At 46.0% G+C, this 72,089-nt stretch overlaps 3 protein-coding genes across 3 annotated transcripts; all 3 read right to left on the reverse strand.

The window, feature by feature from the left end:
• Positions 1-12,735: 12,735 nt before the first annotated feature.
• LOC142257617 (serum amyloid P-component-like) lies at positions 12,736-18,186 on the reverse strand. The gene is made up of 3 exons (XM_075329754.1): positions 18,113-18,186; positions 13,676-13,752; positions 12,736-13,462 (listed from the first exon to the last, which is right to left on the reverse strand). Exons 1-3 carry the CDS (start codon positions 18,184-18,186, stop codon positions 12,828-12,830), a joined length of 786 nt encoding a protein of 261 aa, XP_075185869.1. The 3' UTR covers positions 12,736-12,827.
• Positions 18,187-32,419: 14,233 nt separating this feature from the next.
• LOC142257820 (mucosal pentraxin-like) lies at positions 32,420-40,169 on the reverse strand. Its single transcript, XM_075330053.1, has 2 exons — positions 40,014-40,169; positions 32,420-33,338 (listed from the first exon to the last, which is right to left on the reverse strand). The coding sequence occupies exons 1-2, from the start codon at positions 40,060-40,062 to the stop codon at positions 32,707-32,709; spliced, it is 681 nt and encodes a 226-aa protein (XP_075186168.1). The 5' UTR covers positions 40,063-40,169; the 3' UTR covers positions 32,420-32,706.
• Positions 40,170-47,258: 7,089 nt separating this feature from the next.
• Positions 47,259-50,346, reverse strand: LOC142257880 (C-reactive protein-like). Its single transcript, XM_075330150.1, has 2 exons — positions 50,247-50,346; positions 47,259-48,243 (listed from the first exon to the last, which is right to left on the reverse strand). Exons 1-2 carry the CDS (start codon positions 50,293-50,295, stop codon positions 47,621-47,623), a joined length of 672 nt encoding a protein of 223 aa, XP_075186265.1. The 5' UTR covers positions 50,296-50,346; the 3' UTR covers positions 47,259-47,620.
• Between the last annotated feature and the right edge of the window lie 21,743 nt (positions 50,347-72,089).

Below are 72,089 nucleotides of genomic sequence, written 5' to 3' on the forward strand. Positions count from 1 at the left end.
GTTAGTTATTCCCCAAGCTGATGTACCCACCGTTCTGCAGGCGTACCATGATGGTGCCGGCCACTTCGGATGGAAGAAGCTGGAGATGCTGTTGAGAGAGCGGTTCTATTGGAGTGGGATGCGGGAATCGGTGGAGGCCTGGTGTCGGGAATGTGGTCCTTGTACGTTGAGAAGGAAGGATGAAGCCAGCCAGAAGGCCCCCCTTCACCCCATCGTTACACACCAACCGTTGGAGTTGGTCGCCTTGGACCATGTAAAGCTCACCCCCAGCCGAAGTGGGTACACCTACGCTCTGACCATAGTAGACCATTATTCCCGGTTCATGGTGGTTGTCCCGGTCAAGGACTTAACCGGCCGTACCGCTGCGAGAGCGTTCCAGGCTTACTTCTGTCGGCCCCATGGATACCCTGAGAAGGTGCTCACCGACCAAGGTCCAGTCTTTGAGGCGGAGGTATTCCATGAGTTCTGTCAGCTGTATGGCTGCAAGAAGATCCGGACCACACCTTACCATGCCCAAACCAACGGTATGTGTGAGAAGATGAACCATCTGGTCCTTGGTCTCCTCAAGACGTTGCCATTGGAGGAGCGGAATCTGTGGCCGGAGAAGCTGCCTGACTTGGTCGATATGTACAATAACATCCCGTCCAGCTCAACGAAGTGCACCCCAGCGTATCTGATGAGGGCTCGGCCTGGCCGGCTGCCAGTGGACCTGGAAATAGGACTGGAAGCCCCAGAGACACTCCCCGCAACGGCTGAATGGGACGCCCGGCGGAGGGTGCAGTACCGACAGATTCAGGAGTATGTGGAAAAGAACCTGGGTCGGAGTCGAGAACGGCAGGAGCGGCACTTCAATCAGAAAGCGGCTGCCGGCCCTTTCCAGCCGGGAGAAGTGGTGTTGAATCGGAAGAGAAAAACCCACAAGCTGGATGATCAATGGGAACAAACCCCATACGTCATCCAACCCACAGGATGGGAAGATGGAAAGGCTTACCAGATCAGTCGTGACCAAGGAGGCACCTTGGCCACGGTTTCCCGGGACCATTTGAAAAGGTGCCCACCAGCATTGAGAACAATGGTTGAAGCACCAGTCCCTCCCCCAGTGGAGAAGGTAGAAGAGGTGATCCACACTGTGATGGGTGACTTCCCAGCAAACTGGCCTACGCAGAACGGCGCGGTGATTCTTCCAGTGATACTGTTCCCACAACCTGTGGATGAAGAAGTGGTGGAAGCGGTCAACCGTGAGCCAGAACCAGTGCCAGTGCCCAGGGATGAACCTATGCCCAGCTCCCCTATGCCTCCGCCTGCCCCACACGATAGCCGGGAGGAGGAACCAATTGTTCCCTCTGCCCCACTGCCTAGCCCCACTGACACCGGACCCCGGAGGTCCACCCGTTCCAACCTAGGTAGACCTCCACTTAGGTACAGGGAGACCGTCCTTTAGAGAGGGGATCAGTAAGGCAGTTATGAGAGTTTGTTTGTTTTAAAAGTTGAAAATGAAAAATGATGATTACCGTGGAAGTCACCAGATTATCTTTGTGATTGAACCGGCCGGAGCCGGCACCGTTGTCCCCGTGGGGACCGTTTAAAAAGTTGTTTTGCATGGGAACTATCCATGGACAAGCCCGTGAACTTGCAGGGCAACCACAGACGCTAGTGGCTTGTAAATAAAAATCTTTTGTTGCAGCTGACCGTTACCGCCTCCGGAGAGGCAGGTTGGGAAGGACAGATCCCGCTCGGGTAACTTGTGCTGGACTGTGGGTCAAGGGGTGCTGCCTGGGTTTTAGGGGCAGCATCAGGGCCAGGTTACTTGGGTGGGAGAGAGCGGCAGCCGTAACCGTTAAAAATGTTATGCAACGTTTAAGAAATGTGCCTCCCGTTATGGGAAGAGTTATTAAAAATGTATATAAGTTACCGTTTACCATGTTATACCCTTTTACATTTTCAGAAAACAAAAAGGAAAATAAAACCGGTGTTGGACGGGCAGCCCGAGGACGGTCTGCGTTTTGCTAAGGGGGAATGTGACGCCCTGGGCAAGCCAGGGGTCACAGGTCACAACACCACCCGCACCCCACATTCCCTGCAGGCACACCAGCTAACCTAAAAATCCTTGTTGCCTTCCTCTAGGGGCTGGTGTCCACACCAGGGGGTGGAGCCAGGCGGTTGGTGTCCGCCCACCAAGGAGTTCACAGCCCTGGAGGCAGGAAGAACCAGCAAGATGAGTTTAGGAGGAGGAAGTGAAAGGAGTAAACAGTGGAGTTAAGAAAAAGTGGAAGTCTAGCTGAGGGCTAGCGTGGAGTGTAGCTCAGGAGGGAGCTAGAGTGAAGTGAAACATCAGTGAAAGTGACAGAAAGCCTGAAGTTGGTCTGTGGCTGTGTGCCCGGACGGAGTCAGCAAGGTCAGCAGACGGCGGTGAAGGTCTGGAGTGGGACTGTCTGGAGGTTGCTGGAAGGACCACGGAGGCTGTGTGCCCGGTGGTCTGGAGCAGTATACAAAGGGCAGTCAGCACCAGGGCAGGGGCCTTTCGGATCCCGGCAAGGCTTGGAGTCGCCGTAAATTGCCAAATCCGTTAGTGAAGGGGACGTCTGTCTCCCAACAAGCAAGTCCTGATTGACGGCAAAGGTCCAACCACAACGGGGAAACACCGCCACCGCCAAGGCACCAGTTTCCCAGGGCCGGCGCCTGCGGGCAAGAGAGTGGCTCCTCCGGTCCAGATTGTAGCCGGGGAGCGGGTAACCGGTGGGAACCCATCGCTATCACAAGTGAACATAGGTGCAGGGAAGAGTGACCGTCACCGCTAACTGCAGGGAACCGCAGCACCGTGAACCGTCCGAGGGACCCGTCTAACCAGCCGTTTGTTTACCGAGAACTGTGTCGTGTTTACTGGCTGAGTGAGTACCTCAGTGCCGCAAGGCACAGCGCGGCCCCCGCGTCCCTGCGCCCACCAGACCCAGCACCTTCCCACCTCCTCACTGGGCCCCGGGATCACCAACCCCTACCCACGGAGGGGCAACACAACAACTGGCTGCTCCACCTCACCATCCCCGGGATCCACATATAGAGCAGCGGTGGTGCACACTCAATCACCACAACCGTGGGTGGCGTCACGGACAATAGACTTTATTTCCCAAAACACCAAATCCCCTTTCACTCACGGGCGAGGAGTGCCGCTCGAGAGCCCCTGGGATCCGGCTCGTCGCTCGAGCCACCACTGAGCAGCAGCCGGACCCGAGCAGAGGGGTGAGCGCAGTGCTGACACCCTCCTCCCCGCCCGCGACATTATCACAATCCCTCACTAACTTACTTTTGAAGTATGGGACCAAAACCTGGGTATAAAAGGGAGAAACATTATCAGTTCCACCACTGTTCTAAATGAGAGGATTTTCTCAGCCTATAAATCTCAATAGCATTCTTTTTTCTACAAGCATATGAGCTGCCAGACTACTCTATTGGAATGGATTGGTTTGTGGACTCAAAAGACCACTGTGGTCATAAAGCAGGGGTGAGACAACAGAATCCATTTTGTTCTTATAGTTTCCATCTTGTCTGATAATTGAATTATGCCATAGGGTTCAGCTAACACTGATGAGCGGGGAAGTTTCACATTTCCATTTACGCCCCTACTGCTCTTATTGGTGCGTAGTTTAGAGGAGTTGTTTCTTTTGTTTGAGGTAATATATAAACTGGTCACATGATGTAATAAAGCAGAAACTTCCAGTTTTAGTTCACCACAAAGCGGTGTGTGCTATATTGATTCTCGAGCTCTTGTCAAATATATCTTATTAATTTGGAGTTTCAGAGGCATAGAAGGAGTGCATTTCGCTCACACAGGCATAGTATGTGCACCCATGCCCCAATTTTAGTTAAAGGGATGAGTTATATTACCAGTCACTTGTATTGATGAGCCACTGCTTCTATGTAAGACAGGGATCGCAGACTCCTAATGATCAAACATTTTTAGTCTATCCTGAGGATGTGATTAAAGTGTAACTGCACTTTTATCTAATACTAGCTGTACTACTCGGCTTCGCCCGGGTTAATAACTGCTGATAACAAAATAGAATGTATTAACAAAAATGTATTCTGCACAGAAAAAGCACAAAACAAATAGATAGAAATTTAATTATTAAAAGGCAAAAACTAAGCTAATAGAAGCATTTCACAACATATATTTCAACACCACAGATATTCCACACAGATTTAACTAAATTGGCCAAGTAATGTGCTCCGTCTGTCTCTTTCTCTGTCTGCCTGTCTCTGTCTGTCTCTATTTCTCTGTTTCTTTCCCGTCTGTCTCTATCAAGGTCTGTGAATTTCCCAATCTATCTTTGTCTGTCTCTCTGGCTGTCTCCTCCTTCCCTGTCTGCCTGTCTCTGTCCCTGTCTGCATGTCTGTCTGTCTCTTTCCCCATCTGTCTCTTTCCCCGTCTGTCTCTTTCCAGGTCTGTCTCTTTCCAGGTCTGTCTTTGTCTGTTTCTTTCACCATTTGTCTCTGTCTGTCTCTTTCCCTGTCTGTCTCTATCTCTCTGTCTGTTTCCCTGTCTGTCTCTATCTCTGTCTCTTTCCCTGTCTGCATCTGTCTGTCTCTCTGTCTGTCCCTCTCTGTCTCTCTCTATATCCGTCTCCCCACCGACATCTTATTACCTCACATATAAGCTCTTATACTATGAATGTCTTTTGTTCCTATAGCAACCAATCACAGCTCCTATTAATAACCTGTAGTTCCAGGCTCCATTTACTTTAATGCAGGCATGTTTTTTGGAGAGTAACTGTAAAGCACGGGGTTAAATTTTCCTGTCAAAACATAGTCTACGACGTTCCCCTAGGTCACATGAATAGTGTATGTGCAAAATTTCGTGATTGTAAATGCAACGGTGCGGATACACTTTTTTGTTTCACTTTTCCCCATTATGTAGATAGGGGCAAAATTGATTGGTAAATTGGAACGTGTGGGGTAAAAATTTTGTCTCACAACATAGCTTATGACGCTCTCGGGGTCCAGACGTGTGAGTGTGCAAAATTTTGTGGCTGTAGCTGCGACGGTGCAGATGCCAATCCCGGACATACAAACACACACACACACACACACACATACACATACACACATACACACATATACAGTATTATATATACACACATACACACACACACACACACACACACACATATTCAGCTTTATATATTAGATATAAAGCTGAGTGTATGTGTCGCAGGCGGAGGAGGGGACGCTGCGCTCACCCACTGCTCGGGTCCGGCTGCTGCTGCTGCTCGGTGGTGGCTCGAGCGGTGGGCCGGATCCCGGGAACTCGAGCGGCGTTCCTCGCCCGTGAGTGAAAGGGGGTGGTTTGGTGTGTGGTTTGGGGAAATATTGTCCGTGACGCCACCCACGGTTGTGGTGAGGTTGTGACACCACCGCTGCTCTGGACGGGGATCCCGGGAGCGATGACAGGGAGCAGCTTGGATGTTGGTTCTCCCCTCCGTGGGTAGGGGGGTTGGTTGTCCCGGGGCCCGGTGAGGGGTTACGGATGGCAGTCGGGTTACGGGGCTTGGTGAGGTGCAGTGTCGCGGGGGCAGCGCTGTGCCGCACGGCACGGTGGTACTCACTCAGCCAATGATGAATGCAAAGTCTCCGGTAAAACAAACGGCTGGATGGATGGGTCCCACAGACGGCTGCGGTAGCTATCCCGGTAGGTTGATGGTGACTGCCTTTCTCTGCACCTGTGTTTTGTTTACGGTTCCAATGGCTTCCCACCGGTAACCCGCTCCCCAGCCTGGATGGATGCTGAAGGAGCCCCTTTTGCCCGCAGGCTCTGGCCCTGGGAACTGTAGCCTTGGCGGTGACTGTGTTTCCCTCTACGGTGTGAGCTGTTGCCTTCAATCGGGTCTTGACTGCTGGGAAACCCCGGAGGTTCCCTTCGCTAACGGATTTGACCAGTTTTACGGTGACTCCTAGCCTGGTCGGGGTCTGTAAGCCCTGCCGGATGGTGCTGGCTTCTCTTTGCTCTCCGATCCGGTACCGTCGGGCCACCGCCCGTCCACGGTCCGTACGGTTCACTCCAATTAGCCTCTCCTGCAGACGGTCACCACCGTCTGCCAACCTTGCTGTATGTGCCCGGGCCACACACCCGGACGCCGTCAGACTTCTCCTCTACCACTTCACTTCTCTCCTCCTCAACTCCTCTCCAAAACTCATCTCACTCCTTTTCCCGCCTCCAGGACCGTGAACTCCTCTGTGGGCGGGACCAACCGCCTGGCCCACCCCCTGGTGTGGACATCAGCCCCTGGAGGAAGGCAACAAGGATTTTGTGTTTGGCTTCGGTGTGCCTAACTGGGGTGTGGGGTGTGTTGGTATAGTACCTGTGATGACCTGGCTTGTCCAGGGCGCCACATATGCATGTGTGTGTGTATGTTCGCTAAAGGAATTCGCACCGTCGCATTTACAATCACGAAATTTTGCACAGACACCCCATGTGGCTCAGGGAACGTCAAAGACTATGCTTTGATGGGTAAAAAACCTGCCTCCATTAAAGTCAATGGAGCTGCGAGCTAAAGGTTATTAATAGCATCTGTGATTGGATGCTATAGGCAACAAAGGAAATTGTTAGTGTAAGAAGCTTAAGTGTGAGGTAATATGTTGTTGGTGGGGAGACAGAGAGAGACAGAAAGACACAGACAGACAGACATAGGCACAGACAGAATAAGAGGCAGACAGGAAAAGAGACAGGCAGAAAGTGACAGAGAGACAGACAGTCAAAGATACAGTGGCAGACAGACACAGACAGGGAAAGAGACAGGCACAGACAGACAGACAGGGAAAGAGATAGACAGAGACAGACAGGGAAAGAGACAGAGAGAGACAGGGAAAGAGAGAGACAGGGAAAGAGACAGACAGAGACAGACAGGGAAAGAGAGAGACAGGGAAAGAGACAAACAGAGACACACAGGGAAAGAGAGAGACAGACAGAGACACACAGACAGACAGACACAGAAACAGACAGACACAGACAAACAGACTTAGACAGACACAGACTTAGACAGACACAGACAGACAGACACAGACAGACATACACAGACAGACAGAGACAGATAGAAACTGGGACAGAGACAGAGAGACAGTTACTATCCCGCACAACGCCCAGGTACTACAGCTAGTAGAATCATAAAGACATATCGGAAGATTTTATTGGTGGAGATTGGGGTGATCACTAAAACAAGGGGACAGAAGTGTTCAACCGAGTATTGATTTGTTTATGGACACAGAAGATGACCCCACCGTGAGCTAATGAGCAGCACTTTTGGTTTTAGCAATCCACGATCCCCTCCAAAAAAAAGTCTGACATCTTTATGTTAAAAGTGCCCTTTGAAAAAGTTGACCAGTCTTTGAAAAAAAAATTCAACATTTAAAAAATTGTAAAATAAAACATCTCTCACTTTAACCCTCAACTAGCAAATGCTCTGGTGGTCCCCGATGGTCTTTAGTGACTTGCTGCCATAAGATGGCTTTTGTAGCCAATCAGAGATTGCCTATAGCAGTCATGAGTTTGTTATTAAAGGCAGGGGGGACCACCGGAACTTCTGCAGTAGTTCAATCAGGGATTGAAAAATTGAGTAGTTTTTTCAGTTTTTATTAACGATACAATGCATTTTAAGTCTATTTTGCACATGCTTTATCATCATCACTTGCATGACCACATAACTATAACAGAACTTCTGCATCCGGACGTCAGATAACAAAAACGTGTTTCAATATTCATAGAAAAACCTTTAAATATATAAGATCTTCCTCCCTGACAATATTAAACCCCTATCACAGCAGAACCCATAAAACACAATCTTGGAGAAGGTATTCCTATGGTATCATCCAAACAGATCACAAAAATCCACTACCAGTTTTTTTTAGATCTTCTTCCCGCTGTGTTGTAATGATGCATCCCGGGGTCTAACTGTGCAAAGATACCGAAAAAAGTCATAATTTCACCTTATTTGAAGATATTGTCACGGGTGACAGCTAGTCATGTGGTTTCTGGCTATAGAAGGTCACAGCGTTTGGCTGTGCAGAATGCTCCCTGACTTTCTATTGTTCCTGCTGTCAGTATTCTTTGCACTAGGTAGCTTTCCTGCTTGCTTTTCACCTCTTCCCTTTTAGGACCCAGCGGAGCTCTCCTTGCGTCCCTCTGCTAATTATCAGTATTCCCTTTGTGCTTAAATACTCCCATCTTTCCTGGACTTGTGCTGGTGATTTTATTCAGTTCATCCAAGTTCTGGTTGCAAGCAGGTGGCTTGTACTCATCTGTGGTACCGTTGATGAAACTTTGCTAAACGTCTACTGGTGTCATCTGTAGATAAGTAGTTCATGCACTTTTACCCTGTGTGTCCTTTTTATGTCTTCTTTAGTGTTTAGTGAGGTTAAGAAAGAGCTCATCTCACCCTTGCCCCTGTGTGAATTTTCTGTGTGTTTCTTTAGAACTTAGTGGAGTTAACTAAGCTCTCATCCCATCCATTCCCTACCTAGGGCATATTTCATGGTCAGCCTAGGGTCAGGTATACGGCTTGGTGCATAGGTGCGAAACTTATTTGGGGCGGTGAGGGTCCAGCGGTAGGCTTGGTCAGGGGTCACCATCTCCCTCTTCCCTAGACACAGGGTTTCCCTTCCCTGTCACTGTGGTACTTTCCCATACGAAGACCAAGAGCTTATCCCACCCGTTCCCTATTTAGGGTCCAGCACTAGGGATATCTAGGACCAGGTATCCAGCTTGGCGCATAGGTGAGGAACCTATCTATGGTAGTGAAGAACCCCAGGAACCAGCGGTAGGTTTGGTCAGGGGTCAACATCTACCCCTTCCCTAGACACAGGGGTCCCCTTCCCTTCCCTTTTTCCGTTCGCTTGGTACTCCCCCATACCTAGCGTGACATAAATATATTGATTTCTTGAAAAACAGAGTTATATATTTCTAAAAAAATATTTATGTTGTTTTATCTCAAGAAGTATCAATTGTTTTGCAAAATCTGTCCACTGGGGTTACTATTTCACATCTGCACTGCACTTACTGTAAAGAAGCCTTTTACTGCTGGAGATAAAAAAAAAACAAAAAAACCCAAGTTTCTTCCAGACAGAGTTGGTTGTTGTAGTTCTAAGAGTGAATTAATTTATTAGTGACGTACTGACTGACAACCCCATATCAATTTACAAAATGCAAAGTGAATGAACAAAATAGAAATTTAAATTCAATATTTGGGTTTTTTTGCCTTCAAAACCACATCCGCTCTACTAGGTACCCGTGCACAAAGTCAGGTATCTTTTAGAAATATAGTCAGTGTATGAGTAACCAATTATACCAAACAGTTGATAATGATCATCATTTTCCTTTGTTAGTTGAAACACAGTCATTAGTGGAACATAATGAAAGTTGAGAACTGGGTGAGGAAAAGACAATCTTTGCTACAAAGGTGAGGTTCTGAAAGACAGGTTCATATTACAGTTCATACACCTTGACAAGACTGGGTACAGCAACTACATACAAGGTAGTTATACTGCATCATCTAGGTGTCTTCCAGCAAAGATTTCACAGCAGACAAGGGTTTCATATTCTCTTCAATCACTTTTGAAGTAGCATCAAGAAATGGGCAACTTTGAGGACCGTAGACACAGTGATCAGCCAAGGAGACTTAGGCGGGCTTTGCACGCTGCGACATCGGTAACAATGTGTTACCGATGCTGCAGCGATAGTCCCGCCCCCGTCGCACGTGCAATATCTAGTGAAAGCTGCCGTAGTGATTATTATCGCTACGGCAGCTTTACACGCACATACCTGCCGTGCGACGTCCCTCTGGCCGGCGACCCGCCTCCTTCCTAAGGGGGCGGGTCGTGCGGCGTCACAGCGACATCACACGGCAGGCGGCCAATTGAAGTGGAGGGGCGGAGATGAGCAGGATGTAAACATCCCGCCCACCTACGTCCTTCTCATTGCAGCCGGCGGCAGGTAAGGTGAGGTTCCTCGCTCCAGCGGCTTCATACACAGCGATGTGTGCTGCCGCAGGAGCGAGGAACAACATCGCACCTGTCGCTGCACCGGCATTATGGAAATGTCGGAGGCTGCAGCGATGATACGATAACGACGCTTTTGCGCTCGTTCATCGTATCAAAGAGGATTTGCACGTTGCGATATCGACTGCGACGCCGGATGTGAGTCACTTTCGATTTGACCCCATCGACATCGCACGTGCAATGTCGCAACGTGCAAAGCCGCCCTTAATGTAGCTGATGAAAACTCATGCTTCATTTCGACATCGGAAGATGTCCAGCAGTGCCATCAATTCAAAATGAGCAGCTACACCCATCTACTGTTCGGAGAAGTCTGGCCAGAAATTGTCTTCATGGCAGATTATGGCCAAAAACCAAACTAAAGCCAACAACTCAACTATGTGCGAAAATATAAGAACTGTGGTGCAGAAAAATGGCAGCAGATGTTCTGGACTGATGAATCACAATGTGAAGTATGTGACTGCAACAAAAGGCAGTTTGTTTGCAAATGGCTGGAGAGCAGCACAATAATGAGGTTTTGCTGGAATAGTGAAGTATGGTGGAGGGCCCATTAAGTTTGGGGCTACATTTCAAGAAATGGACCTGGGGATTTAGCCAGAATTAATTGTGTCCTCGATAATAAATCCAGGCAAATACTTATCCATCATATAATACCACCAGGGAGGCATCTGATTGGCTCCAAAATTATTCTGCAGCCAGACAACTGTCACACTGTGACTGCAGGTGTGACTCCAGGTCTGAGCGGACATTAGGTATGCGGTGTAACATAGACGGAACACCAGGGTAACAATATAATGAAAGGTTCTGGTGCTAGGGAGAGGGGAGCGGGGGCACCTCCTAACACTCACCTGAGGCTTATCCCTGCACTCCCTAATGTCCCTAGATGTGTCCTTTTCCCTATACGTCGATCATGTGCTAAGGCCCTCACTGGTCCTGAACTCACCCTGATTAGACTGCAATAAGACACAATATACACAATATATATGTAGCGCCCCTGACTATATCTGGTACTACAGGAAACTACATCCTGTCCCCCAGGGTGCAGGACCCAACCCCCATGGTTCCAGGTTCCCAATAACTGGTGTCACACCATCAGCACTGCAAGTTCCAACCGCACCTCACATCAAACCTGTCAGACACACCAGTGGGATGGTCAAGCTGGAGTAGGGCCAGCCACCTAGGGGTCAGGCAGACTAGTGGGAGGGAGGAAGTGGAGAGCAGAGCAGTGAGAGCCCTCAAAGAGTGAGGAGCTGCGAGTAGTAGCTCCCGGGGAGCGAGACCAAGGTTGGGTCGCAGACGGTGGTCCAGGACAACAGGAGTCGGGGACCGGTAGCAGTGACATTGGAAAGGGGTGTGACGGACATAGTCTTGGAGGACTGTCTGCATCAGCAAGCCCAATAAGCGGACCGGTACCGAGCATGGTGGGGTACAGGACCCTAGGTCAGGAACAGAGTCAACGTCCTGATAATTAACCTGGGAGGGAGAGTATCTTTATGAACTTCCCTAAGAGCTCAGAGATTAAAGACATCAGCACAACGTGGGGGATAGTTTTTTCCAAATTAAGCAACCCACTGAAATCCCAAGTGCCAGCCATCAAAAGCACAGCTACCCTACACACAGGTAGTGGGGCCCCAACAGCTTCACGCTAAGGGGCCACCACGGACGACTAAAATTGTGCACGGAGACAGGGTGCGGACTACCAAGTGACACCTGTGGGAGCGGACACCTGGACGGGCTCCCCATAGCGACTGTGGTGCACAGAGATTTTGGTTTACCTTCAGTGTGAGTGTCTACTTTATAATCCTCATCCAGCACCACGACTACTGAAAAGTGAGTACTCTGGTCCCCTGCACCCTGCGCTCCCAATTATCCACCTCACCGCAGAGTCCGAGGCCTTCCCTACCTTTGGAGGGACTGACACCTTGCTGCCCCACACCATCTGCCCCGGTACTCCATCCAGCAGCGGCGGTACTCACTTTACCACAATCCGCAGGTGGCGTCATGAACTTCTCCCCTGTTAATATCCTCTTTTCAAGGATCGGAGTGTTAGCTGAGCCCGGGTCCGGACCCCTCGAGCCACGACCATCCCGGATCCGAGCACCCCGGTCTGCGCCCGGGCGGCACATATACACAACAAATACCACTCCAGTAGGAACGTCTCAGCTGCAACTGAAGTGACACCTAACCTTTCTCCAAAGGCTGACTCCTTTCAAGTGGACAGCATAGGTATGAGCTATAGCCAGCATAGGAATGAGTGAGATATGGAAACTTATAGCAGAAGGGAGTGGCTGCAGCTGAGATTACAACTACCTGTTAGATCACTGCAGGATAGAAATGGACCTTATCTCCTTAATAAATTAAATACAGTCCAACTCAGGGTAAACAACGAGCGGGTACTAAAAAGGATATGTGATCATCAACACACTGTGACCTTTTGATCCTACATCCCCCCGAGATCCCATCAGGCCGTGACACTCTTGTGACAAAGACCCCCGCGGAGCCCTGATCTCACATCATCCCATCTATTTGGGATCACATGAAGGATTTGTACAAGCCTCAACCACAGAAGATCTGGGGTCAGTTCTCCAAGATGTTTGGAACAATGTCTTTCCAAGATCCTTCAAAAACTATGTACAAGTGACCGAGGAGAAATGATAAAGCTAACGGGCGGTCACTTCACATTTTCTTAATTGATATTGAATGATATATTAAATTCTAATATTTTTTGAAAGCTTCTTATTTTGCAGCATTTTTGCCTAAAACATTCTGCACATTATTGCATCTAGCTTTCAATCTGGAGTTTTTGTAGAATTAATGGGCTCACAGGGGGCAGTATTTATAGTGACGTTTCCTGCAATATTAAAAGTTAGGGCCCTCCAGGACATCACCTCGCCCGTTATGTTATCGTGTGAAAGAAAGTCTATAACTTCCCCATTGGATAGAAGTCTATTCCACATATTGACATCGGCAATGTCGCCCAGAAAGCACTGCGATTCGTCATACCCCCCTCCATAAGTATCCTGCTCCTGACCTAGGACAATATAAGGGGTATCAAGAATGGGATTTGTCTCCAAGTATCCTTCATACGTTTCCTCATTGACCCATAATGGGGCCTCTCCAGTTTTCGAACTCCACCCTACACACATGCCGGTCCATTCATCGAAATTTGCCACTTTTAGTCTGTAGCGAAGGTCCTCGGTCACAGTCACTGTTACTTGTTTAGTCGATTTAGGAAATATCATAACTCGAAAGGCGTTGGAATCGTGCTTAGTGGCCAATGAAAAAATGGTCGCTTCTGCTTTAAGAACTGCTCGGAATCTCAGACAGAGAGTAAGTTCAAAAAATGGACTGGATCTTGACAGATAGAGGCGAACGTAGGAGTCACTTGAGGATTGGCTGAATGTGAACACGTCTTCATTCATGTCTGCAAGAAAAAAAAACAAAAAGTCCAGTAATGGCTGCTATACACTACTACATCCAACACATGGTGCTTGTGCTTGGTGACGTAAGGCTTGCATGAAGCTGAGGACTACTGGGGATGGCGGACCATTGTGGATGTCCAGCACCACCATGAGTGGCTCTACAGAAAAGTCGATTTTTGGCTTTTTATAATTATATGTAGAGATGTAAATCTTACCTGTCTGTCCTATGATCCCAGAAACAGCCAGAGAACAGGAAATCACCCAGATCAAGGAACGTTCCATACTCTGAAGACTAAAAAGGAAAAGCCGTAAATAGGTGGAATTCTGACTGCATGCAGTCACCACTAGGAGGAGCTGTGTGCTCCCTGTAGTGTACATATGTCAAACTCTGGCCCGTGAACCATATCTGGCACACAGGCTGATTTTATTTGGCCCTCAATGCCAGGTGCCCATTATTCTGTATAAAGGACTATGTGCGGCCCATTATTCTGTATGGAGGGCTATGTGGGACCTATTATTCTGTATGGAGGGCTATGTGGAGCCCATTATTCTGTATGGAGGGCTACGTGGAGCCCATTATTCTGTATGGAGGGCTATGTGGGGCCATTATTCTGTATGGAGGGCTATGCGGGGCCATTATTCTGTATTAAGGACTATGTGGGGCCCATTATTCTGTATGGAGGGCTATGTGGGGCCCATTATTCTGTATGGAGGACTATGTGGGGCTCATTATTCTGTATGGAGGGCTATGTGGGGCCCATTATTCTGTATGGAGGGCTATGTGGGGCCCATTATTCTGTATGGGGGGCTTTGTGGGGCCCATTATTCTGTATGGAGGGCTATGTGGGGCTCATTATTCTGTATGGAGGGCTATGTGGGACCCATTATTCTGTATGGAGGGCTACGTGGAGCCCATTATTCTGTATGGAGGGCTATGTGGGGCCATTATTCTGTATGGAGGACTATGCGGGGCCATTATTCTGTATTAAGGACTATGTGGGGCCCATTATTCTGTATGGAGGGCTATGTGGGGCCCATTATTCTGTATGGAGGACTATGTGGGGTCATTATTCTGTATGGAGGGCTATGCGGGGCCCATTATTCTGTATGGAGGGCTATGTGGGGCCCATTATTCTGTATGGAGGGCTATGTGGGGCCCATTATTCTGTATGGAGGACTATGTGGAGCCCATTATTCTGTATGGAGGGCTATGTGGGGCCATTATTCTGTATGGAGGGCTATGTGGGGTCCATTATTCTGTATGGAGGGCTATGTGGGGCCCATTATTCTGTATGGAGGGCTATGTGGGTTCCATTATTCTGTATGGAGGACTATGTGGGGCTCATTATTCTGTATGGAGGGCTATGTGGGGCCCATTATTCTGTATGGAGGGCTATGTGGGGCCCATTATTCTGTATGGGGGGCTTTGTGGGGCCCATTATTCTGTATGGAGGGCTATGTGGGGCTCATTATTCTGTATGGAGGGCTATGTGGGACCCATTATTCTGTATGGAGGGCTATGTGGGGCCCATTATTCTGTATGGAGGGCTATGTGGGGCCCATTATTCTGTATGGGGGGCTATGTGGGGCCCATTATTCTGTATGGAGGGCTATGTGGGGCCCATTATTCTGTATGGAGGGCTATGTACGGCCCATTATTCTGTATGGAGGACTATGTGGGGCCCATTATTCTGTATGGAGGGCTATGTGGGGTCCATTATTCTGTATGGAGGGCTATGTGGGGCTCATTATTCTGTATGGAGGACTATGTGGGGTGCATCCATGGTAATTACACTCTGTACAACCTATAATACAAACAGTAATAATATCTTGTCTACATGTTAATGATTTCCTCTAGTTTTGCAGTGAAAAATTACAAAAAAGTAAATTATATTGTAGCTGTAAAATGCCAAACAAGATTGGAGCTTTTAGTTTTACGTTTTACACAAGACACCACCCAAATTTTAGAGATTGGAATTGTAAGTGTAGTGCCCCTGAAGCCATTAGAGAGCTACAAGGTACTGCATCAACACCAGGATGCAGGGCCTACCCCCAGGGACCCAGAAGACCAGTCCCGGTAACAACAAAAACATTCCATTTAATTCCTGTTTTTCCTCAAATTCCCCATAGACTGGTACCAGCAGAGGTTGGACCAATGGATGGCCACTTAGAGGTGGAGCCGATCCAGTCCACTAGACGACCAGGTGGAAGGGAGAGACAGTCAGACAGTCAGTCTGCAGGAGTCGGTGACAGAGAGAGGAAGTGAGCGGACGCACTGACAGGAGTGTGACAGGGACCTAGCGTGTGGTTGCTGGTGGAGTACGGTGGAGTGCTCCCTGAACCATAGCACCGTCAGGGTACATAATCCTAGGTCAGGAAAATGAAATGCTCTAAGCAGACCTGATAAAATCTGCACAGTGAGGGAACCATCAAGGACCTCACTGACCTTGAAGTTCGGGTATCAGTAGTAACGGGAGACCCTGGGAACAGGACCAGAGACTCCGACCCCACAGGGTTCATGCTACCGTCATACTGACTGCCATTAAGAGACTACCAGGAGGGGACCCCCATCTGCTCCAAGCCACGGGGACCTACCAACCAAAGATAGGTGCAGGGGAAAGAAGCCACCAGGTCACTAAACCAGCACTGAGACTAAGGGGACCTGCGGTAAGACCTTTTTCTGGTGACCAGTTTACATCTTGCTGTGAGTAAAGGAACCAGTTACACTGCAACCCCTTGTGTGGCCTACCTTCTTTCAACACCTATCTACATCACCTATCCTCTGGGGCCTGGCCCTGCTTGCGGAGGGCCCAACATCCAGGCTGCCACTAACACCAGCCCCAGTAGTGAGAACTGTGCAGCAGTGGCTCCATCCCCATAGCCGCAACCCGCAAGTGGCATCACATATAAACTTTAATTTAATTCCCCTGTAAATATACCCCTTTTAAAAAGCACCCAGGGCACAGGACCGGGCAATGGCCACCAAGTGACATTCTCCCAGTTATACACCGCCCAGGCCAGAGTACCCCAGAACCCTGGCCTGAGCGACACATAAGTAGCATACAGTATATATATATATATATGTATATGACCACCTTCAGATCCCATAAAGAAATATATATCACAGATCAAACCCCCTAACATAGCCCTTATACAGATCCCAGGCCCCCAAAGAGTTGTGCTACAGGACCCCTCACCTGTCCTTATATCAGCTGCACATATATACAAAGCTGCCTAATTCTGCGATGTCCAGAGTCGAGCCTGTTGTACTGTTTACTGCAGCTGATACCCTGTGCTTCCTTTTATGTTTCTTGATTTATGTAAAATGTTCCTGTTTTTTATTAAGTTTATACTAAAACTTCCCCCCACCGCTGTACAGGAACCTATGACACATCTACCATCACATAGAGCAGCAGACAGCCAGGAGTGACGCTGTGCAGGAGAATCGCCCCAGGGATCTCTGTATCAGACTATGTAGAAACACGAAGAAACTTCCCTGCCGGTTGTCTACAGAGCCTCATGTTCTGAGAAGTATTATAACACACACATACATATGAAATAAACTATAGACAGTAGTGATGAGCCTTGTTTAGCCTAATAAATAGATCATTTAAAAATAAATGGCATGGGGTCCCCCCTACTTTTGATAACCAGCCAAGATAAAGCAGACAGTTGGGGGCTGGTACTATCAGGCTGGTTATTTGGTCCTTACCAGCCTAAAAATAGCAGCCGCCAGCCACCCCAGCAGTGGCACATCCATTAGGTGCTCCAATTCTGGCACTTTGCCCGGCTCTTACTAATTGCCCTAGTGCAATGGCAATCGGGGTGAAATTTTGGGGGGTTGATACTAGCTGTGAATTGTCAGCTGGCATCAAGCCCAGGGGTTAGTAATGGAGAGGCGTCTATCAGACACCCCCATTACTAACCCAATAAGTAAAAAGAGCAAAAGGCGCACAAAAGTATTTTATTTTAAAAAAACAAACAAAAAAATAACACTCCTCGACTCTTGCCCTGGTTCACCAATATATTAAAAAATAAAATAAAAGCTATGCAGATCTAAAGTAGTCCCCTGAATCCGACATAGACCATAAATGGGAACCTAAAAGACATAAACGAGAGGGGTACAGAAATAAAAACAAGACACTGTGACTTGTTCAACAATTTATTATTAAATAAAAAAATCCCGGCAATTCTGACATAGTCCATGGCGTTCCCACAACATCCACTTATTCTGTATTACAACCTATGGGGCCTTGCTCTGAGAATAACGCTTCATAAGTCACTCCACCTTAGGCTGCACTCTGCGATACCTGGTGGCTGTGACGAGCGGTGATGACGTCATTAACATTACCACTCATCATTGCTCCCACCGGGTCACACAGAGGGCAGCGCAAGACCCGTAGTGTCTCACGAGTGGTGATATTACTCAGTTACTGATGTCATTACCACTTGTGAGACACTACGTGTCTCATGCTGCCCTCTGTGTTATTCAGTGAAATAGGTGATGAGCGGTAACCTTACTTACATCATCACCACTCATCACAGATTCGGCGGCTGTTGTGGGAGCACCATGGACTACGTTCGAGCTATCGGAATTTTTTTTAATAATAAATTGATGAACAAGGGACAGTCTGTTGTTTTTATTTATCTACCTCTCTCTTTTAATGTCTTTCAGGTTTCCATTTGTGGACCATGTTGGATTCGGTGGACTACCTCGGAGCGCCATGGCTGTATATATTAGTGAACGTGGGCAAGAGTCACGAAGTGTTTTTTGTTTTTTTTTTTTAAAGAAAATATTTTTTTCTATTGTTTCCTTTAATTACTTACTGGGTTATTAATGGAGGTGTCTGATAGATGCTTCTACATTACTAACCCCTGGGCTTGATGCCAGCTGACAATTCACAGCTGGCATCAACCCCCCAAAAATATTACCCCGATTGCCACTGCACCAGGGCAATTAGTAACAGCCAGGCAAAGTGCCAAAATTGGAACATCTAATGGATGCACTACTTCTGAGGCGGCTGCGGGCTGCTATTTTAATGATGGGAGTAGCCAAATAACCATGGGCCTTCCCAGCCTGATATCAGCCCCAAGCTGTCTGCTTTACCTTGGCTTGTTATCAAAAATAGGGAGGACATGGCTATAAACATCCTCTAGTGCCACATGAAAGGCACTAAAGGGTGCAAGTCTACAATATGTAGAGATATCAAAAAACTGAGCCGCACATCCAACAAATGTGAACTGGTGCTACCTGAAAAAACATAGTAACTATAAATGCAAACAATTAGCACACAAATAAATTCTCAGAAGTATTCGGCTAAAATATTTAATACTTTTATTAGCAAAAAATGAACATACAAAATATGGACATAGACAATTTAAAATACAAATACAGTACTGCTAAGTACCAGAAGGTGGCAGGTTAGTCAACCAAAATTATATACAAGACCATTCATACCATCAATATGGCATCAGGAATGATTTATTTATTAATGTTATCTAGTAAATAGAGTTGTAGGGTCATGTTCACAATTTGCAGTTGCAACCCAGCAGTTATAGCTACCCTTGGACTAAATGTGATCCAATGGGGTCACTATGTTATAAATATATACTCACATATAAGATGAAAATCTATTAGCGCACGTATAAATTGTAGATGGAATATAACACCCCATTTGGTGTATAGTATAAATACACACACAGTGCAGATTTGAAACATACAATGCTACTTCCATTACCATATAGGTGTAATTATAAGAATTTAGCAAAATGCATAAAGACAGCAATTGCAACTTACACGGAGAGTAATCCCACCACGTCTGGTCATCTCAACATATGTTTCAACAATGATATCTTCATCTTCAGCTACCTCCTGATGAAGATATCATTGTTGAAACATATGTTGAGGTGACCAGACGTGGTGGGATTACTCTCCGTGTAAGTTGCAATTGCTGTCTTTATGCATTTTGCTAAATTCTTATAATTACACCTATATGGTAATGGGAGTAGCATTGTATGTTTCAAATCTGCACTGTGTGTGTATTTATACTATACACCAAATGGGGTGTTATATTCCATCTACAATTTATACGTGCTCTAATAGATTTTCATCTTATATGTGAGTATATATTTATAACATAGTGACCCCATTGGATCACATTTAGTCCAAGGGTAGCTATAACTGCTGAGTTGCAACTGCAAATTGTGAACATGACCCTACAACTCTATTTACTAGATAACATTAATAAATAAATGTAATTCCTGATGCCATATTGATGGTATGAATGGTCTTGTATATAATTTTGGTTGACTAACCTGCCACCTTCTGGTACTTAGCAGTACTGTATTTGTATTTTAAATTGTCTATGTCCATATTTTGTATGTTCATTTTTTGCTAATAAAAGTATTAAATATTGTAGCCGAATACTTCTGAGAATTTATTTGTGTGCTAATTGTAACATGAGTTTATAGGATAATATGATCAAATGAGAGGTATTTTGTACTCATTTATAAATGCAAACACTCTAGTGAGTCTCTTTCTGACTGAGCACTCCGCCCTAAGACCTGGCTGTTCATAACCATTGTAGCAGGAGCCTAGCAGCCCATACATGGAGGTTTGCAGTTCAAATAGTGGCATTTTTCCCAGATATGGATGTTTTTAACCTAGATAGTGGCATTTAAGTTAGGTTCCCGGAATACAGAGATTACCTTGCCGTTTGGTTCCGGGCTTACATGCATTGGCCAATACATAAACTAAATATCTCTCTTTTGCAGTAATGCAGTACCATATTTTCCCTAGTACATTTTTGGCTTTTTTCAGTGTGCAACTGTTTGCATTTATAGTTACTATGTTTTTTCAGTTCGCACCTGTTCACATTTGTTGGATGTGCGGGTCAGTTTTTTGATATTTCTAGTGAGTCTTTTTCTGACTGGGCACTCCGCCCTAAGACCTGGCTGTTCATAACCATTGTAGCAGGAGCCTAGCTGCCCATACATGGAGGTTTGCAGTCCAAATAGTGGCATTTTTCCCAGATATGGATGTTTTTAACCTAGATAGTGGCATTTAAGTTAGATTCCCGGAATACAGAGATTACCTTGCCGTTTGGTGTCCGGGCTTACAGGCATTGGCCAATACATAAACTAAATATCTCTCTTTTGCAGTAATGCAGTGCCATATTTTCCCTAGTACATTTTTGGCTTTTTTTCAGTCTGCAACTGTTTACAATATGTAGAGGGCGGACCATTAATTTTCTTTGGTCAGCTTCCTGTTTCTTTTGCTTCCTGTCTTTCAACCAACTTTACTGAGGCAAAAAACATGTAAAAATGCATAAACAAACCTCAAGTGAGCGAAGGCATAGAATTCATACAGAAATTCAGCGTTGTGAAAGCCGATATGCTGATTGACAGGCGGCTCCCTGCTGCCTAATTGGCTGACAGAACAAGATGGAAGAGGAAGAAATAGAGATGCTCTGTTGATGCGAGGTCAAATCAATCCGCAAAATTGCTGAAAGACGTGATCCTTGACCACTTTGAGCCAGCCGAATGGCACCAGGAAGAGTAAGTACTAGCTGGTTGTAAGTTCTTAGCCCCCTAAGAAAAAAAGTCACACATAACTAGAGATGAGCGATGTTTGATGTTTGAGGTTCGCCAATTTCATGTTCGAGTGATTTTGGGGGTGTTCGAGTCGTTCGACGAACTCGAGCGATTTGGTAAAAGTTCGGTAGTTCGAGTTACGTTTGAGAACGGTTCGATCAACAAAAAGCCTCGCTAGTTAGTAGCTGGCTTCTCACTGTAATAGTGTGAGTCACTGTGAATCACGCTATTATCAAAATTCAGCGTATAGTGTGCGGTGGGGACGGGGTTTAGATCAGTGCTGCTTCTGAGTGCTGAAAGAATGCCAATCGCCATTTTTTTTTTCCCTAACTGCGCGTACAGTGGGACGGGCCAGGCTGTCAGCCAATCACAGAGACACACAGTGCAAAGTGGATTTTTGCCAGACAAGCAAGAGCTTGTGTCATCGGCTCTGCATGTCACATGTCTTTGCTCTTTAAGATCCGGCCATCTTCCCCGTCGCTGTCATTATCTCTCTGCTGTGGGTGGGCGACAGTCACCGCTCCCGCTGCTGCCGCTGCTGTGTGCGCTGTAGACATATAGTGCAATCTACACAGCCCTTTGAGTCTTAGGGACTCCTTGTAATTTAAGCCCTATTCAGGGCTGCATTACAGCCGTTCATAGGCATTGTTGCTAGGCTGGTCCGTGCAAACGCTGTTCAGGGCTTTAGATAACAGCATCTGGCTACATCAGCTCTGGCAATTCCTTGCTGCATTTTTTCATTGGCAGGGATAGAAACTGAGGCTTCCTTTGCTGTCCTGCTATCTACAGCACCTGTGCATTCTACCCTCCTGCCCATTTTTGCTACGCTATTTTTATAGCAAACAGTGCTGACACTTAGTGGCACCCAAAAAGTGTCTGCTATACTAACTTAGTGTCCCACTGGTGCCAAGCAAGGACCACCACCTCTGCATTCTACCCTCCTGGCCATTTTTGCTACGCTATTTTTATAGCAAACAGTGCTGACACTTTGTGGCATCCAAAAAGTGTCTGCCATACTAACTTTGTGTCCCACCGGTGCCAAGCAAGGTCCACCACCTCTGCATTCTACCCTCCTGCCCATTTTTGCTACGCTATTTTTATAGCAAACAGTGCTGCCAGTTTTAGGGCCATAGTTGCATTGTCAGGGATAGTCAGTGTCTGTTCTGCAGCTGTCAATAAAGCTAGACTACCTCTGCAATCTACACCACCTCTGTATTGTACACCACCTCTCCATTTTTGCTACGACATTTTAAGTGTCCAATCTGGTCAGAAACCAAATGAGTGGCAAAAGGACAGATGTTGGTGGAAAGGGGAACAGGCGTATTCGAAAGGGAAAAAAAGTTTGTGTCCGTGGGGGAGGTGGTAAAGCTACATTAACATCTGCTGAAGAAAGTCCATCTTCAAGCAAAAGTAAGATGTCTACTACTTTCCGTGGACAATGTGATGTGCTCCCTTTTTTATGCAACAGAACTACTGTAACAAAGGCAGATGATGCACAAAAAAGAACATGCTTGAATGGATCGCAAGTTCTCCAACAAGTGTCCTCTCCCCCACCTCAACTTCAACATCCAAAAAACAACAGTCCTCTGAGTTGTCACCCCAATCGCAATTGCTTTCTTGCTTTCTCCCAGCTCTCAAGTATCCACCTGCCCTGCAGAGTATGGTGTAACAGAGATGGCTGAGTCTGCAGAGCTGTTCAGTCACACTATAGCCTGGGAATCAGAGGTCTGCTCCCAAGCTACAGTAAGTACAGACTAGGAAATGGTCTGCAGTGATGCCCAGAAGCTTTGTAAGTCTGATTCTGGCCCTGATGACCAAGTTTCTGAGCATAATGTAGACCCTCATTCACAAACTGTAACACCTTTTGGTGGAGACAATGAGGAACATACTGATGACGATGAGACTCAGATACCTGATTGGAATGACAACTTAACTATTCAGTCAGGGCAGGAAGAGGTTAGGTCTGAGGGCGAGGGGAGTGCAAATACAACGGTTGATGATGAAGTTCTAGATCCCACTTACTGTCAACCCACAGTCAGGCACTCGGGGAGGACAGCAGAGGTTGTGGAGGAGGGTGAGACTGATGACGAGGTTAGCTTGCGCCTTCCTGGACAAAGACGGAGTACTGGCAGCATGTCAACAACTGCATCCTCAGCCACAACTCTGCCTCTGAGCACAAGTCGGGGTGGCTCTGCAGGTCGCATGGGCTCTAATAGTTGGATTGCCTGGTCCTTTTTTGACATCGCAAAGGATCACCCAACTCATGTGATCTGTAGGCTTTGTCGGCAATCTGTAAGTAGAGGCCAAAAACTCAGTAGTTTGAGCACTTCGTCCATGAACCGTCACATGAATAACAAGCATAAGTCCCAGTGGGAAGCTCACTGTGCTACAATGCGGCCTAGCGGAGCGGGCCAACCACCGTCTGCCCCTTCAACTGCATCAGCACGCTCTTTATCCTCTATGACTGTGGGGACAGCTATCACACATGATTTTCTACGCAGACCTTCCACCTCTTTCACCGCAACAGGCAGTTTGCTTGGCAGGTCATCATCAGTTGTTTTGGAAGGGGAAACAGGTGCTGTTGTAGAGCTCTCTCAGACATCGAGAGCACCAACTTTGGATGAAGGCAATATCATGTCTCCGCCTGCACTTTCATCACAGACCAGCAGTTTTCCAGGGACACCCTACTCCACACCGTCTCCACACAGCAGCCAGATCTCGGTCCCTCAGATGTGGATAATTAAAAGGCCATTTCCTCTGCGCCATGACAAAGCTAAGAGGTTGACTTTCACCCTCTGCAAGCTGTTGGCTACAGAAATGCTTCCTTTCCACCTGGTGGACACAGAGGATTTTTGAGACATTATGTCTGTCACAGTGCCCCAGTACCAGATGCCCAGTCACCACTACTTCTCCAAGAAAGGTGTGCCTGCACTACACCAGCATGTCGCACACAACATCACCGCTTCCTTGAGAAACTCTGTGTGTGACTGGGTGCATTTCACCACCGACACTTGGACCAGTAAGCATGGACAGGGGCGTTACATGTCGCTGACTGGGCACTGGGTAACTATGGTGCGAGATGGAGAAGGGTCTGCTGTACAAGTCTTGCCGTCCCCACGACTTGTGCGTCAATCCTCTGTATGTCGAAGTTCCTCCACTGCTTCTGCCTCCTCAACCTCGTCTGGGTCCTCCACCTGCGCCCCAAGGCTGCCTGGTCAGGCCACCCGCGTTGTAACTGCGCACAAGGAATCACACACACCTCCTTACTATACTGGCAGCAGAGCTCAACAGCATCAGGCGGTCTTTACCTTGAAATGTCTTGGAAATAAGGGTCACACAGCTGAGGAGTTGTGGTCAGCTCTTGCGAGCGAGTTTAGTAAATGGTTGTCTCCACTCAACCTGCAGCCAGGGAAGGCCGTGTGCGACAATGCTGCAAACCTGGGTGCGGCCCTACGCCGGGGCGAGGTGACACACGTGCCTTGTATGGCTCACGTGTTGGACCTTGTTGTCCAGCAATTTTTAACCCACTATCCCGGCCTAGATGGGATTCTGCACAGGGCATGGTCACTCTCTGCTCACTTCCGCCATTCAACCGGCACAGCTGACCGACTTGCATTGCTCCAGAAGTCTTTCGGCCTGCCGGTTCATCGCCTGAAATGCGATGTTCCGACACACTGGAATTCGACTCTCCACATGTTGCAGCGACTGTGGCAGCATCGATGAGCCCTTGTGTAATACATTATGACGTATAGCCTGGGCCAACGAGATGCAGAGGTGGGGCAGATCACGCTGCTGGAGTGGTCTCAGATCAAGGACCTATACACCCTTCTGCACAGTTTCGACATGGTGACGAATATGTTTAGCGCTGACAATGCCATGATTAGCATGACAATTCCAGTCATTTACATGCTGGAGCACACGCTAAACACTATTCGGAGTCAGGGGGTGGGACAAGAGGAAGGGGAGGAACTACAGGAGGATTCATATGCGCAAGACACAACAACATCACCAAGGTCCAGACGTTCATCATCACCAAGGCGGCAGGCATGGGACAGTGGGGGAGAGGGATTAACAAGGGTGCATGGTAGCAGTCAAAATGTTGAGGAAGGTGCAGGAGACCAGGAAGAAATGTTGGACGAACTGTCGATGGGCATGGAAGACTCAGCAGATGAGGGAGACCTTGGTCAAATTTCAATTGAACGAGGTTGGGGGGAGATGTCAGAGGAAGAAAGCACGGTTATCACCTCGCCGCCACAAACACAGCAAGGACTTGGTCCGCATGGATGCGCAAGACACATGAGCGCCTTCTGGCTGCACTACCTACAACATGACCCTCGGATTGTCCGAAATAGAAGTAATGCTGACTACTGGGTTACCACACTCTTAGATCCCCGGTTCAAGACCAAATTTGGTGAAATAATTCCAGCCATAGAAAGGGACGCACGTATGCAGGAGTATCAGCAAAAGCTGTTACTCAATCTTAGCTCGGCTTTTCCACCAAACACCAGTGGTGCACGGAGTGAATCTCCCAGTTGTCACTTGCCAAGCATGGGACTGTCTCATCATTATTAGTCAAACCGTACCAGTAGCACCGTATCTGGTGCTGGTAACAGCAATTTTATTGAATCTTTTCATAATTTTTTTAGACCATCCTTTGCAAGGCCACCAGAGACAACAAGTCTGACACATAGTCAACGGCTGTAGAGGATGATACAGGAGTATCTCTAAATGAACATCGATGCATTACTTTGCAAATGGAGCCTTGCTCATTTTGGGCTTCAAATCTTGAAAAATGGCCAGAGCTCTCCAGTTACGCCTTGGAGATCTTGTCGTGTCCAGCTGCCAGCGTTGTCTCTGAACGTGTCTTCAGTGCTGCTGGGTGTGTGGTGACAGATAAGCGCACGCGTCTGTCCAGTGACAATGTGGACAGACTAACGTTCATCAAAATGAACAAGTCATGGATCCACAAGGAATTTACTACCCCTGTGTCATCCTGGGGAGAGTAAAGGCTGGTGTATTTTGGAATGTGCTTCATGCAAATCAACCTGTCAAGTTTGCAACTGGGGGACAACTGGTGCCACTGAAGTGGTGGGTGTGTGTGGCCCAATTTTTGGATAAAAGGGAGACTCTGCTTGGAGTAACCCTTGCTGTGTTTTTAAAAATGAGCCAAGATGAACAAGTCATGCTTCAGCAAAGACTTTGCTACCTACCCCGGTGTCATCCTGGGGAGAGTAAAGGCTTGTGGATTTGGATTGTGCTTCATGAAAATCTACCTGTCAAGTTTGCAACTGGGGGACAAGTGATGCCACTAAAGTGGTGTGTGTGGCCCAATTTTTGGGAAAAAGGGAGACTCTGGTTGGAGTCCACTTGCTGTGTTTTACATGATTTTAGAAGGGCGTGTCATGCCTATATCTGTGTCTCCTCCTCTTTTTCCTTGTCCAGCTCTTTTGTTTTCGCATGAGTATGTGTCCTTGTCACTTTCCCATGTGTTTGTGGTGTCTTGGCAGTTGTTTGTCACCTTTTGGACACCTTTGAAGGTGTTTTCTATGTGTTGTGTGTTTGCCTCCTATTGTTTTCAATGGGGTTTGAGTGGTTCGGCGAACGGTTCGTCGAACGGGGCCTCCGTTCGACGAACCGAACTCGGACGCCAGGGGGCTATCTCATCTCTACACATAACCGTTTTAAAAATTCAGATTTTCTTGTTCTGTTCTCTCTCATTTTAAACTGTTTGATATGTTTGTCTATGACAGGACTAGAGTTTTTAAGATCATCCGCCTTGGTGACAACATATCTTACAAAGTTCTACAAACTCTTTAGACAGAATTCTACTTCCTCAATTTTGTTTTCATTGCATTCCTGCAAAAAAGTAAGACTGACCATAACTAAATAAAACATTAGTCCAGATTCAGAAGCTGCCAGGCGGAAAACACCAGCTATAGGGTAGACCTGTCCGCTAAAACAAAACTGGAGACCAGGTCTAACAGGGAGCCAACATAAATGGGTTTTGAAAAATCATCACCTTTCAACCTACTATGGTTGATTGTTTTTATGTCGTCTTGTCAGTGGACCTTGTGATTATACACTGCTTAGTATCCCGATGTGCGTTTCGCATATAGCTTAGTCAGGGGTACCAGGCTACAACATTGCAGCTATAAGTAGTAGAAGTGAAGATGACAGCACTCAGTCACCACATCATGGAAAAATCTTCTTTATTATCTCATAGCAAACAATAAAAAATAACAGTCATTTTGTGTCTACTAACACGTCTACAGACACCTGATGTGGCTTTTGCATATACAGTGACAAGCAAAAGGGCAACAATGTTTTGAGCATTTGACTTTCAGGCTCCATATCTCACCATCCACTACATATTTGAGCATGAGACTTCATTCATTTTGTAAACAATCATCTTGGCTATCTCATCCATAAATGTGACTTGTAACTATTTAGCATATGATTAGTTATGCAGATTCTTCTCATGTCACTGCATTGTTACTGTTTTGCTCCTAAAAATCTAAATATAAATTTTTAGTATTTTGTAAATCCACATTTGGCTTTCAGCACTGACTGAATCCTTCTGGGCTGTCAATTAGATTCAAGCATGTCTCGACCAAAATCTGATTCCGGGTCTCTTCTACACGTTCCCAATGTTGGTGTATACTGGTCGGCTCTCTTGGGTATGTATAAAGCTTTGTCTTCAACGCTACCCACAAGTGTTTAATTGGGTTGGGATCTGAGGACTGTGAGAACCAAACCAGGATCTATACCTCATTGTCATTGAACCATTTCTTCACCATACTTGATGTATGCTTCAGGTCGTTGTCCTGCTGGACACTATGTCGTCCTTTTCATACCCATAGTACTCGAGTGTATGAAGTAACTCGTCTTGTAGGATACTCACATATGGCTCAGCACTGAGACCAACATCGATCCTGGTCCAGTATCCAACGCCTTTGGTTGTGAAACAACCCCATATCATTAAGCTTTCTGCCCCAAACTTAACAGTTCCTTCAATTTCTTGATCCGGTGGCCCTTTTTTCCCCTGTTTCTTCCAGACCTCTTTGCATCCAACACAGCCGTCTAGTCACTTTCCTCTTGTTTCTAATCTTCCACTTTTTGTACTTTTTTTGCAAACTTGAGCCCATGCTTCTTATGATGATATTGAAGTCGAGGCTTCTTCACCTTTTTTCAGGCCACCAGTCCAGACTTGTGTCGCTCGGTTCTTACATGGACGTCTGTGATCTCACTATTATGGAGCATACGAGCCGCCTCCACTGCCGGGTGTCTCCGGAACTGATAGACCTTATAAGGAGCGACTTGTTGACCCCGATATTTTCCTGGATGCCACCTCTTGGCTTTTGAATGGATGAACGGACTTTTTTTTGTATTCTTTATACTGTCATGACCTCACATGATGCAGTTTGGCAATTTTCTTGGCTGAGAGACTGCTATCGATGAGCTGGATGATGTGGTTTCTCTTTTCTTGGGAAATTGTCTTCATAGCTTCTCCTTGATTCAAACCAGTGACCTTTTGCTTGGAAATCAACCTAATAACATGATAAGGCCTTAATTTAGGTTGATGCAATCTAATCATGTATCCCTCTTAAACTGTCTGCAGTCCAAATTAGGAGTCACTCGCGGTAGCATGCATAACCACTCTTTCACACACACCAGAGACGTGCTCAGATATGAATAGAAAGTAAGACTGACTTTTAATACGGAAATTGTACGGATATATATAATCTTATTGGCTAGGTGCCAAGAATACGTAACACGTCTCCTATTGGATAAAGTAGAACAGCTTATTCTGTGAAATACAATTTACTGTAATGTGCTTGGTTCCTCATTTATATTAAGCAATGTCAGCATGATTCACTGGTCACAAGAATAGCCCAGACTGTCTGTCTGAGTCTTATGCCAAGAGATATGTGGGGTACAGTTCAAACACCATCTTAAATCCTGTTCTTTATGGATATCTCCATGTAACAATGATATACTCATAATAATTCATAATCTTGTCCATAACAGTCCCCCCTTTGGAGATAGCCAAAAAGTCTTTCCTTACTTTTCCCGAGTCTATTGATCTGTCCTAATGCCGATGGTTACCTCACTCACATACGAGATACCCCATCCCTTGTGGATGAATCTCCCCACCCAACAGACTATGCATAGGAAGCCAGATCCTGACCGTATCCTCTAGACTGTCCTCATGGCTATATTCCGCTGGCACACGTTATTCAGGAAGGGGGAACGTGGCAGTAGTCCTCTAATGGGCTAATATTTATCAGGGTTGGTTTCTCTCAGAGTCTCAAGCTCCTCAGTCCTCAGGCGGTAATGGTGGGACATCATCAAAGGTGGGATGCACAGTCGTCTTCTGGTCCACATGCTTAGATATCATCGTCCTGTAGAGTTTTCGTTGACAGCACCCGGTAATCCTTTGTGTCTTAGTTTGCAGGGTCTGACAGGAGAGAGGGATACGCTGGAGGCCCGACCCTGACCACCATCAGGTCTACCGTTGGGATGAGGGAGAGTGCAGGGCCCCCAGTTACAGCGTCAGCACAGGAGAGGTAGAGTAGATACGCTCCACTGCTTTTTCCTAGTTGTGTATATGTAGTCAGGGGGTGCTGCTTGGTAGTTTCCAAACCCTCTTGTGCTCTTTTCTCTTTCCCCGGGGTTTTAGGGGATCTTAGTTTTTAGAAATTCAGTGTTCTCCTGACCCCAAGTTACACTCATTGCTCTTTCTTACAAACCTAGGTATAGTCCTTTGTATCAGGTCTCCGAGAGCCCATATGCAAACAACTACAGCTGGTAACTCCTGAGTTACAGTCACAGTCACCTGAGTTACAGTCACAGTCACTTGAAGAGTATCATCACGTCATCTCCAGCCCAGAAGTCATTCTACCTGTTTGCCATGGAGGAAGACAGCAGCCCTTTGAACACTACTCAGCCAGATTGAACACCTACCTAAAGCACCAGTTGAAGATCAGTGCCCGTATGACATCACTGCTCCCTGACAAAGTCACCATCTCTCGGTGTGGGGTCCTTAATCCTGCTGAACTTCTCCCTCTTCCAAGGGGGGAGTGTCCCACCTCTGACACCTTGGTGGAAGAGGTAGTCGACTCTGGCATAGCTGAAACTCTGGATTCGATACCGTGACGGATACACCTTTGGACCCTGACTTAACACCTTTGTGGATGGATCAAGATGTGCATCAAGAAGACGGTTCCACATGGGTATGGTGCTGGTAGCAGAAGACGCTGTGCTGATAGAGCAGTCGCTACCCGCATGCCTGTCTGTGAAGAAGCAGATGTATGTGCTCTCGCTGAAGCCTGCAAGATGGCAGCCAGCATCTACTCTGTGGAGGACAAGAGACTTGATCACTGCCAATGGAACTGTACGCCGCCATGAGGCCATAGAAGAACGGATGGAAGCTTTGCTATTGCCAGACAGAGTCGTGGTGAGCAGGGTTGAGGCCTACATTGGAGGAGTCAAGGGAAGCAGTAAGAAGTGCCCTCACTGACAGAACAGCCAAAGAAGCCCCAAGACCACTTACCAGAGAAACAGTCAGTCAATCTGAGCTTTTTGAATGACCCCGATGTGAAGAAGAAAGGAAAGATGGAAAGTCTTGAGAAAACATTGTCCTGACCCTACAAGAGCAAGTCTCAGAAGAAGAAGAGGACTGAGATAGGGTGCAGCTGTGGGCTCCCGGAGACCATAGAAAGTGGCTAGTGACCTGCTTTCACTGCCAGCCAAAGATATGGCAGGCCTTAGACACAGAACTGACTCTACACACCCCATACCAGCCACAGAATAGAGGGAAGGTTGGGAGGATGGGGCAGTGTAGAAGGCAAGGGCATGAGAGTCTTCGCTTGCATTGTTCAGTGTCAGACACCCCCCCAGCAGGGACCATTAGGTTGAGACCCTATGAAATCCTGTTTAGAAGTACCCCCAGATACTTCAACTAAGCTTGTTGTTTGTTTAAACATTTGCCTAATACACGTTTTTGAGTTTTCTCCTCCAGATCCAGCCAGAGCTAGATTTCTTCTCTTTTCTCTTTCTCTCATTCCTCTTTTTCTCTCTCCTCTTTTCCTCTCTCTTTTCCTCTCTCTTTTCTCAATCTTTTTCTCTCTCTTCCTCTCTTCTCAGTCTTTCTCTCTCTCTTTCTCTCTCTCTCTTCTCACTCTTTTTCTTTCGGACGAAGATCACTACAAAGAGATGTTGGACCTGAGACCAGGAGATGGCTGTCTTCCCTCTTCTACCCGATACTTTGTGCCAGGATGATGATATCTAAGCATGTGGACCAGAAGACGACTGTGCATCCCACCTTTGATGATGTCCCACCATCACCGCCTAAGGACTGAGGAGCATGAGACTCTGAGTGGACCCAACCCTGATAAATATTAGCCAATTAAAGGACTACTGCCACGTTCCCCCTTCCTGAATAACGTGTGCCAGCGGAAAATAGCCATGAGGACAGTTTAGAGAATACGGTCAGGATCTGGCTTCCTATGCATAGTCTGTTGGGTGGGGAGATTCATCCACAAAGGATGGGTTATCTCGTATGTGAGTGAGGTAACCATCGGCATTAGGACAGATCAATAGACTCGGGAAATGTAAGGAAAGACTTTTTGGCTATCTCCAAAGGGGGGACTGTTATGGACAAGATTATGAATTATTATGAGTATATAAGTATATAAGAATTATATGGAGATATCCATAAAGAACAAGATTTAAGATGCTGTTTCAGACTGTGTACCCCACCTAGTTCTGCATTTGGACATAAGACTCAGTCTGGGCTATTCTTGTGACCAGTGAATCATGCTGACATTGCTTAATATAAATGAGGAACCAAGCACATTACAGTAAATTGTATATCACAGAATAAGCTGTTCTACTTTATCCAATAGGAGACGTGTTACGTATTCTTGGCACCTAGGCAATAAGGTTATATATATCCGTACAACTTCCGTTTTAAAGTCAGTCTTACTTTCTATTCATATCTGAGCACGTCTCTTGTGTGTGTGAAAGAGTGGTTATGCATGCTACCGCGAGTGACTCATAATTTGGACTGCAGACAGTTTAAGAGGGATGCATGATTAGATTGCATCAACCTAAATTAAGGCCTTATCAAACACACTGAGCTACTAGGGAATTTGAGAACAGGTTGTAATTTGTAGTATACAGGAAGAAAAAGATTTTTCTACCACCAGGAGCAAAACAGTAACAATGCAGTGACATGACAAGAATCTGCGTAACTAATTATATGATAAATAGCTGCAAGTCACATTTATGTATGAGATAGCCAAGATGACTGTCTATAAAATGAAGGGAGTCTCGCGCGCAAAGCTGTAGAGGATGGTGAGATATGGAGCCTGAAAGTCAAAAGATCAAAACATTGTTACCCTTTTGCTCTTCACTTTAGCTATCTTAAATCAAATATATTGAAAAAAAAAGTTATTTTTATTAAAATTACTTTTTTATGCACAAGTAGTAAAAGATTAAAAAATTGTACTATGGCTCAATGCAACCTATGCCATCAACTTGTGCCGTTAGTGCTGCGGACAATAACAGAGACCAGGAGCGGTTGCAAAGAGTTGGACCCGGGAGGGTAAAGAACAGTTTTTCTTTATATTACTGTGGTCATACCCTATAATTATACGGATATACAGGGATAGGGATCTACATATGGTTGTATGTTGACATCTTCAAAAATCTTGTAGTCCAAACCGTTCCAGTTAATGATGTTACCACTCATTTCATCAGCGGCAAAATAATCCATAATATTCTCATCGGTCAGAGTTTTATTCCACATGTGAATAATGTCTGTTATCTCTCCTACAAAGGACTGGGATGCTTCGAATTTTCCTCCATAAGAGTCTTGCTCCTGACCAATAATGATAATATGGTCGGCGCTGATCTTCATGTCTTTCCGTTTCGCATTTGTTTCGTATTTCGTCCCATCGATCCACAACACCCAGGTGGAAGAGTTCCACGTGGCACAAATGCTGGTCCATTCTGTAAAATTATTGCCCTGCAAATCATAATAGTGGTCTTCATTATCTACCGATAGTAACAACTGATTTCTCTTGTCTGGATAGTAATAGAGGAGAAAGGCATTTTCCTTTGTCCAAGTGGCCAATGAAAATAAAGAATATTCTCGGGTCAGATTTGAGTGAAATCTCATGCAGACAGTGGCCTCGCTGAATGAGCCACGATATTCCGGTAGTAACTTAACATATGAGGTGGACGACTCTTTGGGAAAAGCAAACAGTTTGTCTTTCATATCTGTATACAAAAAGAAAACAAATAATTAGCATTAGTTTTAAGGGGCTGTCTAATTTCATAAATCTAGTCCTTAAAAAAAGGGTATTAAAAAAGACCTTTCATTAGGGCAGAAGAGTTCTGCTTTGCTCTTTTTTTTATTTGTGCTGTTCCCCTGATTGTTCTGCTTTCTATTTTTTTTAAATCCACTGTACGGTTCCGGAAATACAAACAATTCACTAAGAAGGCATTGCTCACAGGATCCTCTGGGGCGTGTCTTTAGGCTCCACTGTATCATTATCCTGTGAGCCACGCCCCCTTAGTAGACAGAATAAAAACTAGGCCATATCTCTGGAACCATATGGTGGATTTTAAAAAAACAAACACAAGAATACTCAGGGGAAAAGAGAGAATAAAGAAGAGCAAAATCTAGCCTGGGGACTGGTCCTCTTTCAGTTCAGAATATTCATCTATTAGCCGGCGTGCAGAACGTCTCCTGCTCTGGAGGACCCAATATGTCCATGCTTTTATTGTTTTGAAAAGGAGCTGTGTAAATATTTATTTGCCCTATGGGGGGTGCTGCAGAGAAATTCAACACTAGTAGATGGGTTACTACATAGGTTAGTTTCTGGGACTGGGACACTCTGTATTAACCCCTTCACCCCCGGCCACTAAAACACCCTAATGACCGGGCCATTTTTTGCAATTCTGACCAGTGTCACTTTGACAGGTTATAACTCTGGAACGCTTCAACGGATCCTGGCGATTCTGACATTGTTTTTTCGTGACATATTGTACTTCATGTCAGTGGTAAATTTAAACCGATAATTTTTGCGTTTATTTGTGAAAATTTAGGAAATTTTGCAAAAATTTTGAAAATTTCGCAATTTTCAAACTTTAAAAATTTATGACCATAAATCTGAGAGATATGTCACACAAAATAGTTACTAAATAACATTTCCCACTTGTCTACTTTACATCAGCGCAATTTTCGAAACAAATTTTTTTTTCGTTAGGAAGTTAGAAGGGGTCAAAGGTCATCAGCAAATTCTCATTTTAACAACAAAATTTACAAAATAATTTTTTTTAGGGACCACATCACATTTGAAGTGACTTTGAGAGGCCTAGGTGACAGAAAATACCCAAAAGTGACCCCATTCTAAAAACTGCACCCCTCACTCTGCTCAAAACCACATCCAAAAAGTTTATTAACCCTTTAGGTGCTTCACAGGAACCAAAGCAATGTGGAAGGAAAAAATGAAAATTTTACTTTTTAACACAAAAATGTTACTTTAGCCATAAAATTTTCATTTTTACAAGGGAGAAAAGAGAAAGTGCACCCTACAATTTATTGTGCATTTTCTCCTGAGTACGCTGATACCCCATATGTGGTAAAAATCAATTGTTTGGGCGCACAGCGGAGCTCAGAAGGGAAGGTGCGCCATTTGAATTTTTGAACGCAAAATTAGCTGACTCATTAGCGGACGCCATGTCGGGTTTGAAGACCCCCTGAGGTGCCTAAACAATGGAGCTCCCCCACAAGTGACCCCATTTTGGAAACTAGAGCCCTCAAATATTTTTTCTAGATGTTTGGTGAGCACTTTGAACACCTGGGGGCTTCACAGAAGTTTATAATGTTGAGCCGTGAAAAGAAAACATTTTTTTTTTACCACAAAACGGTTGCTTCAACTAGGTAGCTTTTTTTTCCACAAGGGTATCAGGAAAAAATGCACAATAAAATGTATTGTGCATTTTCTCCTGAGTACGCAGATACCTCATATGTGGTGGAAATCAAATGTTTGGACACACGGCAGTGCTCGGAAGGCAAGGAGCGCCATTTGAATTTTTGAGTGCAAAATTAGCTGCACTCATTAGCGGACGCCATGTCGGGTTTGAAGACCCCCTGAGGTGCCTAAACAATGGAGCTCCCCCACAAGTGACCCCATTTTGGAAACTAGAGCCCTCAAATATTTTTTCTAGATGTTTGGTGAGCACTTTGAACACCTGGGGGCTTCACAGAAGTTTATAATGTTGAGCCGTGAAAAGAAAAATTTTTTTTTTTACCACAAAACGGTTGCTTCAACTAGGTAGCTTTTTTTTCCACAAGGGTATCAGGAAAAAATGCACCATAAAATGTATTGTGCATTTTCTCCTGAGTACGCAGATACCTCATATGTGGTGGAAATCAAATGTTTGGACACACGGCAGTGCTCGGAAGGCAAGGAGCGCCATTTGAATTTTTGAGTGCAAAATTAGCTGCACTCATTAGCGGACGCCATGTCGGGTTTGAAGACCCCCTGAGGTGCCTAAACAATGGAGCTCCCCCACAAGTGACCCCATTTTGGAAACTAGAGCCCTCAAATATTTTTTCTAGATGTTTGGTGAGCACTTTGAACACCTGGGGGCTTCACAGAAGTTTATAATGTTGAGCCGTGAAAAGAAAACATTTTTTTTTTACCACAAAACGGTTGCTTCAACTAGGTAGCTTTTTTTTCCACAAGGGTATCAGGAAAAAATGCACCATAAAATGTATTGTGCATTTTCTCCTGAGTACGCAGATACCTCATATGTGGTGGAAATCAAATGTTTGGACACACGGCAGTGCTCGGAAGGCAAGGAGCGCCATTTGAATTTTTGAGTGCAAAATTAGCTGCACTCATTAGCGGACGCCATGTCGGGTTTGAAGACCCCCTGAGGTACCTAAACAATGGAGCTCCCGCACAAGTGACCCCATTTTGGAAACTAGAGCCCTCAAATATTTTTTTTAGATGTTTGGTGAGCACTTTGAACACCTGGGGGCTTCACAGAAGTTTATAACGTTGAGCCGTGAAAAGAAAATTATTTTTTTTTACCACAAAACAGTTGCTTCAACTACGTAGCTTTTTTTTCCACAAGGGTATCAGCAAAAAATTCACCATAAAATTTATAGTGTATTTTTTCCTGAGTACGCAGATACCTCATATGTGGTGGAAAGTAATTGTTTGGGCGCATGGCGGGGCTCAGAAGAGAAGGAGCGCCATTTGACAGCAAAATTGGTTGGAATCATTAGCGGACGCCATGTCACGTTTTGGAGACCCCCTATGGTGCCTAAACAGTGGAGCTCCCCCACAAGTGACCCCATTTTGGAAACTAGACCCCTCAAGGAGTTTATCTAGATGTTTAACGAGCCCCAAGGGGCTCCACAGAAGTTGATAATGTTGAGCCATGAATACAATTTTTTTTTTCACCACAAAACTGTCACTTGAACTAGGTAGCTTTTTTTTCCACAAGGGTATCAGGAAAAAATGCACCATAAAACGTATTGTGCAATTTCTCCTGAGTACGCAGATACCTCATATGTGGTGGAAAGTAATTGTTTGGGTGCATGGCGGGGCTCAGAAGAGAAGGAGCGCCATTTGACAGCAAAATTGGTTGGAATCATTAGCGGACGCCATGTCACGTTTGGAGACCCCCTATGGTGCCTAAACAGTGGAGCTCCCCCACAAATTACCCCATTTCGGAACTAGACCCCTCAAGGAATTTATCTAGATATTTGGTGAGCCCCTTGTACCCTCAGGGGCTCCACAGAAGTTGATAACGTTGAACCGTGAAAATTATTTTTTTTTTTTGACCACAAAATTTTTGTATCAACCAGGTAGCTTTTTTTTTTACAACGGTACCAGGAAAAAATGTACCATAAAACATATTGTGCAATTTTTCCTGAGTACGCAGATACCTCACATGTGGTGGAAAGTAATTGTTTGGGCGCACGGCGGGGCTCAGAAGAGAAGGAACGCCATTTAACTTTTCAAACGCACAGACGCAGTGCACTGATCGGCCGCTGCAGGACGCACGGTCGGATGAGATACAAAAAGCGTTGGGGATACGGAAAAAAAAAAGGTCACGCCAAAAATTGAGCAGGGATGCAGATCCGTTATCGCATCCCTGATCAGCGCTCTGCGGGACGCACGGACGGACGCGATACAAAAAGCGTCGCGAATATGGAAAAAAGTCACGCCAAAAATTGAGCAGGGATGCAGATCCGTTATGTGCATCCCTGATCAGCGCTCGGCGGGACGCACAGACGGATGCCATACAAAAAGCGCCGCGAATACGGAAAAAAGTCACGCCAAAAATTGAGCAGGGATGCCGATCCGTTATCTGCATCCCTGATCAGCGCTCGGCGGGACGCACGCGATACAAAAAGCGTCGCGAATACGGAAAAAAGTCACGCCAAAAATTGAGCAGGGATGCAGATCCGTTATGTGCATCCCTGATCAGCGCTCGGCGGGACGCACAGACGGATGCCATACAAAAAGCGCCGCGAATACGGAAAAAAGTCACGCCAAAAATTGAGCAGGGATGCCGATCCGTTATCTGCATCCCTGATCAGCGCTCGGCGGGACGCACGGACGGACGCGATACAAAAAGCGTCGCGAATACGGAAAAAAGTCACGCCAAAAATTGAGCAGGGATGCAGATCCGTTATGTGCATCCCTGATCAGCGCTCGGTGGGATGCACAGACGGATGCCATACAAAAAGCGCCGCGAATACGGAAAAAAGTCACGCCAAAAATTGAGCAGGGATGCCGATCCGTTATGTGCATCCCTGATCAGCGTACGGCGGGACGCACGGACGGATGCCATACAAAAAGCGTCGCGAATACGGAAAAAAGTCCTGCTGAAAACTGACCACGGATGCAGATCCGTTATCTGCATCCCTGATCAGCGCTTGGCGGGACGCACGGACGGATGAAGTGTAAAAATGGACAGGATACAAGAAAAAAAAAAAGTTATACTCACAGTACCAAGAGGATCACTGACCAGAAGAGTTGCAGAGGAACAAGAAGGCAGTGAGATAGACAGCTTTACACCAGCAGCAGGCAGGACGTTGGACAGATCAGCAGAAGGACCCAGCAATGGAGGCAGATGTGATCGGGCCAGTGAAGACCTCGGACGACCCGTGAAGGCAGGTAAGGGGGGTGGCAGGTGGGAAAGGGGAGAGGGGGGGCAGATGGGGGGGGTTAGAGGGAGAGCAGAGGGGGCGGAGAAGCAAAGGCAGAAGGAAGGAACTTTGGAAGCAGAATAGAGATGACAGAGGAGGCAGGCAGATCGCGTGGGGAGCAGATCGGGATGCCGGGGGGCAGATCGGGGCGTAGGGGGGCAGATCGGGGCGTAGGGGGGCAGATCGGGGGGGGGCACGGGCAGGGGCCTTCACGGGAGCGCGCAGGGGCCTTCACGGGAGCGCGCAGGGGCCATCGCCGGAGCGCAATACTTACCTTTGGAGCAGGCGCGGTGACAGCAGAGGCGGCGTCTGCGGCGGCAGCAGCGGTGGCGTGGTACCAAAAGTACCAGCCACTCCACGCTGCAGACATGTTGGGGGAGGGTCCCCAGAGCAGTACAGGCCTGGGGAGGGCGGCCACCGGCAGATCAGACCGCCCCACTGCACACTGATTGGAGCGATTGCGCGTCATAGCACGATCGCTCCAATCAGTGCTGCAGGGGCTGGGGGCGGCATGTTTGAGGTCCACCTATGATATGCTGCAGCAGCTGCGGCATCTCATAGCTGGATCTCACAGTCTCGCACTAATTCGGGCATTATTTTTGCCGAAATTAGTGCGAACAATGTGATTGGCGGTTCAGATTTGAACAGCCAATCACATCGATCGCCTATGGGGGGTGGCGATGCCACCCCCCCTGGGGTCAAGCAAAGGTCCCCTGCTGTAAGAAACAGCAGGGGACATCATTTGAAAGCCGTTGCTATAGCCACGGCAATCAAATGAAGTTTAGGCCGTAAAATTACGTCCCTGGTCGTTAAGTCACGTTAAAATAGGACGTAATTTTACGGCCCGCGGTCGTGAAGGGGTTAAGCTTAGCTAGGTGGGGGTTGGTCTGATCAAACGTTGGTCGTGGTATTCATCATCTTGAGCATGCCCTACAGTTGTGGTATCTGTCGTCTGAAGGAGCAAAGGCTGTGACTGAGATCATACCGGTGGGAGATACAAAAGGTGTGGGCCAATCAAAAGTTGGTAGACAGTGGATATCGCCTGGTACAAGGGTAGTGGAACGACTAGTCCTGGTTTGGAATCTCATGGACTAGGGGCATTTTGTTTTGGCCTTTTATTTAGAGTTGCTGTTAAACCATGGATGGAAGAAATAAAAATAATTCCATCGTTAACCTGCTTGGGTGATTAATACAACCCACAACCTCACATCTTCACATCCTCCATTAGTAATTTTTTGGTTAGACAATTGGTGACTTGTTCAATACTTATTTCTCCTGCTGTAGGTAATCGAAAACATAACGGATCTTGTAAAATGGAGACACAAACCATGTTTTTATTTTTTTTACAATTTATTTTTCCCCTTTAAATAGAAAAAATAAAATCATTACAATTTTTCTAGGTTCTGAACCTCCAAAAATCATTTTCCAGGAATTTTTTTTACTGCTTATGAAAGTCGGAAACTAAACACAAAATCCCCAAAAAACAGAATTGGACTTTTCTTTTCACCATTTCATATTACATTATTTTGTTTTTTAGTACTGGTAAAATAAATGGGGTCATTTAAAATTCCAAATCGTCCCCCAAATGCATTTACCTGATCATAAAAAGGTTTGTTTTTTTTAAGATAAATATTGGGAACTTTTGTAACAAGATATTAGGGCAGTTTAATATAAAAAAGCATGTGAATGGTTCCCTTTAAGAAGCTTTGACCTACCTTTTTGGCCCCAAACTCCCGAAGTCCACAGGATTAACCAGATCAGCATCCTGCCAAAGTCTTGTAAATCTTATTTAGGACAGCAGAGAAATTCCATCTAGACGTCTTCACCGAATACAATGCACCCTTTTTACTCCAAACCTGGAAATAACTTAGATCTGTCAAGGCTTTGAAGGTGAAGGACATTTTGATGCAAATCATTTCCTCCAGTTCTGTAGAAAACCTAAAAATAAAAAGAGGAACAATGTAAGAAATGTGCACTCTAAGGCTATGTGCGCACTAGAAATGTGAAGTTTCTCAAGAAACTTTCTTGAGAAACTTCTGGGAGTGAAAGATTTCCGGACCTCCGGAAAAAATCCGCACCAAATCCGCATGCGGATTTGCCGCGGATTAGCCGCGGAATAGCCGCGGAATTGCCGCGATTTGCCCGCGGGTGGTTCCCTTCGGATTTTTGCAGGCTGTACTGCCGAAATCCGCAGGGTACCTGCGGAAATAATGGACATGTTCATTTTCTCAAGAAAGTTTCTCGAGAAATTCTTCTCAAGGAAATTTCTTGAGAAAAATCCGCACCAGTGCGCACAGCTTTTTTTTTTTACCATAGAATTTGCTGGGAAATGTCTGCACAAAGATTGCAGACATTTCTCAAGAAATTTCCGTGGCAAATCCGCGGGTAAATCCACGGGAAAAACGGTCTAGTGCGCACAGAGCCTAAGGTGTGCACAACCCTTAATTGTGTGTAGCCAAATTATGAGTCAAATATCTACATGCAAAGTATCCACAGAGACCATAGAGCTTTGATCAAAATGGGAACAAGACTACTTTAATCGCGGAAGTTGTTAGGAAGTTAGAAGGGTTCAAAGTTCATCAGCAATTTCTCATTTTTCCAACAAAATTTACGAAACCATTTTTAGAGCCCACATCACATTTGAAGTGATTTTGAGAGGCCTAGATGACAAAAAATACCCTAAAGTGACACCATTCTAAAAACTGCACACCTCACACTGCTCAAAAAAACATCTAAGATGTCTATTAACCCTTCAGGTGCTTCACAGGAACTAAAGCAATGTGGAAGGAAAAAATGAAAATTTTACTTTTTCCAACAAAAATGTTGCTTTAGCCCCAAATTTTGCATTTTCACAAGGGTAACAGGAGAAATTGCACCATAAACGTTGCTGTGCAATTTCTCCTGAGTACAGGGATACCCTATATGTGATGAAAAACTACTGTTTTGGCTTACGGGAGGGCTAAGAAGGGAAGGAGCACCATTTCAATTTTTGAACACAAATTTGCCTGTAATTGTTAGAATATACCATGTCACGTTTGGAGAGCCCCTGAGATGTCTAAACAGTGGAGCCCCCTCCCAAGTGACCCCATTTTGGAAACTAAACCCCTCATGTTACTTATCTAGATGTGTGGTGAGCACCTTGAACTCCCAAATGCATCACAGAATTTTATAATGTTGAACCTTGAAAATGAAAAATACATTTTTACCACAAACATGTTGCTTTAGCCACAATTGTTTTCATGTTCACAATGGTAACAATAGAAAATGGACTACACAATTTTTTGTGCAATTTCACCTGAGTACAGGGATGCTCCTTATGTGTGTCACACGGAGGTTGTTACAAACATCGCCGACTGTCATGACGGCGTCAGGTTCTGTGGAGACTACAGATTTTGGGAATCTGCCTGCTAACTTTTCTGTTGTGTTACTCAGCGCAGGCAGATTCGGGTGTCAACCCACAGACTTGTAATTCATAGGCAGGCTAGAAAGAGTTGTCTGCTTGTTAGTCTCCTTTCATCACATGCTATGGGGAGCCAGTCACATTTGCTCCCCTCCTTTATACTGTATGCTGGCTTGACACCTCCTTTAATGTCAGCTATAGCATCTCTATACTGGCCTGGTGAGGTGTTGTGATCCAGACTTACTGGTAATTGTAGTACATCATTGCTGTGAGCAGTTGTGGTGTTAACCCTTGTTATTCTTTTATTGCTGACTTCTCTTGCTTTTCTCCTCAGTTTATTACTATTTATTCCCAGGGGAATAGTGATGCACGGGACTCGGGCATCTCCACTATCAAGGGTAGTCCGGAGGTTAGGAATAGCCAGGGGTCCTCTAGCATGAATGACAGTAAAGAGTCCCCTGTTTCTCTCTATCCTATGGTCTCATCATGATACTGTGGTGGAAAATTATTGTTTGCCCGCACGGCACGGCTCGGAAGTGAAGAAGTGCTTTTTGAATATTAGAGCTCAAAACTGTCTGGAAATGTTAGCGGATGGCATGTCACATATGCAGAGCCCCTGATGTGCTTAAACAGTGGAAATCCCCCCCCACAAGTGACCTCATTTTGGAAACTAGACCCCTCAAGGAATTTATCTAGATGTGCAGTGAGCTCTATGAATCCCCGGGTGCTTAAAAAAAAATCATATTTTTCCCACAAAAATGTTGTTTTGGCCCCCAATTTTTTTATATTCATAGGGGTAACAGGAAAAATTGCTCCATACTGCTCCATGCTCCAATTTATTGTGCAATTTCTCTTGAGTAGGCTAATAGCTCCAAATGCGTTAGAAAACTGTTGTTTTTGCGCCACAAAGCCTGAAAGAGAAAGAGCGCCATTTAACTTTTTGAACACAAAATTGGCTGTAATTGTTAGTGGAACGCTATGTCTCGTTTGCAGAGCACCCAATGGGCCTAGACAGTGGAAACACCCTACAGCTGAGCCCATTTTGGAAACTAGACCTTTCACGGCAATTATCTAGATGTTTGGTGACTACTTTGAACCCCCAAATGTGTCACAAAAGTTTATACTGTTCAGCTGGGTAAATGTATAATTTATTGTGTGATTTCTCAATAGTACAGGGATATTCCATATGTGGTGTAAAACTGCTGTTTGGGCACATGGCAGGGCTAGGAAGGGGAAAGAGCGCTATTTGAATTTTGAAACGCAAAATTGGCTGGAATAGATAGCGGATGCCATGTTGCGTTGGCAGAGCCCTTGATGTGCTTAAATAATGGGAGCCACCCTCAAGTGACCCCATTTTGGAAACTAGACCCCTCAAACATTTTATCTAAAGGTGTGGTGAGCATTTTGAACCCACATAAATATATAATGTTGAGCTGTGAAAATGAAAAAAATATATTTTCGCCACAAGAATCCTGTTTTAATCACAATTTTTTAATTTTCAAAAGGGTAACAGGAGAAAGTGGATAATACAATTTGCTGTGTAATTTCTCCTGAGTACGTTGATACCTTGTATGTGGCGATAAACTACTTTTTGGGCGCACGGCAGGGCAGGGCTCGGAAGGGAAGGAGTTGCATTTTGGCTAAAACAGATTGCTGACGCAAAGTCTCATTTGAAGATCCCCAGTAAACCCTCACAAGGGAAGCAAGTTTGGTAGCTACACCTCTGAAGGGTACATCTAGAGGTGTAATGAGCAATTTAAAACCTCAGATGATTCACTGGAATTATATAACATTGGGCTATAAATATAAAAAAAAATCATATTTTCCACGACAATGTTGTTTAACCCCAAAGTTCAATTTTGTAAAAGGATAATATGGACCATTCAATTTGTTACACAATCTCTCCTGAGTTCACCAATATGCCATATGTGGTCGAAAATAACTTTTGAGGCAAAGTGCAAGCTCAGAAGAGAAGGAGCGCCATATTGGAGTACAGATTTTGTTGGAATGGTTTAGGATTGTCATGTCACATTTGGCAGAGCCCGTGACATGCCAATGGAGATGTGCACCCATAAGTAACCCCATTTCACAAACTGCGCCCCTTAATTATTTCATCTACGGATGGATTGAGCATATCGATAAAGCGAGACGCACTGCCGCAAGGGTCCCTTCCTCTGTAAGCGGGTCCTTGGGTGTGTGTGGGGACTTGATTAAGGTGCAGGGTGCTCACTGTTACTTCTCGGATGGCTTCCAACCTTCCATCCTTCAACATAGGGGCTGGCACACAAGAATCCCCAGGGATTTTTCAATACATGTCCATTTACTTGTAATCGTGTTCATAATCAACAGTTTCACAGGGTATCTGACATACTCTCCTATCTGACTTGTGTATCCTCTTTCCTAGAAACTCCCACAATGAGTGCGGCGGTAGCTTCACTTTCTCCTATACACCCAGCTCTTCTAACATTTGTCCTCAGTTCTTCGGGGTCGTCCTCTTTTCCTTCAACCAGGCTCCTTGTCTGTTTTGGCCCCAAGGCTTCATAAAGCTAGCAGGAAAGAGTTGTGTGCTCCACATGTGCAGAAGACGGTCTTGGTGGGTAAGGAATGGCCCTCGCGCCAAGCAAACCTCTTGCTTGGGCACCTCTATTACGGATCCTGGCTTCTTCACTGCCAGTGGCACTTGTAGCTGCCATATTCGATTACCTCTACTGCAGGGCTCCAGGGGCTTGAGGAGAATTGCCACCACTGCCGACTGCTTCCACAATGCCCATGATGGGCAGAGCTCCTCCAAAATGTGTCATTATCCTCCATGTTTATCTTTGCAGTAATCATATTTCTTGAAGTTTTAGGCGTCTTCGTCACATCCACATCCATCTTTTCATGTGGGAAACGGCAATCTTGCGATACCTTTTTAGAGAACTGCGGTCAGTGAACTGGGTTGAACTCCTGAGTTCACCAAGTTCATTGCAGCGGGCTCTCACGATACTTAGCGTGAAAACCACCACAGTATCGAACTCCGGTTAACTCATGATGTCACTGCTCGTCCCTACCTTGATGACTCACACTCTACTGTGTGACCCGCTGCTGCGACCTGGGGTGACCTAATGAGGTTATCTCACTTCACTGCAGTGGTTCTCACAGTGCAATGTGTGAAGCTGCAGTGTCTGCTCTCCCAGCCAATGAGAAAATGATCCCTTTTGAATTACGGTGGACCTTGGATTAGGGTTTTTGAAGGAAAATAAATTGATGAATAAGCATGTCTTTTGTCTTTATTTCTTTAATCGTTTTCTCTTTTTATGTCTTTCAGATTTGCTTTTGGGGAACATCATAGGACATTGCTATTGATTAGGGCTGACTTTTATTTTTAAATACATTTTTAATAAATTGGTGAATGAGGGCTGTAGTTCGGGGGTGTTTGTTCAAGTAAAATATTTTCTATTTTCACTACTGGATTAGTAATGGGGGTGTCTCATACACACCCACCCATTACTAATACCAGAAATTGATGCCAGGTAGCAATTCACAGCTGGCATCAACCCCATATATTACCACATCTGCTACTGCACCAGGGCATTGGGAAGAGCTGAGTACAGCACCAGATTTGGCGCATCTAATAGATGTGCCACTTCTGGGGTGACTGACGGCTGCTATTTTTAGACTGGTAAGGGCAAAATAACCTGAGCCTTCTCACCCCAAAAATATCAGCCCAAGTTGTCTTCTGTCACTTGGCTGTGTTTTTTGTTTTTTTTTTTAAATGGGTGAACCCCACTGTTTTTTAAGTTTTGTTCAAATAATGTAAAAAATCAGCATGGGATCTTTTCTAGTTTAAAACCAACCAAGGGACAGCTGACAGCTGAGGGTTGCAGCCCGCAGCTGCTGCTGTACCTTTGCTGGTTATGAAAATTGTGAGGGACCCCATGTAATTTTTTTCAATTTATTCATTATTTCTGCTAAATAGCTGTACAAGCTATCTAGCTAGCTCTCTCTATACAGTGGAGGAAATAATTATTTGATACCTTGCTGATTTTGTAAGTTTGCACACTGACATGAACAGAATGGGATGATGGATGGAGCCATGTACTGTAAAATCCTTAGTGACAACCTCCTTCCCTCCACCAGGACACTAAAAATGGATCGTGGCTGGGTCTTCTGACACGACAATGACCCAAATCATACAGCCAAGGCAACAAAGGAGTGGCTCAAAGAGAAGCACATTAAGGTCATGGAGTGGCCTAGCCAGTCTCCAGACCTTAATCCCATAGAAAACCTATGGAGGAGTTGAAGTTTCGAGTTGCCAAGTGACAGCCTCAAAATCTTAATGATTTAGAAGTGATCTGCAAAGATGAGTTGAGCAAAATTCCTCCTGACGTGTGCACAAACCTCATCATCAACTACAAAAACACCTGACTGTTGTGCTGCCAACAAGGGAATGGCCCCCAAGTATTAAGTATTGTTTGCCAGAGGGATCAAATATTTATTTTCCTCTGCAAAATGCAATATAGTTTATACAATGTGATTTTCTGGATTTTATTTTGAATATTCAATTCCTCACTTGTAAAATTAACCTCCCCTTAAAATTGTAGACTGTTGATGTCTTTGTCAGTGAGCAAATGTACAAAATCAGCAAGGGATCAAATACTTATTTCCTTCACTGTATCTATCTATCTATCTATCTATCTATCCCTCCAGCTATCTATCTATCTATCTATTATATGTATTCTATATATACATTTATTCTATCTATTCTATCTTTCCTATTTATCCACCATTTATCTATAATTTTTCAAGCTTTGCACCTTGGTGACATTGTAGCCACAAAGTTCTACAAAGTCTGTAGACATTATTCTACTTCCTCCGTGCTGTTTCCATTGCATTCCTGCAAATAAGTAAGGAAGACCCTAAATAAATAAAAGTGTGGAGGCTGAGAGGTGGAAAAGAACAGGTATTGCATTGGATAGACCTGTCCAGTAAAACAAAAGTGGAGACCTGGTCTAACGGGAAGTCAACATGAAAGAGTTTGGAAAAATCATCACCTTTCAACCTACTATAGTTGATTGTTTTTATGTCGTCTTGTAAATGGATCTTGTGATAACACACTGCTAAGTAAGGGGTACTGGGCTACCACTCAGCTAAGATGTGTGTTTCGCACATAGCTTAGTCAGGGGTACTGGGCTACCACTCAGCTAAGATGGGCATTTTGCATATAGCTTAGTCAGGGGTACTGGGCTACCACTAAGCTAAGATGTGTGTTTCACACATAGCTTATTCAGGGGTACTGGGCTATCACTAAGTAAAGATGTGTGTTTCGCATATAGCTTAGTCAGGGGTGCTGGGCTACCATTAAGCTAAGATGTGTGTTTTGCATATAGCTTAGTCAGGGGTACAGGAATACCACTAAGCTAAGATCTGCGTTTCGCACATAGCTTTGTCAGGGGTACTGGATTACCACTAAGCTAAGATCTGCGTTTCGCACATAGCTTAGTGCAGGGGTACCAGGCTATCACATTGCAACTACAAGTAGCAAAAGTAAAGATGACGGCACTCACTACATCATGGCAAAATCTTTATTATTTCATAGCAAGCAATAAAAATTAACAGTCATTTTGTGTCTACTAACACGTCTGCAGACACCCGATGTGCTGTTTGCATATAGCTTAGTCAGGGATACTGGGCTACCCCACTGTAGCCATCACAAATTGAATATATTGAAAAAAAGGTTATTTTTATTAAAATTACTTTTTTATATGCGCAAGTAGTAAAAGATTAAAAAATTGTACTATGGCACAATGCAGCCGATTCCATCAACTTGTGCTGTCATTGCTGGAGACAATAACCGAGACCAGGAGCGGTTGCGAAGCAATGGACCCAGGAGGGTAAGTAAAGAACAGTTTTTCATTATATTACTGTGGTCATACCCTATAATTATACAGGTATACAGGGATAAGGATCTACATATGGTTTTATGCTGACATCTTGAGAAGTCACATAATACAAAGCGTTCCAGTTAATGATGTTACCGCTCATTTCATCAGCAGCAAAATAATCCATAATATTCTCATCGGTCAGAGTTTTATTCCACATGTTAAGATCTGTTATCTCTCCTACAAAGGAGTCATTGAAATTTCCACCATAAATGTATGGCTTTTCACCAATTCTGATGAGAGGTTCAGCGGTGATATTCACATCATCCCATTTCCCATTTTTAGTGTATTTTGTCCCATCGATCCACAACACCAAGGTGGAAGAGTTCCACGTGGCACAAATGCTGGTCCACTCTGTAAAATTATTGCCCTGCAAATCATAAAAATGATCTTGATTATCTACCGATAGTAAAAACTGATTTCTCTTGCCTGGATAGTAATGGAGGAGAAATGCGTTTTCCTTTCTCCAAGTGGCCAATGAAAATAAGGAATATTCTCGGGTTAGATTTGAGTGAAATCTCATGCAGACGGTGGCTTCGCTAAACGGGCCAAGATATTCTGGTAGTAGCCAAACATACGAGGTGGACGACTCCTTGGGAAAAGCAAACAGTTTATCTTTCATATCTGTATACAAAAAGAAAACAATTAATTAACGTTATTTTTAGGGGTTGTCTAATTTCATAAATCTAGTTCTTCGAAATAGGGTTTAAAAGAAGACCAAAAGCATCCAGTTTTTGCTCCTAAATAATTTGTTCTATTTGTTCCCCCAATTGTTCTGTTTTTTGTTTTTTCTCAATCCTCTGTACTGTTCCGGAGATACAGGCCATTCACTGAGGAGGTGATGTTCACAAGATCCTCTGGGGCGTGTCTTTAGGCTCTTCTGCATTATTATCCTGTGAGCCACACCCCTGTAGTAAACACAATAAAAATTAGCCCATATCTCTGGAACCGTATGGTAGATTTAAAAAAAAAAAACAAAAAACAGAATACTCAGGGCAGCGGAGAGAATATAGTATAACAAAATCTAGCCTGGAGTCAGGTCCTCTTTAAGGTCAGAATCTTCGTCTATTAGCTAGCGTGCAGAGCGGCTATAAAGTGTGTCTCCTGCTCTGGAGGACCCAACATTTCCATGCATTACAAGGACAACTTATTTATTTTAAAAGGGACTGTGTTAATATTTATTTACCTCGTGGGGGTGCTCGTGAGAAATTGAACACTAGTAGGTTGGTTACTACATAAATTGGTTTCTAGGACTGGGACACTTTGTGTTATGCTCCTCTCATTCTGATGAATAGGGATTGTCCAAAGAGGAAAAAATTAAAGGGGTTGTCCAAACGAAAAAGTAATCGCTATTATAGTCCTCTACAGCTTCAGCAAAAAATATATAATAATATATAAAAATTCTAATCACCATAATTTTCTCCTTTTAAAGTAAAGAAATAAAAAATGTAAAACACGTTTATATTTATATGTTTATATTTGGTATTGCTGCATCCATAGAAATCCAATATATCAAAATACAATATAAATTATCCCCAAACAGTAAAAGCCAAAAGAGAAGAGTAAAATGATAATGCTAATATTGCATTTATTTTAGTCAACAAAAAATGCAAAGAAATTATTAAAGCAGCGTATGTACCCCCTAAATATGCTACCAGTAACTCATTCCCTTGCCAAGCAAAAAGCAAGCTTCTATATACACAGACTTAGGTTGGGAGGGAGAGGGTACTACATCAGGTCTGGTCAGGAACAGGGGTTGGAAGGTGGTCCAGACATCGACACCATCAGACGTATCTTTGTAATCAGGGACAGCTAGGGCCCCCTTAGCCTAAGGGCCAGTCTAAGAGCCACAGTCCTCTGTTATTCAATGCCACCACCCCATGACATCCGGATTATGGCCCCAACATTGCTTACTGGAATTTTCACTAGTATAGAAATTCTTCTGTAACCAATGTTATCAGTATGTTTTGCAACAATAAGTTTATAAAGGTCTCAAGACAGCTCACTGGTTTTACCCATCATGAGATGTTTCTTGTGTGACACCTTTGCAATGAAATACCTTTTTATCAGGTGAACCAGCTTATATTATTTTTCGCAGGATTGCTTTCTAATTACTGATATAGTTTAGCTGGTGTCATGACTTTTCATGGCTTTTTTCCAACTCTCTTTCCCGGTGTTCAATACTTGTTCTCTGTGTCATTTATCATTATTACACTCAACTTAATTTATAGACATCTATAGTTTGATTTATTTCCTTTGTGGATTGGATGGATTATTACTGACATCTAGTGAGATATTCATGTCAATAGCACCTTTTGAAGTACATTTCCTTAGAAAATTGTTAAGGAGTTCAATTATTATTTCACACTCTGTAGGTAAATGAAAACATAGGGAATCTTAAAAGTTGGGGGACACAAACCAACTTTTTCATTTACTAATTTATTATATTTTTCCTCTTAAATAAAAAACAACAACAAATCCTTACAATTTTAGTATTGCCATCTTGGTTCAGACCCAAGTAATCATATTTCCAGGTAATTTTTACTGCTTATGAAGAAGGTGGGGAAAAAACCAAATTCACAAAAGTTGTAAATTGGTCAAGTAGCAGTGAAGAGATTTTAACCTACCTGTTTCACCCCAAACTCCCGAAATCCACAACATTAACCAGATCAGCATCCTATCAATGTCTTGTGAATCCGGTAAAGTAAGGCAAAGTATTTCAGTACAAGTACGGTATTCACTACGTACAATTCACCCTCCTTACTCCAAACCCGGGAGAATTTATCTAACATATCTTAAATCTATAAGTTAAATATGTGGAGATGAATCTCATTATATCTCATTTCCTCTAGCTCTTTAGAAAACCTAAAAATAAATAGAGGAACAGTGAGATAAGTTTAATTTAATTGAGGGTCATGAAAAATGGAAGTAAACTCTGGACTACAGAACAGGAGAAGGACTTGGGTATTCTCATTACAAATAAGCTGAGCAGCAGCACTCAATGTCAGGCAGCAGCTGCAAAAGCAAACAAGATTTTAAGAGAGATTAGATCCCATGATCCCAACGTATTGTTACCCCTCTATAAATCACTTGTAAGGCCACATCTGGAATATGGGATCCAGTTTTGGGCTCCACATTTTAAAAAGGACATTCAGAAGTTAGAGTCAGTTCAAAGGTGGCAACTAGACTACTACAAGGAATGGAGGCCGCCCGTATGATGAGTAATGGAGGCCTCCCGTATGATGAGAGGTTGAAAAAGTTAGATATGTTTAGCTTAGAAAAAAGACGTCTCAGAGGAGATCTCATTTATATGTATAAATACATGTGTGGTCAATATAAAGGACTGGCACATGACTTATTGCTTCCAAAGACAGTACTAAGGACCAGGGGGCACTCACTGCGAGTGGAAGAAAAGCGATTCCGGCAGCTAAATAGGAAAGGGTTCTTTACAGTTAGAGCAGTCAGACTGTGGAATGCCGACCACAAGAGGTAGTAATGGCAGATACTATAACAGCTTTTATATCAGGGCTGGATGATTTCCTCAGTACAAAACATTGTTAGTTATAAATGACTTAGTGACCAATGTAGAACTGGTGGAGGAAGGTTGAACTAGATGGACCTAGGTCTTTTTTCAACCTAAGTAACTATGTAAAAAAGTGTTGGAAAAGAATCCATATTTGGAGCTTGATATCAATAGGAGCAAATCGTATGGTGTAAAATCAACTTCTTAAACTTTTCCGGTAGTGGTCCAGAAGATGGCTCGCCAACCTCTGACTGGACAGTCTCATACACTGTTCCCTCACCCCTCAAAGTATAGAATCCAGCCCATCACCCCTGGTGTATGACATCTTGGGTCATCCGTTTTCCCTACTCGCCTCTTTGTGAACGACAGTCCATGTTTAATGGTGGTAACACAACATTACACAGGTGACAATCTGTCAATTCTTTGGGACACAGGGCAAAGATTGAAATCCATGGGGCAGGGGCAAAGTCCTTGGCGGCAAGGTCAAAAAGGCAGAGTTCAGGAGGCAGGGCAGGGTCCATGGGTAGTGTGCGAGGTCCATAGTGACAAAGTCCTTGGCAAAGGGCGTGGAATCCTTTCGCCAGTCACAGTTTTGCAATCCAGCAGGGGGGAGCACAACGTGACCAAACAAACTTTGGGGGGGGGAGAAAACAACAACACAACATCTGCTACTTCCGGCCAACTTCTGCCGGAGAAAGAGTGACATGAACCGTGTGTCCATGTAAAACACCCAGATATGCAGGTGTTTCACATGGACACAGGGTCTTGGTCAAAGCACACAGGGTGTGAAGATTCTATTGACTTTAATTTCTATGCGTGTGAATGTTTCGCCAGTATGAGTGAAAACGAACACTACTTGGACTGGAGACATGGAGGTGTGAAGGAGGCCTCAAAAATATCATTGAGCCAAGATCTCACTCTGTGCAAGCACCACCCCGGGTCTTTGTTATTTTAGACAAGCTGGGAAATTAATCTGCACACATTATACTTGGCAATGACGGCCTGCTCCTGCCAACAATTCTGCAGCTTCCATTGGCATCACTTTGTCAGAGCAGTTTCTTCCTATCAAGCTTTACTCTGTTGATGGGGCGTCACTGCCATTGTCATGATGATTGATAGCCGACTCCCTGCTGCCTTACTGCTTTACAGAGCAAGACAGACCAAAAGCTACTCTCATGTCAGGTCAAATGAAGGTGTAGAATTGCTGGCAGGCAGCCATTTTGAACTAGCAGGAAGTCACCAGGCAGAGTAGGTACTACCTGGCTGTAAGTTTTTAGCTCCATAATTATAATAAAAAAGTCACTAATAACCCTTTCCCCTTTCAAAAATTCAGAAACTTTCTTGTTCCATTCTCTCTTTTTTTAAACTTTTTGATATGTTTGTAAGACAGGACTGGAATTTTTCAAGATCATCCGCATTGGTGGGAACCTAGCCACAAAGTTCTACAAAGTCTTTGGACAAAATTCTACTATCTCAGTGCTGTTTCCATTGCATTCCTGCATATAAGTAAGACAGACCCTAAGTAAATAAAACTGTAAAGGCTGAGAGGCAGAAAAAAACAGGTATCCATTGGGTAGAAACAAAAAGTGGAGGCGAGATCTGACAAGAAGCCAACATGAATAGATTTAGAAAAATCATCACCTTTCAACCTACTCCGGGTGATTGTTCTTATGTCGTCTTGTAAGTGGACCTTGCAATAACACACTGCTAAGTACACCGATGTGTGTTTCGCATACAGTTTAGTCAGGGGTATCTGGCTACCACATTGCAGCTACAAGTAGTAAAAGTGAAGATGACGGCACTCACCACAACATGGAAAAATCTTTTTTATTTTCTCATAGCAAGCAATACAAATTACAGGATTTTGTGGCAACTAACACGTCTACAGACACCCAATGTGCTCTTTGTGTATAGCTTAGTCAGTGGCACTGAGATACCACATTGCAGATATCAGAAATCAAATATATTATAAAATTGTTTTTTATAAAAAAAAAAAAAAATTATGCAAGAGTAGTAAAACATTAAAAAATTGTATTGCAGGTCAATGCAGCCTATGCCATTAACGTGTACTGTTAGTGCACAATAAAATAAACCAGGAGCAGTTGTGAATCGCTGGACCCAGGGAGGGTAAATAACCCATAATTATACAGGTATACAGGGATAAGGCTCTACATATGGTTGTATGTTATAAGAATGAGGGCAAGATGTGATATCATATCAAACATTATGTAAAGACTACACCCTGACAACATTTATGCATACTGGGAGAACTAAGGGGAAACGTAGTCATGGTCACAAACCAGACCAATGGGTCAAGAATTGAATCAGCACAACTTCTTTGCAAAAGTATAACAAAGTGTTTATTTAAATAGGTCATGAAGCAAAAAAGTGACATATAGTATATAATAACATCAATACATAGAACAGAGATCAGGCTCATAAGGGTGTCACAGATAAAAAACACATGGGTCCACATCCCATACGGGGGGTATGATCAAAATAACCAGTGCCATGACCCAGGAAAACCCCAGTAAAAAGAGTCAGTAGTCACCAAGAGACCGCATCACATGGTACATCACCAATTAGATTATATAACAAATATTATCATATAAGCCACAGATACGTATGGGACATAATATATCTGGGGGTAGGTCATGGACTACAGTGGTAGTTCAGAGCAAACGGGTAAATGTAAGAAACAGCACAACATAATTATTTACAACCCGTCATGAGTTTACCCATAATGGTCAGTGGAGCCCGAGAAAAACGTGCCCCGACGCGCACGTTTCGTTGTCTTCTTCGGGGGGCCGTGGTATGATGTGTGGAACACTGTACCACGCTTATGTGGCACCCTGGCCTAGCCAGGTCGTCACAGATAACATACAAACACCCCACCCCCATTAGACATGGACACCAGCCAAACACAAAACCCTTGTTGCCTCCCTCCAGTGTCTGATGTCCACACCAGATGGGGCGGAGCCAAGCGGTTGGCCCCACCCACCGAGGAGTTCACAGGCCTGGAGGCGGGAAAAGTGAGAGTTGAGTCCAGGAGGTGGAAGTGAGAGGAGTAAACACTTGGGTGTCTGGGTTTGTGGCCCAGGCACTGACAGCAAGGTTGGCAGACGGTGGTGGCCGTCTGCAGGAGTGGTGAAGCAACGCGGAACCATAGGGTCGGGCGTTGGCCCGCCGGTACCGACCGGGGAGCGAAGTGAAGCCAGCACACACAGGCAGGGCCATCGGACCCCGACCAGGCTTGGCGCCGCTGACAATAGTCAAATCCGAGCGTGATGCGAACCCCAGGGGTTTCCCAACAGCCAAAGACCCGATTGAAGGCAACCGCCCACACCGTGAGGGTATACAGCTACCACCTAAGGCTAGAGACCCAAGAGCCAGCGCCTCCGGGCAAACAGGCTCTCCGGTACCCATACACCGGGGAGCGGACTACCGTTGGGGATCCATAGTAGTCAAACAAGAACATCAAGGTGCAGGGAAAGACAGCTGCCATCACCTGTCCGGGGAGAGACACTGCAGCCGGCTGCGGGACCCGTCCATCCAGCCGTTTAGTTTACCGAGGACTTTGTGCATCTCTTACTGAGTGAGTACACCCGTGCCAGCCGGCACCGTGCCGCGCTGTCCCTGCAACCCTGCACCTCGCCAACCCTGCCTCCCCGTCACATCATTGGGTCCCGGGACCACTGACCCCTACCCACGGAGGGGGAAAACAACATCCCAGCTGCTCCCTACCATCGCTCCCGGGATCCCCGTCACCAGCAGCGGTGGTGCCCATCTCCACCACGACCCGTGGGTGGCGTCACGGACTAAATCCCCCAAACTAAAAACCCCTTTCACTCACGGGCGAGGAGCGCCGCTCGAGTCTTCGGATCCGGACCACGAGCCACCGAGCAGCAGCCGCAGCAGCGCCGGACCCGAGCGTTAGCGAGAGCGCAGCAGCGGCGGCGTCCTCCCCGCCCGCGACACTTAAATAGCCCGCTTATGCGACCAGCTTGCCAGCCATTGGTCGCGTGCAGGGCGGAACTCGCAACAGAGGTCCGTGTCATCGGGCACTCCCGGAAATGACGCGAGCACTTCCTGTGTCATCACACAGGATGCGCGCGTCATTCCGTGTGGAGGCCGGCCGACGCGAACATGAATGGAGTGCCACCGCGCACGCGCACCGCTGCCGCGGCTATTTTGGAGATGGGCAAGAGGAAGGGCAAAGTGTAAAGGTAAAAGGACAGCACATGTATCCATAAGGTATATAGGCGCAACTATATATAGAGATCCATAGTCGGCATGTGGATGTAGTGAAAGAGCACCCATCATATGTTAGTATATAGAGTGCATAGGCAACGGAGGGTGCACCAACAACCACGCCCCCTGCATTCATATGGATAAACTCCAGTCACATAAAGCATAAGAAACCGAACAGATGCTCATAGAAAATGGAAAGGGGTTGTCTGAAAGGACTCACAAACAGGGGGTAAACAGTGCAGAGGCATCCACCACAGGAACCACCTATAGCGGAGGATGCGACTGCACATGCATAGCCGGTAAGGATACATTCCCCCCTTCCTAATGTGCGCCAATATATCGACCAGGTATAGAGACATGTAGCATCGAATTACATAGGTGTATACATATAAACATATGCAGTCCTTTCCTAAGTAAGATGAACCTGTAAAGTTAAAACAGACAAAAACAAAAAGAAAAACACATACACACCAACATTAATAAAAATGTTTAAAAAGGACAACGAGCCAATAAAGCGAGTCCAAGAAAGCTACATTATAACCTAAAACTAGGTTCGGAGGAAGTCATAGGAAAGGAGAGAAGGATAACTTCTCATTAAGACCGCCGGGTGACATAGTACCCAAAGTGACAATCCATCTGCACTCAAGACGTGCCAGCGCCTGCTGGTAGTTACCACAACTAAAGCCTTTTTAAACATTTTTATTAATGTTGGTGTGTATGTGTTTTTCTTTTTGTTTTTGTCTGTTTTAACTTTACAGGTTCATCTTACCACGTCTGTATATCTTCCGTCTTTTGGATTATCACCTGATGGGGTTATATCTCCTTTTGGGACTTTTGGATATGCCAGTTCTTGGATATGTGAAGTTCGAACCCGTATGGATCTGTAATACCAACTGGCTATACATCCTGCCCCAAACTTGACTGACATTAAGAATCTCTGGCTTAATACTAGCTAGTAAAACAAAGCTAGTATTAACCCATTATTACCCAGCAACCCACCCGGCTTCAGGGCTGCTGGAAGAGTTGGATACAGCGCCAGATGATGGCGCTTCTATGAAAGCACCATTTTTGGGGGCAACTGCTGCAATTCGCAGCAGAGGGGCCCAGAAAGCTCGGGCCAACCTGTGCTGCGGATTCCAATCCAGGACAGTGGATGTGCATAAATAAATAACGTTTTCGGTCATAAAAAGAACTTCTTCAGTTGCACATGGGGAGACTGGATGGTGCTCGTGACACAGCGCGGTATCCGTCTTTTTATGACCGAAAACGTTATTTATTTATGCACATCCACTGTTAAATAAAATCACAGCATAAAGAATTTTGGGAGTGCCTTGTGTCTATACTTAGTTTCTTGGCTTTGGAACCTACTAAGTGCACCCCTTTCCATCTACATATTATTCACCATTTCAAGGAAGTGCCATTTGTTATATTCAAGCATACAAAAATATGGCGAAGCCCACGTCATTTTTTGGGGGGGCAAAACACTCCTGCATACAGTCCTGGATGGAGTATGCTGAGCCTTGTAGTTCTGCAGCTGCTGTCTGCTCTCCTGCATACACTAGTGAATGGAGCATGCTGAGCCTTGTAGTTTTGCAGCTGCTGTCTGCTCTCCTCCATACAGACAGACAGCAGACAGCAGCTACAGAACTACAAGGCTCAGCATACTCAATCCAGGACTGTATACAGGAGTTTTTTGCCCCCCCAAAAAATTACGTGGGCTTCGCCATGTTTTTGTATGCTAGCCAGGTACAGCAGGCAGCTACGGGCTGCCCCCAACCCCCAGCTGCCTATTTGTACCCAGCTGGGAACCAAAAATATAGGGAAGCCCCCTTTTTTTTTTAATTATTTCATGAATTTCATGAAATAATTAAAAAAATAAAATGACGTGGGCTTCGCCCAATTTTTGTGTCCAGCCAGGTACTACTAGACAGCTGGGGATTGGAATCCGCAGCTCACGGTGCCCAAGCTTTCTGGGCACCCCTGCTGCAAATTGCAGTCCGCAGCCGCCCCAGAAAATGGCGCTTTCAAAGAAGCTGTATCAAAGAAGCTGGCGCTGTATCCAACTCTTCCAGCTGCCCTGGTGACGGGTGGCTCGTTGGGTAATAATGGGGTTAGGGCTAGCTGTATATTATCAACTGGCCCTAAGCCCGAAATTCATGATGTCACGCCAATATAAGACATGGCCACCATGAATTTCTAGTACAGATAAAAAAAAAACACAACACACAGAAAAATATTTTTACTAGAAATAAAACACAACACAATTAGTGACTCCATCATTATTGAAATAAAGAACCCCCCTCAGCAGTAATCCTGGGTCAAGGGTCCCGTGCCGTCCAATCCAGATCCAATATCATCTGATCGGTTTGCTGGAAGGCAAAGCGATCAGATGATGTGTCAGGTTCAAGGGCATGAATCACATGACACAGCAGCTGATTTTATAAACGGCTTTTATACAATCAGCTGATGCATCAGTGCAAATAAAAAAACAACAAACTACACACTTCTGTGCAGACTCCTGTCCGACAGCATCAGCTGATAGTTTAGTCGGACGGGCAGTAAAAAGCCGGCCTCACTGCTCGACTTATAGTGTCAGCTGATTCCGTCAGGTGATCGCATCAGCTGATCATTGCCAGGTCTAAGAGACAGAGAGAGAGAAAGAAGATGGAGAAGATAGAGAAAAGAGAGAGAAAAGAGAAGAGAGAGAGAGAAGAGAGAGAGAGAGAGGAGAGAGAGGAGAGAGAAGAGAGAGAGAAAGAAAAAAGAGAAGAGGGAGAGAGAGAAAAGGGAGAGAAGAGAGAGGAGAGAGAGAAGATAGAGAGGAGAGAGGTGTGAGGTAGCGCGGTCGGCTGCGCAGCAGAAGACACGGGATCCAGGCATATAGGTTCACAGCACACGGTGTTTAATGTCCAAACAAAAATCCACAGCAATATACATGTCTCTCCAGCAGAGACTCAGGGAGTTGTGATCACTCCCTCACACCCGGCACACCTGCCCCTCGTTCCTGTTTCCATTTAACCCTTCCTTCAGCCTGTAGGGAAACAGCATTAACCCTAGAGTGGATGTACTTTCTATCATGGAGTGAGCACAACCGGGGCGAGACATACCGGCCGTCATAGATAACCCCGGTCACAGTCTCACATACCCCCCCCCTCAGTTCAAGCGTGCGGGGTTGAACTCCCGCCATCAAACACGGGCCGCGGGACAAGGCATCGGCGTTGACCTGCAACCTACCGGCCCGGTGTTCAACCGTAAACCGGAAGTTCTGCAGAGAAAGGAACCACCGGGTAACCCGGGCATTCCGTTCCTTGGCGGACCTCATCCAGACCAGCGGAGAGTGATCAGTCACCAAGCGAAACTGCCGTCCCAGCAGGTAATAGCGTAGGGACTCCAAGGCCCACTTGATCGCCAGGCACTCCTTCTCCACTACGCTATAATTCCGCTCGGGAGGGGTGAGCTTCCTACTCAAGAAGGTGACGGGGTGTTCCTCCCCCTGAACCACCTGAGACAGCACTGCCCCCAGGCCGACCTCAGAGGCGTCAGTCTGTACTATGAACTCCTTCCGGAAATCAGGGTTGACCAGAACGGGTTGTCCGCACAGGACCCCCTTCAGGGCCCGGAAGGAGTCCTCGGCCTGCGGAGTCCAGCGCACCATGACGGACTTCTTGCCTTTGAGAAGGTCCGTCAAGGGGGCTGATAGTCCCGCAAAATCTCTTACAAACCTCCTGTAGTACCCCACGATACCCAGGAAGGCCCTAACCTGCTTTGTGGTCAGGGGTCTAGGCCACTTCTGGATCGCCTCAACCTTGTTAATTTGGGGCTTTATCACTCCTTGGCTTATCACGTAGCCCAAGTAGCGGGCTTCCGTGAGTCCCAACGCACATTTCTTGGGATTGGCTGTCAATCCGGCTGTTCGAAGCGCGTCCACCACCGCTTGTACCTGTTCCAAGTGGGTCTGCCAATCGGAGCTGTAAATAATGATGTCATCAAGGTACGCTGATGCATACGCCTGGTGGGGTTCCAGCACTAAGTCCATCAACCTCTGGAACGTGGCCGGAGCGCCATGTAACCCAAAAGGCAAGACAACATAGTGGAAGAGACCCTCCGGCGTAACAAAAGCGGTTTTCTCCTTGGCGGACTCCGTCAGTGGCACCTGCCAGTACCCCTTGGTCAGGTCGAGCGTGGTAAAATATCGCGCCTGTCCCAGCCTATCAATCAGCTCATCCACCCGGGGCATGGGGTAGAGATCGAACTTGGATATTTCGTTCAATCTCCGGAAGTCATTGCAGAACCTTAAGGAGCCATCGGGTTTTGGTATTAGGACAATGGGACTAGCCCATTCACTCCGGGATTTTTCGATGACCCCCAGGCGTAGCATTGTCTTCACTTCTTCTGATATGGCTTGTCTTCGAGCCTCCGGCACGCGGTATGACTTCAGGCGTACCTTCAGGTGGGGCTCGGTGACAATGTCATGTCGTATCAGACTGGTCCTACCCGGCAACTCGGAGAAGACATCGGGGTTCTGCTGAACCAGCCGTCTGGCCTCTCGCCTCTGTTGCTTGGTGAGGGCTTCTCCGATCCTTACTTCCGGTTCGTCCTCTCCGGAGGTCGCTGAAGCCGGGAGTGAACGACCCGAAGAGGAGGGAGATGGGGGAAACTCAACCATCAGGCTTTCCCGTTCCTGCCACGGTTTTAATAGGTTGACATGGTATATTTGTTCAGGTTTCCGCCTACCGGGCTGCAATACTTTATAGTTGACCACCCCGACTTTTTCCTTTATCTCGTAGGGGCCTTGCCACTGAGCCAGGAATTTACTCTCCGCCGTGGGGATTAATACCAACACCCGATCCCCGGGTTTAAAGGTCCGCACGGTGGCTTGTCTATTATAGCGGCCGCTTTGCGCGGCCTGAGCCTCCTGTAAATGCTCCTTCACAATTGGCATGACCGCGCTTATGCGGTTCTGCATTCCTAAAATGTGTTCAATCACACTTTTATGGGGGGTGGGCTCTTGCTCCCATGTTTCCTTTGCCAGGTCCAACAATCCCCGGGGATGTCGCCCGTATAACAATTCAAAAGGCGAAAACCCCGTGGATGCCTGGGGCACCTCTCGGATGGCAAACATCAAATAGGGAAGCATCATATCCCAGTCCTTCCCGTCTTTGGAGATCACCCTTTTTAGCATGGTTTTCAGGGTTTTATTGAATCGTTCTACTAACCCATCCGTCTGAGGATGATACACAGACGTACGCAACTGCTTGATCTGGAGTAGCCGGCATAGTTCTTTGGTCACTTTAGACATGAATGGGGTCCCCTGATCCGTAAGGATCTCCTTGGGCAACCCCACCCGGCAGAACACAGAAAACAACTCCCGAGCTATAAGCTTCGCCGCAGTATGTCTGAGAGGTATCGCCTCTGGATACCGGGTGGCATAGTCAACGATCACTAGGATGTGTTGGTGCCCTCGAGCAGACTTTACGAGGGGCCCCACCAGATCCATCCCTATCCGTTCGAAAGGGACTTCTATAATGGGTAACGGCACCAACGGACTGCGAAAGTGGACCAGTGGTGCGGTAAGCTGACACTCCAGGCAGGTTTCGCAGAACCGTTTTACCTCCCCAAAGACCCCGGGCCAATAGAACCTTTGCAATATTCGCTCCTGCGTTTTCTTGACCCCTAGGTGGCCACTCATCAGATGTTTATGAGCCAAGTCGAGGACCCGCCGGCGATACGGCTGGGGCACCACCAACTGCTCCACCCCCACGCCCCGTATTTCATCTACCCGGTAGAGTAAATCCTGTTTAAGAGCGAAATGGGGGTACCTTACCTGGGCACCGGGCAGCTGGGCCACCCCGTCAATTACTAACACCCTATTCCGGGCATGTATTAACGTAGGGTCCTGGAGTTGGGCTGTCCCAAACGCATCCGGGGATGCCTCCAAGTCCGGGATGGGCTCGACCGTCTCAGCCTCTCCTGCCAATACCTCTAGGGGCGACCTATCGGGTTCACATTCTGTCCCTATCATGGGGACCCCTACGGCAGGTGTCCCGGATTCAGGATTGTAGGGCTCAGGCCCCGGACTGACCAATATCGGAGGGGACCTAGGGGTTCCCTTCCATAAAGTCCAAAAATAGGGCAGATCCCGTCCTAGGATCACGTCATAAGGAAGAGTGTTAAGCAGTCCCACCTCATGTTGCACCTGACCGCAAGGTGCTGTGATGGTGACAATCCCCGTGGGATAGTCTCGGCGGTCCCCATGTATGCAAACCACCCCCACGGTACGTCCTGTGGCCTTTACTTTAGCCCTCAAGGTGGATCGCACAAGGGTCACTAAGCTTCCGGAATCCAACAATCCTGTAACCGGACATCCATTCACCTGTATTTGGCACAAGTGGGGCTCAGTCTCTGGGGGAACCAGGTCAGCGGTACACACCACCTGAGCATACATTGAACCCCGCCGGGTAACCCCACAATCCATGGGCTCCGTGGTCAGGGGACACTGGGCTTCCATATGTCCCACCCGCTGGCACCGCCAACATCTAATAGGGAAGGAAACCCCCTTGACAAGTTGTCGTTTAGGGTACATGGCCTTCCGGACCTCAGGAACGGCGGGCGCGGCCTCAGCCAGGATGGTAGCGGACTCCTGTACCGGTGTCGGCGGTGGGTCCTTGGCCCTAGGCTTGGAGGGGCCGGACCGACGGGCGGTACGCAAAGTCTCAGTGTCCCGTATCAAGTCCTGCGTAGCCACATGCCGCTCTACCAGGGACACTAATTGGTCCAGGGTACTCGGGTCACCCAGTCCTACCCACCGTTGAACGGTGACGGGTAAAGTGCGCACAAAACGATCCACTACTACCCTTTCCACCATTTGCGCCGGGCTCAGAGTGTCAGGCTGCAACCACTTTTTTACAAGATGTAATAAGTCATAGGCCTGGGAGCGTACGGGTTTGGCTTCCTCATAGAACCACTGATTTACCCGCTGAGCCCGTACATAGGTATTCACCCCCAACCGAGCCAGTATTTCGGCTTTCAGGGTCACATAGTCAATGGCGTCCTCGGTACCGAGGTCCAGGTACGCTTTTTGGGGTTCCCCCGTCAGATAGGGCGACAATACCTCAGCCCACTGGGGGGTCGGCAGCTTTTCCCGCTCGGCCACCCGCTCAAACACTGCCAGGAACGCTTCCACATCATCCCCCGGGGTCATCTTTTGCAACGCTTGTCTCACCGCTTTCCGGACGCTGCCGTCGTCACCCGGTCCCGGGGTTGTTGCTGCCGGTCCGGCACGGATTGACTTGGCCAGGAGAACCATCTGTTCTTGGTGCCTTTTTTCCTGCAATTTCAAGGATTGCTGGTGCTGTTGCTGCTGTTGCTCCAACGTCCGGAGCAGGTGGGTATTCACCTGTTGTTGCTGTGCATTAGCCTCTTGTTGTTGTGCATTAGCCTGCTGCTGCTGTGCATTAGCCTGAGCCAAATGCCTTAGTATGTCCTCCATGGCGTCGCTGGGTTTGGGTCGTAGTATAGCTGCTTGAATCCAGGACATGTGCTACCGGATCACCAGAAAAGGAAGTACACCTCACCGGGCTGGCATGCCCGCATTCTCCACCATATGTGAGGTAGCGCGGTCGGCTGCGCAGCAGAAGACACGGGATCCAGGCATATAGGTTCACAGCACACGGTGTTTAATGTCCAAACAAAAATCCACAGCAATATACATGTCTCTCCAGCAGAGACTCAGGGAGTTGTGATCACTCCCTCACACCCGGCACACCTGCCCCTCGTTCCTGTTTCCATTTAACCCTTCCTTCAGCCTGTAGGGAAACAGCATTAACCCTAGAGTGGATGTACTTTCTATCATGGAGTGAGCACAACCGGGGCGAGACATACCGGCCGTCATAGATAACCCCGGTCACAGTCTCACAGAGGAGAGAGAGAAAAGAGAGAGTAGAGAGAGAAGATAGAGAGAGAGAGAAGAGAGAGAGGAGAGAGAAGAGAGAGAAGAGGAGAGAAGAGAGAGAGAAGAGAGAGAGGAGAGGGAAACAGAGAAAAAGAGAGACTGAGAAAAAGAGAGAGAGAAAAAGAGAGGAGAGAGAGAGAGGGAGAGAGAGAGAAAAATAGAAAGAGAGAAGAGAGAGGAGAGAGTAATGCAGCCTCATTCCGTGAACTGCTCCGATTTTAGAGGTGTGTCCCGTGGCTCACAGCTGATGTCAGGCTCCTCCCCTCAGTGCATAATTAAATTAAATTATAATTATAAATAAATAATTATAATTTAAAATTAAAAATAAATTAAATTCTTTACTGGGACGGCCAGGACTCGAACTCGTGAACTAATTCTCCTTAGGCGAGAGCTCTATCCATTGAGCCACTGCCTCTAATGAGAAACATAGGCAGATTTGGTAATTTTGACGTCTGCATTGCAGACTGAAGTCTCCAATGACAGCGCGGCTCACTTCAGGTGCTACGTGGAGAGGACACAGAGCGCTTGTGTTCTACGGTGTTCCCTGCATCTTCATGTAGCAGAGCTGACAGTGTCGTGTGGATTATTTTGGACCTGGATTGTTGTTTGGGGATTAATAAAGAGGTAAATGAGGTTTTTTTTGTCTTTTATTCCAAGTAAAGGATTTTTCGCTGTGTGTGTTTCATTACTTTCACTTACAGGTTAATCATGGAAGGTATCTCGGGGAGACGCCTGCCATGATTAACTCCTTATTAGACCGATCGCCACCGCACCAGGGCAATGCGGGATGAGAGGGGTAGAGTCCTGGGACTGTCGCATCTAATGGATGCGGCAACTCCGGGCTGCTGCTGGGTGATATTGTTAGGGTGGTGGGCTCCCCATAACGTAGCGCTCCCCATCCTGACAATACCAGCCTCCAGCTGTGTGGCTTTATCCTGGCTGGTATCAAATATGGGGGGAACCGCATTTTTTTTTTGTTATTATTTATTTATTTATTTTACTACACGATATAGACCCGCCCACCGGCGGCTGTGATTGGTTGCAGTGAGACAGCTGTCACTCATCGTGGGGGCGCGTCTGACTGCAACCAATCATGGGCTCCGGTGGGCGGGGAAAGCACGGAATAATTGATTGAATAATGAAGCGGCAGCCATTTTCAAAAGAGGAAAAGCCGCCGCAGATTTGTGACAGCCGTGCAGCATCGCGCCCGTGATCGGTGAGTAGGAAAGAGAGAGGTATTATGCTGGGGACGCAGGACGCATGCAGATACGCAACGTGCTCACATACTTACTGTGAAAAGCCACGCTTTTGGTGATCGAACCATTCTCGAACTGTAACTCGAACTGCCGAGCTTTAAGCAAATTTTTCGAGTTCGTCAAATGACTCGAACACCCCACAAAATCACTCCAACATGAAATTGGCAAACCGTTCGACTCGAACATCGCTCAACTCTACTGCTTATGAAGAAGATGGGGAAAAAACAAATTTGCACAAACTGGAAATTGGTCATGTAGAACTAAAGAGATTTTAACTTATCTGTTTTACCCAAAACTCCCGAAATGCACAACATTAACCAGATCAGCATCCTTTCAATGTCTTGTGAATCCGATTAGTGCGGCAAAGTATTTTAGTATTAAAGTCTTCACCAAATACAATTGCCCATCCTTAGTCCAAACTAGGGAGAATTAATAAGTGAAAACATTCTGATGAAATACAGTTTCCTCCAGTATTGTAGGAAACCTCAAAATTAAAAGAGGAACAATGGGAAAAATGTCATTTTAATTGAGGGTCATGAAAAAGTCTTGGAAGAAAATTTCTGTTTGGAGCTCAACTTCTTAAACATTTCGGTAGCTGTTCAGAAGATGGTTTGCTAACCATTGGAGAGTCTCATACACAGTATGGAGGAAAGTATCCAGACACTTATCTTAATAATCAAACTCAGGTTTTTCCTTCAGCCCCTTGCCCCTGATGTATAACGTCCAGCCTCTTCTCCCCCGGTGTAGAACTTCCGGGAGCAATACCTCTAGTGCATTTCACCTGGTCCGCTCACCCATTTGTGTATAAAATCCGGCCCTTGCCCTGGTGTATACCATCTGGCCCCTTGGCCCTCGTGTAGAATGTCTGGTCCATCTCCCTGGTATATAACAGCCAGCACCTCACCCCCGGTGTATAACCTCCAGCCCCTCGCCCCTGGTGTAGAACAAATGGGCACTCGCCCTCAGTGTATAACATCCGGCCCCTCACCTCTGGTGTATAAAATTCAGCCTCTCGGCTCAGGAGGTCAGGGGTGTGTCCCAACTTTCACTCACTTTGGTGTAGAACATCTGGCCCCTCACCCTCGGTGTATAACATCCGGCCCCTCACCCTCGGTGTATAACATCAGGCCCCTCGCCCCCGGTGTATAACATCCGGCCCCTCACTCAAGGTGTATAACATCCGGCCCCTCGCCCCCCGGTGTAGAACATCTGGCCCCTCTGGTGTATAAAATTCAGGAGGTCAGGGTTGTGTCCCAAATTTCACTCATTCTTACTGTGCGATGTCTTCTCTCCTGCCATCTTGATTACTCTGTAATTCTTCCTCAAGGTTCGGGGCCCACATCTCTTTGCTTTCTCTGTATTTAAATTCAATTAAATAAACAATTCTTCCGTTTGCTTGAGATTAAAGGGGGTGTTACACGCAGCAATATCGCTTGCAATATCGCTAGCGAGCGTACTTGCCCCTGTCATTTGTGCGTCACGGGCAAATCGCTGCCCGTGGCGCACAATATCGTTCGGAGCCGTCACATGGACTTACCTGCCTAGCGATGTCGCTGTGTCCGGTGAACCGCCTCCTTTCTAAGGGGGCGGTTCGTGCGGCGTCACAGCGGCATCACTAAGCAGCCGCCCAATAGAAGCGGAGGGGCGGAGATGAGCGGCCATAACATCCCGCCCACCTCCTTCCTTCCTCATTGCCGTGCCGGCGGCCGCAGGTAAGCTGTAGTTCGTCATTCCCAAGGTGTCACATGTCGCGGGCGGCAGGGCGCTGCGCTCGCTAACGCTCGGGTCCGGTGCTGCTGCTGCGGCTGCTCGGTGGCTCGAGCGGTGGGCCGGATCCGGGGACTCGAGCGGCGCTCCTCGCCCGTGAGTGAAGGGGGGGGTAGTTTGGGGATTTAGTCTGTGACGCCACCCACGGGTTGTGGTGAAGGTGGGCACCACCGGTGCTGGTGACAGGGATCCCGGGAGCGATGGTAGGGAGCAGCTGGGATGTTGTTTTCCTCCTTCGTGGGTAGGGGTTGGTGGTCCCGGGGCCCGGTTGAGGTGACGGGGAGGCAGGGTTGGCAAGGTGCAGGGTCGCCTGGACTGCGCAGCGCGGTGCCGGGTGGCACGGTTGTACTCACTCAGCCACAAATGTACGCAAAGTCTCTAGTAAACCAAACAAGAAACAAATGGGGACGGCACCACCTTGAATAAATAGATTATGGAAGTGTGCTCCAACCCATAAATAGAACATAGAACACAACACATGGGAAAGAGTGGGCACAGCTACACCAAACATGTACTGGAAAATCCACAATAATGGAATGAAGCAAGAGGAGTCCCCTGTTGCATGCAAAAAGTGTGAAAAAGTTTATTTATAACACAGAGAAATATTATTAAGAACACTTAAAACTGGGAAAGATCGAAGGGGTGATCCACCCATGAACAGTTTAGCACGTCACCACTGAAACCTCATGGAATAATGCAGATGGAGCAAATCACATAGGCTCAAAAATAACAGTACCAGAGAACAGTATACAGCAATACATAGTCACCAAATGTAGGACTAACATAAATATGGTACAGATCAGAGAGAGCCAATACAATACCAGATGAGTAAATAATGAGAGAGGAGGTGTGGGTGCGCCTGCCCCACGCTTCATCAGGGGTAAAATGGTGGCGTAACGCGTGGGGCAGGCGCACCCACACTTCCTCTCTCATTATTTACTCATCTGGTATTGTATTGGCTCTCTCTGATCTGTACCATATTTATGTTAGTCCTACATTTGGTGACCATGTATTGCTGTATACTGTTCTCTGGTACTGTTATTTTTGAGCCTATGTGATTTGCTCCATCTGCATTATTTCATGAGGTTTTAGTGGTGATGTGCTAAACTGTTCATGGGTTTGATCTTTCCCAGTTTTAAGTGTTCTGAATAATATTTCTCTGTGTTATTAATACACTTTTTCACACTTTTTGCATGCAACAAGGGACTCCTCTTGCTTCATTCCATTATTCTGGATTTTCCAGTACATGTTTGGTGTAGCTGTGCCCACTCTTTCCCATGTGTTGTGTTCTAATAAACCAAACGGCTGGATGGACGGGTCCCGCAGCCGGCTGCTGTGGCTTCTCCCGGACGGTTGGTGGTGGCTGCCTTTTCCTGCACCTTATTGTTTGTTCGGCTCCGGTGGCTTCCCACCGGTAACCCGCTCCCCAGCGTATATATGTGCCGGAGGAGCCCTTTTGCCCGCAGGCTCTGGCCCTTGGAATCCTAGCTTTGGCGGTAGCTGTATTTCCTTTTGCTGGTTGGACGGTTGCCTTCTATTGGGTCTTGGCTGCTAGGAAACCCCTGGGGTTCCGGTCACTAACGGATTTGACCTTTGTCGGCGGCTCCAAGCCTGGTCGGGGTCCGCAGGCCCTGCCTGTGTGTGCTGGCTTCACTTCGCTCCCCGGTTCGGCACCGGCGGGCCACCGCCCAACCCCCAGTCCTACGGTTCCGCGTTGATTCGCCTCTCCTGCAGACGGCCACCACCGTCTGCCAACCTTGCTCTTAGTGCCCGGGCCACACACCCGGACACGGTCCGTTTACTCCTCTACAACTACTTCACTCCTCACTCTTGCACTTTCCTAACTGAACTGACTTCCTTTTCCCGCCTCCAGGACTGTGAACTCCTCTGTGGGTGGGGCCAACCACCTGGCTCCACCCCACCTGGTGTGGACATCAGCCCCTGGAGGGAGGCAACAAGGATTTTGTGTCTGGCTGATGTGCCTGCCCTCGGGGTGGGGGTGTGTGGCTAGTCCAGGGTGCCACATCACACATAACGATGTGTGCTTCCTCAGGAACGACGAACAAACTGCGTCCTCTACAATCAACGATTTTTTGAAAATGAATGACAAATCAACGATGGACAATTTGGTGAGTATTTTCCATTGTTAACGGTCGTTCGTGCGTGTCACACGCAACAACGTCGCTAACGATGCCGGATGTGCGTCACGGAATTTGTGACCCCGGCGATATATCGTTAATACTTCGTTGTGTGTAACGGGGCCTTTAGTCTCACCAGGATTTGATGTCACAATGACTCCTAAACTGACCCTCAGGCTTGGGTGCCCTATGCTATCCCTAACCTCATGAATACTCCTAATAGTGGAGAGGCCTGAGTCTCCTTCCTTTCCCTGCTCCTGACCAGTCCTCATCTTATTTTCTCTTTCTATTCCCCTAGGGAGGGATGGGACAGGAGTGTGTTGAAAACCACAAAAATAAACAGATAGGGGAAACCAAAACTGTTTTACTCAGCACGCACACATAGACAGATAAGACAATAAGAGATAAGGAGGAAAAAAAGAGCAGGAAGGAAGCAACAAGACAACAAGGGTAAAGACTACAACCACTCCAAGGAAAAACCCACACTTTCAACAGAAAGTCTGGGACACCAAAGCTCACAGACCAACACAGAATAACCTATAGCTGGCATGGATAGATTTTATCCAGCATAAATAGGAGGAGAGTAGATGTAATTGGCTTCCTCACAACATGTGATCACCGGAGCCTAACAAGCAGACTAGCAGAGATTAACTCTTGCTAGCCTGCCTATGAATCAGCACACAGCAGGTCAACTACCGAGTTTGCCTTTGATAATCCTAGACACCAGAGAAACCATCGAGCAGAGGGTCAAAATCTGCAATGTGATCAGAGCCCAACGCCACCATGACAGTCAGCGAAGTTTGTGCAAAACTGTGTGTGACATTTGAACATTCAACCTGTATAATTGAAGGCAGCTAAGGTACAAGCGACAGGCTATACTTGTAGGTATGGAAGAATTTTCTCTACTTCAATGTGCATTGTATGCTCTTACATTACAGACACATTGTGCTGGTATGTAAAGAGTGCCATGCCTGACAATGCTCCTGATCAGAACTAATCTGATTCCCACCTCCCACCAGGGAAGGAAGGGGCAGGAGTGAAATGGAAACACATAAAAAGACAGACAGGGGAAAAACAAAACTCTGACATACTATACACACACACACACACATACTCACACACACACTCACACACACACACACACACACACACACACACACACACACACACACACACACACAGGAATAGACAATGAGAGACTCAAGAAAAAAAGCAAGAGCAGGAAGGTAACTACAAAAGGCAACAAGGGTTAACTCCACAACTGCTCCCAGCAACAAGTACCGCAATAACCTGATAGTCTTTATCACCGCCCCTCACCTGACCAGCTAAGGTAAACTATAGCTGGCATAGAAAGAAGGATCTAGCCAACACATTTAGGAGGGGAGCATACAGTTAGGTCCAGAAATCTTTGGACAGTGACACAATTTTGGCGAGTTGGGCTCTGCATGCCACCACATTGGATTTGAAATGAAACCTCTACAACAGAATTCAAGTGCAGATTGTAACGTTTAATTTGAAGGTTTGAGCAAACATATCTGATAGAAATTGTAGGAATTGTACACATTTCTTTACAAACACTCCACATTTTAGGAGGTCAAAAGTAATTGGACAAATAAACCAAACCCAAACAAAATATTTTTATTTTCAATATTTTGTTTGCGAATCCTTTGGAGGCAATCACTGCCTTAAGTCTGGAACCCATGGACATCACCAAACGCTGGGTTTCCTCCTTCTTAATGCTTTGCCAGGCCTTTACAGCCGCAGCCTTCAGGTCTTGCTTGTTTGTGGGTCTTTCCGTCGTAAGTCTGGATTTGAGCAAGTGAAATGCATGCTCAATTGGGTTAAGATCTGGTGATTGACTTGGCCATTGCAGAATGTTCCACTTTTTTGCACTCATGAACTCCTGGGTAGCTTTGGCTGTATGCTTGGGGTCATTGTCCATCTGTACTATGAAGCGCCGTCCGATCAACTTTGCGGCATTTGGCTGAATCTGGGCTGAAAGTATATCCCGGTACACTTCAGAATTCATCCGGCTACTCTTGTCTGCTGTTATGTCATCAATAAACACAAGTGACCCAGTGCCATTGAAAGCCATGCATGCCCATGCCATCACGTTGCCTCCACCATGTTTTACAGAGGATGTGGTGTGCTTTGGATCATGTGCCGTTCCCTTTCTTCTCCAAACTTTTTTCTTCCCATCATTCTGGTACAGGTTGATCTTTGTCTCATCTGTCCATAGAATACTTTTCCAGAACTGAGCTGGCTTCATGAGGTGTTTTTCAGCAAATTTAACTCTGGCCTGTCTATTTTTGGAATTGATGAATGGTTTGCATCTAGATGTGAACCCTTTGTATTTACTTTCATGGAGTCTTCTCTTTACTGTTGACTTAGTGACAGATACACCTACTTCACTGAGAGTGTTCTGGACTTCAGTTGATGTTGTGAACGGGTTCTTCTTCACCAAAGAAAGTATGCGGCGATCATCCACCACTGTTGTCATCCGTGGGCGCCCAGGCCTTTTTGAGTTCCCAAGCTCACCAGTCAATTCCTTTTTTCTCAGAATGTACCCCACTGTTGATTTTGCTACTCCAAGCATGTCTGCTATCTCTCTGATGGATTTTTTCTTTTTTTTCAGCCTCAGGATGTTCTGCTTCACCTCAATTGAGAGTTCCTTAAACCGCATGTTGTCTGGTCACAGCAACAGCTTCCAAATGCAAAACCACACACCTGTAATCAACCCCAGACCTTTTAACTACTTCATTGATTACAGGTTAACGAGGGAGACGCCTTCAGAGTTAATTGCAGCCCTTAGAGTCCCTTGTCCAATTACTTTTGGTCCCTTGAAAAAGAGGAGGCTATGCATTACAGAGCTATGATTCCTAAACCCTTTCTCCAATTTGGATGTGAAAACTCTCATATTGCAGCTGGGAGTGTGCACTTTCAGCCCATATTATATATATTTCTGAACATGTTTTTGTAAACAGATAAAATAACAAAACTTGTGTCACTGTCCAAATATTTCTGGACCTAACTGTATTTACGTGATCAAAAGAGACTAACAAGGAGACAAGCAGAGATTAACTCTTGCTAGCCTGCCTATGAACTACCACTCTGCAGATCGATGTTCTAGTCTGACTGTGTTGATCACAGACACCAGAGAATTTATTGGACGTAGTGTCAGAATAAGAAGTCTGAACAGATCCTGACGACGCCATGACAGTCGGCGAATTTTGTAGAAATCTGTGTGACAACTTGCTGATAAGTTCTTAGCCCCATAATAAAAAATGCTAAAGTCCCGAGTAACCCCATTTAAAGATTCAGAAACTTTCTTGTTCTGCTGTCCTTAATTTTAAATGTTTTTCTACATGTTTTTCTAGAATTGCTCCAGACCACCCGCCTTGGTGACAACATAACCACAAGGTTCAACAAAAGCATTAAGCATCATTCTTCTTCCTCAATTCTGTTTCCTTTGCATTATTGTAAAAAAAGTAAGACAGATACTATCAAAATAAAACTTCTGACCTGCTTTAGAAGCTGTCGGGCCTAAAACACCAGCTATCGCTTTTGGTAGTCCTGTCCGGTAA

The sequence above is a fragment of the Anomaloglossus baeobatrachus genome, chromosome 12, assembly GCF_048569485.1.
Source record: "Anomaloglossus baeobatrachus isolate aAnoBae1 chromosome 12, aAnoBae1.hap1, whole genome shotgun sequence".
NCBI classification, from domain to species: Eukaryota; Metazoa; Chordata; class Amphibia; order Anura; family Aromobatidae; genus Anomaloglossus; species Anomaloglossus baeobatrachus.

Excerpts from the sequence above, each read along its gene's own strand:
- LOC142257617 (XM_075329754.1), bottom strand. The coding sequence starts at position 18,186 with ATGGCGCTCCGAGGTAGTCCACCGAATCCAACATGGTCCACAAATGGA. Across the intron at positions 13,753-18,112 it reads AAAGACATTAAAAGAGAGAG|TCTTCAGAGTATGGAACGTT; the intron begins GTAGATAAATAA and ends TTTCCTTTTTAG. Across the intron at positions 13,463-13,675 it reads TGGGATCATAGGACAGACAG|ACATGAATGAAGACGTGTTC; the intron begins GTAAGATTTACA and ends TTTTTCTTGCAG.
- LOC142257820 (XM_075330053.1), bottom strand. The coding sequence starts at position 40,062 with ATGCTGATCTGGTTAATCCTGTGGACTTCGGGAGTTTGGGGCCAAAAA. Across the intron at positions 33,339-40,013 it reads GGGAGTTTGGGGCCAAAAAG|ATATGAAAGACAAACTGTTT; the intron begins GTAGGTCAAAGC and ends TTTTGTATACAG.
- LOC142257880 (XM_075330150.1), bottom strand. The coding sequence starts at position 50,295 with ATGCTGATCTGGTTAATGTTGTGGATTTCGGGAGTTTGGGGTGAAACA. Across the intron at positions 48,244-50,246 it reads GGGAGTTTGGGGTGAAACAG|ATATGAAAGATAAACTGTTT; the intron begins GTAGGTTAAAAT and ends TTTTGTATACAG.